Genomic DNA, 70,995 nt, shown 5'->3' with positions numbered 1-70,995 from the left:
ATATTTGAGGTGTTTCAAATATGGTAAACTGGCCCTCTGTTCCATCCGTACTCTGTCTATCTATTGACTAAAAGACTACATGTTAGTTAGCTTCAGAACAAAATATAATACTGACATAGTCTTTGTGTGAGGTGCACTTGATTATTCGCCAGATAGAGAACAGTTTAATGAATCAATCAATCCTCCATCCATCTATCCATTTTCTTAACCTTGTACCCATTTCAGGGATGCTGGGATTATCGTAGCTGCCCTATCAGGCAAAAGGCTAAAGGTGGGGTATTAACAGATAGAAACAAGGCAAGCTGGAATGCCTTGGAGTGAATCTGCACAGGCCTCAGGAGATCTTCCAAGTCCACACACCCACAACCTTCTTGCTGTGAGGCAACACATGCCATAGGATGACAAGACACATTTTTAAAAAAAATCTTTTATTTTTTAGTTGTATGTATTAAAACGGGTCAGTCAGAAGGAGTCCTGCAGATACCGTCCAGTTACAGATCAGCTTGGCATCCATGGCCTGGCTCTGCAGGACAGTCTTTACTCATAGTACTTTTAATACTACTACTTCTCTAGTTCTTACTCCATGCGCCTACTGCTAGTGTCATTTTTGTAATGGAAGATAATCTGGTCATTTCTTTAAGCTTGCCCAGGTTCGCAGTTTAGAGGTGGAATATGGTAGACTTGTTTTGTTTTGTCTTGTTTTTTTTGTTATCAGCTTTGCGAGGTCATGTGAAGTGGGCGGCTGTAGATATCGTGTCTGCGCAGACGCATCCTTGAACGGCAGACCGTGACCTTGGGTTTTGGCTGAGTATGGAGCATCTAAATGAATTACGGCGCGCCCCCGTCCGCCTGGCTGGGAAAAGGCGCATCCTCCTTCCTTTTTAGATTTCAGTCACGCACCTTTGCTCAGATTTGACAAGACGCACGAGGGATGTGTTTCGCTGTTATCCTCTCAGCTCCCCGATTTAAAGAAAAAGAGCGAGAATCGCGCTTATAAGAGTCGATGCCTTTGCTTTGTCTAACTTGAGATTTCTGGATTTATTCTGCACCCAGCGCGCATTTTACACAAATCTGCACCGCTTGCACACGACGGAGAGACTGCGCCTCCTCGAAGCGGGTATAGGGCGATAACCGATAGGCACCGAGAATATCCTCCGGGGCCGTTCGTGCTTTTCTACTCAGGCATTAAAAACAGAAACAAAATATAAGAATCGCGTATTTTAAAACAAGGTCACTAATGATTTGAGATCTCAAGCGCAGATCCCGATGCACATCACCTTCCTCCGGTGATGCTGTGGTCAGAGAGCAGTAAAACAGACTAAAAGGGAAAAAAATGTGATGGACAATGTCCACTCCAGCGGGTACGAGACACCTGCCATCCTGGTTCTGAATGCAGCGAAGAGAGACACCGAAGCGGGTGTCACCGTCAGCCCTGGATGCTGCGCCGAAAAATGGGATACTCCGACCCGTCGTCGGGTAAAGACTTGCTCGGCAGCAGATCTCTTTGTTTCATATTTATTTGCGCGTTTGGGCTCGTCACACTTTTGCAGCAGATTCTCTACGGGAAAAACTACATCAAGAGGTAAGTGCTGATATTTTTTTACCCCACTCCTTTCTTCTCTTCAGCCACGATTAGAAAGCAAATTAGAGCGCAGTCAGTTTCCAAGAGTGTAAGGATGACAGTGAGCGGTAAGAAGCATGCCTCTGTAGTCGTTGTTGATCATATCAGTGGCTTTTAATGGAAAAGGTAAAAATGTGAGTGATGAGGTAAGAACATGCTCAGTAGAAATGAGAGTAGTCTGGATGGTCTACATGTCGGGACAAGCTTTAGTGGCTGCAAAGAACAATAGCAATTAACCATCCATGTTTTTCTTTCTCCCCAGTGGCATAGAAACAGTTTCCATTGGATTTCTTTTCCTTTTTGTTCCTTTGATTTTTGTTTTTTGATATTTTCAGAAAACGAAGCATCACATTCATACCATACACAGTGCTTCAGCTGTGCATGGTAATGTTTTCCCTTTCTTTTTTGTTTTTTCTTCAAAGACCTTACTTTGATTTTCCGTTTCAGCCTTCTTGACTGGTCGTAGCCTACATCTGACAGAGGCATCAGATTTTCATAACACATATGAACGCTACTGGAGCTGATGATGGTGGTGATGATGATGATGGTGGTGATGATGATGACAGAAAGCAGCATGTTGAAGATGATGTGTATTTCCTTTTGGTTCCTGTTAAATAATTCATTTTACCAGACTGCACCCTAGTGCACATGCCGCCACTGCAGAGCCACGTTTCATGCCTCTGCATCAGTATTTAACCCCTTGACAGGGGTGTTCTTTAGTTGGACCCTGGTTTGTAGTCCACTGTAAACCCACTGTAAGATTTATTTCCCAACTTTCAGGTCACTTTTTTTAATGGTCTGTGCTTAAAATCTCCGTGAGACGAGCAGATGTTGAGAAGCTGGGATGTTTGAGCTTCAGGTGCTTCAAAAAGAAACATAAAACTTTATCCCCCCTCTCACCACCACCTCCAGATACTTTACCGACAGGACATATATGCTTACTTCAAAGCAAACATATATGTGCTGCAATCTGAAAGTCCCCTCCCACCCTCCCTCCCAGAAAACACACACACGCACACAATTAATCCCTCCCTTGCCACCCCGCCGGGCTGGTCTGATAATACTCGGCATGGATTCATGGCATCCTGACCTCTTCAGTGAGATGCATGAATTCAGACGCGAAGCACACACACACTTTGTTTCGCCCCTGCGCCTTTTTTGCTTTCCTCCTAGAGCTCGGCCTAGGAGAGAAGGGGAACAAGCCACACAACAGAAACCAGTTGGCTCAGCGGCAGCCATTTTGCTACAGTCTGTCTGCACACACCTCAGTGGGAGCGAGGGAAAGAGGAAGGAGACTGTGAGAGACCCAAGGAGTGTGATAAAATGAATGTGTTTTCATACATGCGTGTGTGTGTGTGTGTGTGAAACAGAGAGAGAGAGAAGGCGTCATCTTATGATATCTACCCATGCATAAACAATCAAAAGTCATCCACATGGATTCGGCCACACCCAGCCTCTTCCCTCCTCCAAACCTTGGCCGGAGAACACATTGGCAGGATGCTTGCTGTGCACTTCTTTGCTTCTGTGCTTCACAGAAAAAAACAAAACATAAAAACAGATCGGTAATTACGTGAGGCATGTAGGCTGGCTAGGATGGTTGCAGAGGAGACATTTGGGTGCTGGCAAACTGAATGATGGCTTATGGAGTAACAGTTTAGATGTATCATCACTCTTACATTAACTCGCTCTGTGTATACGTCAGCGTTATGGCTGAAGGGGCTCTCGGTTCAATGCATGAGGATGCCCATTAAAGTCAAACAGTACGACGTGCGCATTGATGTACTTGATAAATCTGTCTGTGAATCTGACCATTCAGTTTGAAAGGAGCCACCTTAGAGAGACGCATAAGTCCGCTCCCTGTCTGCCATCCTGGTGACAAAGGGGTGAAGTGGAGAGTGTAGGATTATAAAGTGGGAGCGCGAGATCGTGGAGGGACACCGCTGACACACTTCTGAGAATGAAGACATTAACTTTCAACTCCGCTTGACTTCAGGAGGGCGATCTAAAAATACTCTTGGATAGAGAGAATAGCACCCCGGGCTGCAGGGAGGAAGGGATTAAGAAAGCCACAGATGATGAGTGGCGGTGTAAATGCAACTAATTATGATATTCATTATCAGTGAGTCTATTACTGCTTCAATTAATCATTTCACAAAATTACTGGCTGCCCTGTGGAGTCATGCACACACGGCTGTTTATTAAATCTTCTGGTTGCATTATGTAAGTGAGCTTTATCTCCCTGATTCTGAGGCTTTTCTCTTTGTGCGTGTGGTTTTTTTGTTGGGGGGGGGGGTTTGTGCTGTTGACACAGCTGTAACTGAGCATTGACGTTAGCACATGGTATCGAGTCACAGCACTTTGAACATGTGGGGATATGAAGAGGAAAAACTAAGAGCACAAGCAGAGGAGAGGCTCAGCTACAGCCCAGTTTTCAGTTTTGGTCTGAACAACAGACGAGGTAGTCTTAGAGAAACATACAGCAGTGAAAAAGCATCTGGATCGATGTGCTGATGGAGTCAGAGCACATTAGTGCTACAGGGCAACTTTGTGATTGTTGCTTGTCTACAAATGCTTGCGTTAGCGTCTCATGTGGACTTATAGATGGGCTCCTAAGGGCTGATCCTGATCCTAAGCTGATCTGTGAGTCAGAAGTAATCTAATGTAGCTACATTTGTATGGAGCTTTTCTAGTCTTACCAGCCTGTCAAAGCACTCAAGTAATCACTTTTGGAGTTTGAATTTTTGCTACAACACTAAAGTATGTGAGATTAAACTCAAGCCTGCAGTAGGCTTGTTGTTTTGGTGATGACTAATTCAATTCTATTTATATAGCGCCAAATTACAAAAGCAGTAGCCCCATGGCGCTTTATACTGTAAGATAGAGACCCTACAACAATACAGAGAAAACCTCAACAATCAAACAGACCCCTTTGAGCAAGCCCTTGGTGACAGTGGGATGAAAAAACTCCCTCTTAACAGGAAGAAACCTCAGGCAGAACCTGGTTTAGGGAGGATTGGTGGTGATGGGAGGAAGACAGGGGAAAAAACACACTGTGGAAGACAGGTTTATGTGTTTAAGGTGTATGTTAGATAACCTGATGAACCAAACTGTGCTGCTTTGAATAGTGTTGATTAGCTTTTGTCCTGTCTGAGGCACAAGAAGAGGGACAGAAGCCTCTCGAATTTTAGCGTTCGGTTCTGCAGCCGCTTGTGGAGTGCCGTGGAGATGTTGAAGTGCCACTCAGAGCAGCTAAGCGCGCCTGCGGATTGGTATTGATGCGACCCCCTGATGATAAATGCTCCATCACATAATGCATCCAGAAATGCTCTTTGGGTTCAATCTCCTCCTGCTGAAATTAGCACGACACCCACAAAGCACTCAGAAATGAGTCACGCATGAGTACTTGCATAATAGTCAGCATAACAGGAGAAGTTGTACTCCCCCAGATGTTTGGATGTATGGAATGTGATTAGCGTCGTCACAAGTGGAGATATATTAATATGTTGAGAAAATCTCAAAGATCAAATTTTAAGTAAAAAAACAACATGTGAAAAGCACAAAAGTTTTCAAGTCACTGGACATTTTGCCCCACAAAACTAAGGAATATACTTTAACGTGCTGACATTTACCGTTAAATCCTGGTGCCAGAAACCCTTTTAATGCACAAACACTGAGATGAAAAATAGCTTTCAACACATTTTCCTCCTGTCTAAGTAACATCTGCTGTTCCACAGCATGTGCAGCAAAGGAGGAGGATAGATTTATTGAGAACAACAAAACAATACTGCCATTTTCAGATTTGATTGACAGCTAAAAATAGCTGCCTTCCTCCATGTTCTCCCTCAAAGAAATCCTGGCTCTCGCTCCTGTAGAATGAGCTTTTTTATTCCGGGCACAGTTATAACATCCTATAAAGCACATGCACCAAATGACCTCCTCTGATAAATGTACTGTGATGGCGTCCAGCTGAAGTTAACATAGCGAGACCAAAGGTCAGGTTAAGCTTCTGCAAGCCATTGCATCTTTTCGTTAAATACAGTATTGATGTGTTACTAAATTGAGATACCTCAATTTAGTAATACAATTTAGGTTCTTCTCACTCACTGAATACTATTAGATCCGGTAGCTTAAACTGATCGTCCCTTTGTTTCTCAGTAATATCTGGATGAAAAGATGGTCTAGATTGGCAGCTTAATACTATATTGGCAAATGTGCTGGCCATTTGGCACTGATTATCGCTCGTCTCTTAAATCACTCACTTCAATATATTGATTTACAAGTCTAAAGCTCGTGCAAGCAAATATTGCAGAGTGTGAATGTTTGAATCACACTCAGATTAGTGGCATCAGCCCAGTATAAAATGTATCAGTATGTATTCAGATCACGGTGTCACTGTAACCCTGCTTGGTGTCATATACTGTCTTTCTTTAGCCAAAAAGCTGGTCCCCTCTTCCTCTGTATGTGCATGTGTGAGTGTGTAAAGGTACAACTTTTTCTGGGTTTTGTGACTGAACATATGCGCTTGGCAGTATGTGTTTGACATTTGCACGATGGGGAAAATAAATCCCAAATAAACTGACTCATTTTCTTACTAGTGCGCAACAGTTTAGCCGACTCAAAGGGGACGAGACAGGAAATTGGACCGGTCCCGTTAATTTCTCCGATGACGGATCTCTGAAGCCTGCCAGAAATGGAAGGAAAAGGTACCTTTCCAGCGCCACTGACTGCACAACACCTCTGACAAAAGAGTGTGCGTGAGAGAGAGAGCGAGAGAGACTGAAAGGCAGAGTGAACGAGAGATCACAAGTTTCAAATCCACCCTCTCTAGTGACGACCCAGCCCTGCATGCGTGGACTGGGCCGCTGATACCCCATGACTCCCCTCAGATGCTGTAGAAAGGGCTCAAGCCGAGGCACATTTGCACTTTTCTTCTCTACTTGTTTTTGACATCTGCAGGTTTAGGAAGCTAGCAGGGGGTTGCTGATGTCACAGGGCTACATCACACGTTTAACTCTAACTTAACCTGTCTGCATGTTGACAGATGTTTCCGTCAGAATTTTCAGCCAGATTCACAGATCTCCGTAATAGTCACACCCTGCCTAGCTGATATTAAGAAGAAAAAAAAACGCCCTCAAAGGTAGGCCAGTTTGAAGGCATTTTTAGCATTTTCACAGAAACCCAAGAATATCTCTCTCTCTTTTTTTTTCATTAGTTTAAAAGGGATAAACTCTCATATTTTTTTCAGTGGTGGTTGCACTTCAGATTTGCTCTTGCATGTTGTCTGATCCCGTCCACCTCGACCCCCCCTCCCCCAAATCCCTAAATCCCACCCCCTTTCAGAAGCTGGTTGAACCACGGTCTCCTGTTGATGTACTGGCTTCTCCTTGTACCTCTGTGTCGCATCCAGCACCCATTTCAAAATGCCTTGTCAACCTGTGTCTCATACTGTTCTGCACAGCTCTGTGTGTATACCATATGCATAGTGTGGACACTCTTCTCCGCTCCTCCTATCTCCCCTTCTCACATCTGCATTGTCTCTCTCTGCGACCTGAATTTAACCCCTTTTCCCCACTGTACTCTCTTTGTTACAAGAAGACAGGAACGTGCCCGATTTTTTTTTCTCCCCGCCTCCCATACCCCACGAAATTGTGCTAAAATGCTCATCTTGGATTGGTTTTTTCAACTAGCAATTGCGCAGTCAATCTAAGAAGCCATAAGCGACGAAATTCACCTCATGGAGTAAATTATTGTCTTGATTTCAGACCTGAACAGAGAACACTTGCAAAGGTTTTATCATCTTAGCTAAAACAAGAACGAACAGCCTCTATTCAGCGTGTCAGATATATTCTATGAGACCAACGCTCCTCTCTGTATAACCTCAGAAATACACTGCATCATCAGGTGGATGTAGACAACCAGTTTCATCGTTCCTTATTTGTACAATCTCATCCCAGCATCTTGTTCCTTTAATGCATCTCTCCATTGTATTGCTTGTTGCATCCTTTTATAATCTTTTTTTTTCTTACTTTGTTAACTCACATCATTTACTTCACAGCCACAAGTAATATGCAGCAGTTTTATTCATCTTTCAAAACAGAATGCTCCATTTAATGTGCGACAGATACCAACATTCATTCTAACAAAGACACATTGCAGGTTCCCCCAATTCACATCATGTCCCTAACCAAGCATTATCAAAAACACTGTTGGCATTGCAAGAGCCCTCTAAAATTCTGATGTAATTCTTGAGTATATGTATTCTTTCAGTTTAACAATAAGGTGTAAAGAAAAGTAAAATCCCTAGAGGGGCATCTCTACCACAAGATATACAGCGGATCAATATGTCCTTTGGATTAAACAAGCCAACAAAAAACGTTTAGTTGAATGAAGCCAGAAAGAGATGGATCAGTTCTGTGGCTCACTGCCGAACCTTAACAGGAAGATTATGGATCAGGATAAAGATAGCAATCTCATGAGGGTAAGACAGTTTATAAAATGCATCATATTGATGGTGTAAAAACATGTCAGTTTAGAGAAAAAAAAAAGCAAATGTGAAAAAACCCATCTAAATAATCACTAAAGCAAGACTGTGGCTAACAGTGCTAATGACAGAATAACTTTATATAGTGCTGAATTTTTATTGAGTCCATGCATGTTACATGTACTGTCAAAAAAGCGCACGTAGAAAACCCATGACAGACTTCAGTCGCACATGTATTTACAGTTAGCTAGGGTCAATGTTAGCAGGCATCTATAGGAATTGAAGGCATCGCAGCAGAAATATAGCAAATGGTGCTGTGGTAATAGGATAAGCATGAGGGAAAATATACGTGTTTCCTTAATTTTTTTCCCTCAGAACTTAAATCATGTAACATGTTCAGTTCAATTTACATCCCTGGCTTCTAAACATATGCAGTTTGAAAGACGGATGTAGCTTCTGGGTCTGAAAGTGAAGCCACCATGGCTTGCATTCTTTTGAATGGTCAGCAGGGGGTGAAGTCCCTTACTTTTTGAACAGTCAGAACCTGCTCGCCACATCTGGTTTTTAAAGCACCAGGATGACTACATGAAAACGCTCAATTTAATAACTCCTGTGATGGTGGCTACGTGCATCTTTGATACTGCCTGTGCTTCTAACCCTAGGATGAAACCAAACATCTCCATAAGGGAGTCTCTTTACTTCACAGATGTACATCCAAGCTATTACATTTAAAGTAATTAGTGATATTTAAAAATCCCTTTCGACTACCCAACAAAACATAACATTAGCAGGCTCCTATTCCTCCATACTAACCACGCCCCCTGCCACACACACATTTTATCCAGACCGCTTTCTGATCACGTTTAAACAAAAGGCTGTGCTGGAAGAAATGTGGCATCAGTACACAGAAATACGACAGCCGACTTTAAATTTCTAAGCCAGCATGGCTCTTTTTCCAGCGTTCTCTGCACGACCATTTTGTGAAATCAACCAAAAGCACACCACACATTAAAGACATTATTTTTGTGTACTTTTTGGTTAATGTTGCCATTCCAGTGTAACGATTGTTTCACGTGTCTAAAAGAAGCTCTTCCAATTCTTTAGTCCTTATTAAAAAAGATAAAATTCCTCCCAAACTCTTTGTTTGTTATTACCTCTTTGTTATGGTTACTTGTTTGCATGACTATTGTTGTATGTGTTCATGTTTACAGTGTGACAAAATTGTAATAAATCAGTCAAACTGTCACGTTACTCCTGCCAGCACAGCTGACATACTTACTCACTCCTCACACAAAAGCACAGACACAGCCATGCTCATAACCACCAGATGCTACACCGCTAAACCGTCTAATCCACCATTTTAGCAAGCCAAGCACTGGAATCAGCTCTATTTCCCTTTCTGTTTCTCTCCTAATTCAACATGTGAACATACAGTGTATGCACACATTTTAGCCCCAGAGTACCAATGTTACACCATGCAAGTTCTCATCATAGCCAGTGAACTATATAAAAATATGAGAGGTGCTACGTTTCTTCACTTAGTGTATGACATTGGTTTAGACTAAGATGTAACAGAATCTGGTGCAAGTGTCCAGTAGACATGTTACTATCTTGTTTGTGACGCCTAAAATCAGTGACATCATTTCTGTCATTTGTCATTCCACAATGCTCTACTGATATTCTAGTATTTCATAAAGTCAAACCATAGACATTTTACATTAAAAATTAAATATTTTTTCTTATTGTGACCTTTAAACACACTGTTTTACATATATATATATTATTTAAGCATAGTGTATTTTATCTCCTCTGTTTATTGTTAAATTCTTTTATGTTGAATAGATGTAAGCAGAGGATGACTCTGTTTATCCCTCCAGGTATCTGGAAAACTATGATGGCTCCTTTGACTACAACTCTACTGCATGCAGGGAGCTCAGACAGGAGATTATAGACGTCAAAGTGCTGACAATGTGAGTGTCCGATTATGTTACGTCTAACAAAGTAAAAAAATCTCCAAGGTAATCCTGCGTGTTTATCATGTATGAAAGTATTCATGTGTGATCACAGCCTTTACAGTCAGGAGTAGGGTTTACTGGTACAGTGTCAATGAAGATAAATTGAGTAGCAGAAGAAAAAAACGCATGAAGAAGTTAAAAATTAAGCATCACCACCAGCATAAGAATAACTAGCATTTTCAAAACAATGTGTCTCTGCTTCTGGATGACAACAAGTATTGGTCAGGTTTTAGTGAAGTAGTCCTCCTTGACATCTCAGCAGATTTTAATTCTCATTAGTTTACAGTCATTACAGCCAACTAATGACTGCAGAACTTTTCATCTGTATGTCACACGTTACAATATCATGTGACAAGTGATGAATGCAAGCTAAATGTGTCAATGACATTCTGATTATTTCTTTGTAAGGCGAGGCTTTGTTAGCAAAAATGGGCTAAATCTATTCTAGCATGCTAACATTCTAAATGCTACAACTTAATACTGCACAAGGCACAAAATAAATCTGAAAAGGATAGTATTTGAAGATACTTGAACATGATAACCCATATTCCATTAAAGATGGATGAGAGCTCTGTTACATTAACTAGCTGTCTTTGAAGCTCTGGTTTGGAAGCCCCTGTGTTAGCATTTTGACTTCTGACATGTTGGGTTTTTAACGCTAGAAGTGGCTATTTTAAGATGAAAAGGTGGTGTGTTATCAGCTAACATTAGCAGGCTTAATTTGCAAAGTCTTCCTATATACAGGGTGTTTTAGTGCGTAGTGTAGAAAGACATACTTGCTAATTTTGGCTAAACTAGCACTAGCACCATGAAACACCAATAGAAGACCAATATTATTTGTTTTCTTGCTGTTCGGCAGCAGTTTTTGACACTGTGCCAAAATTTTTGGCATGATGAAAGATTTCAAGGCAACCCAATGAATTTTGTCAACCGTCCAGTGGTGCGAAATGAAACAGGATCATAAAAGTTCACAGTAATAGTTATTGAGTTATTAAAAGTCAACCAGCTAAGTAAACAACACTTTCAGGTCTGGAGTCATGCCATAGTGTGACCAAAAAAGACACAAAAATAAGTACATGTGTAGGGTCAATACATGATTGCTAGCACAGATTATTTTATGTTGTTACTTCAGGCAATTCTTGACCATTTGAGCAGTTTCATTACTCAATAACATCCATTTTGTTGCCAACACTATTGAGCCAAGTTGTTGGTCTCCTTCTTTTCTTATCACTACGGGACACTATAAATAACATGCTTACAACATACAGTAGATTACTGGCCAGATTCATTACACTGCTCAATGAGCCCCTTGTTCCAAAGGCAATCTGAGCAGCATCTTTCCTCTTGTGTGAATATGAGCACTGTCCAGTGACCTTTTGCATGTGGCCCTCAGGCTGGCAGCTTAATTATCAAAATCATACTGAGTGCTCAATGAAAGGCCTTGAGCGACTCTGGCTGCGGCAGGGAACAGCTGTTGTCACTCTGGCAGACAGCAAAATGAACGCACAAGCTTGACTCCCAGAGCAAATCACGCCACCCCAATCATCTCCAAGGAAATGTCAGTTCAAGGACATCTATTTACAGATGTGCTTTCTGTTAATGAGTCAAGATCCAGCGTGATCAGTAAAGTTGTAGCAATGTTTTTTGGCCTCTGGTTTATCTTTTTGAAACGTTTAAGGTGTTTCTTCAATTTGTTGCCTCTGCAGAAATAATGGTTAATTGGAAAAACCATGTCAGTTGGAATAAAGTCATCTTTCCTCATCCCACAAGTCTCTCAATCCTGTCCGTCTCTCTTCCAGGGTGAAAACGTCAGATCTCTTTGAAAGATGGCGAAACCTGCAGGTGTGTAGGTGGGAGCAGAACAAGGAGGAGGCCAGCAACTTTAAGTAAGTGTTACTCATTCTGAGCAGAAGAATTATGTATGTAAATGTCTGCATTTATCAAAAAAGGTCTTTTTTCTAAAGACTGTACATATTTGTTTTTTCCGTGTTTTTTGTGAAGTGCACTGGTTACCTTTTGAATTGTTTAAAAAAACATACTTAACATTATTATCTCTTATCACCTTGACTTTTATTGGTTTGGAAGTCCTCTGCAGAAAATTAGCGATTACTTCTTTTGATAAAATGTCATTAAAATAGAGTAAACTTTACACGCCAAATGTGTACAAATAGTATAGAATGTGGAGAATACCAACCCCAAATTTTATAGAGTAATATTTAGAAGAACTGACTGTTGGGGAATTATAACTAGCCGAGTAGAATAAGATGAAGGATTAGTATATTGGATAAAATACTGTATATTCTTAAATGTAAAAGAAAAAAGCAAACATGTTCAGGATCTTACCATATACACTCACTGGGAACGTTTTTGATTACACCTTGCTAATACTGGGCTGGTTGCTATAGATTTTTTAGCTGCACATCCATGATCTCAATCTCCATCACATCCTTGGAGAGCCCATGTGAACTGTAGTATCAGTTTCTGTAGCCCATCTGCTTCAAGCTTTGATATGTTGTGCATTCAGTATACTATTTCTGTATACTTTGTATGTAATGAATGGTTATTTGGGTTTCTGCTGTCTTCCTGTCACCTCAAAACAGCTTAGTCATTTTTCTTTGACCTCTGGCAACAACAAGACATTTTTGCCCAGAGAACTGCCACTCACTAGATATTTTATCCTTTTTTTTAGATTATTCTCTGTAGACCCTTGAGATAGTTGTGTGGGAAATCATTAGCTCCTGAAATACTCAAAAATACCAGCCTGTATGGCAACAATCATACCATGTTCAAAGTAATTCACCACCTAGTAGGTTGTCTTGACCAGCTCTACATGCCAAAAGGCATTGAATTGCTGGATGACAAGCAAGTGTATTTAACAATGTGACCAGTGATCTATTAAAGTATCCTCATTAATCAAAGGTGTGTTTTAAGAAGATATCAAGAGCTGAAATAACATTTTATTTAAAAAGACATTGTTCATTTGTAAGTACCACCTTTCGATAAACATCCCAAAGCAATTAGGATGTAAAGGTTGAAATAATTTTGGTTTTGAGCTTACCGTGCATCTTCTAAAGCTAAGTTTTACTTTTCTTTGGTGTCTTCCTGAAGGATGTCTCTGTCTCGCTGCTGTAATGCTCCCAACTTTCTGTTCACGACCAAGAGGAACACTCCTGCAGGGACCAAGCTGAGGTACGAGGTGGACACCAGTGGTATCCTTCCCATTACTACTGAGATCTTCAAGATGTTACCAGATGTGAGTTCACCACCTCTTTATGAGCGTTTGTTATTTTCTACTGTATCTGGGGGCATTTTCAAACCTGCTGATCTGATGTGTTTGATTTCAAAATTCCTTGTGTTGTGTTCATTTGAAATTATCACCTCATGTCTTTCAGGATATGCCGTATTCCAAGTCGCAGTTCAAGAAATGTGCTGTCATTGGAAATGGTGGTATCATCAAGAACAGCAAATGTGGAAAGGAAATTGACTCAGCAGATTTTGTTTTTAGGTATTCACAATGCAGTCTTTTAGTATTTGATATGCGAGAGTTGTACAGTGTTACCTGGAATTCTGTTCTGATTTAATATTTTTGATCTTTATATTACTTTTGAAGAATACATACAAATCGATAACAATTAATTGTTAATAGATATTGAATAATAAAACTTGAACTTTTTGAGGAAAAATAACATGACAAGAAGTCAAAAAAGTACTTCATCTTTCATGCAAAATTCTTTGAAATTTTACCTCAACCTTTAAACTCAAAGCATCAAATAATAAACTAGCACTAAATTCTGAAATCTATACACTGAATGGCCACAACATCAAAACCGCTAAAGTGTATAACTTGGATGGTCTCAGTAGAATCCAATTTTCTGCTAGTAAATCCTTGGTCCTATCATTCACAAAGATGGAACTTTGTAACTTTGACATTTAACTTCCAAAGTGTTGTTAAAGACCAGCTTCCCGAAAGCCCAAGGCATTGACTGAGCCTTCAAACACCCTAAATCCCAATTTGATTGAGTGTCTGGGGATTCATCATGACAAGCTGCCAATGTTGCAGATCCAGATACCAAAGGACATCCCCGGAGGTACTGTTGATGTCCTGAAGGATCAGAGTTGTTTTAGCAAAATGAATATGAAGTAGTTTAATGTTGCTGCTGATCAGTGTAGTTCCATGGACCTCGCTTCACCAAGAGAAATTCAAATGTTAAAATTCCCGTTTATTCCAGTTACAGTGGTGGAAATAATTATTGATCCCCTGCTGAATATGTGAGTTTGCTCACTTACAAACAAATGAACTCTTTCTAATTTTTATGGTAGTTTCATTTTGATACAGATAAAGAAAAAACGCATTAATAAAAGTTATAAATTGAGTTTCATGTCATTGAGTGAGATAAATATCTCGATACGTTTCTTGTAGTTGGTCAGTTTTCACACATCTCAAGAGGGATTTTAGTCCACTCGTCTTTATAGAAACTCTCTAAATCCTTTAGATTTCTTGACTGCTGTTTGGCAACTCGCAGCTTCAGCTCCCTCCACATATTTTCTAGGACTAAGTTCTGGAGACTGGCCAGGCCACCCCATGGCCTTCTTCTTTAGCCGCTCCTTTGTTTCCTTAGTGGTTTGTTTTGGGTCATTGTCATGCGGAAAGACCCATGACCCATTTTCAGTCTTCTGACTGAGGGAAGTAGCTTCTCATCACTTTATGATTTTATATTTTTTTCTTTTCTTAATAATTGCACCAGCAGTAGTCACCTTCTCACTAAGCTTCTTGCTGATGGTCTTGTAGCCCATTCCCGACTTGTTCATGTCTACAATCTTGTCTCTGACGTCCTCTGACGAGTTGTTGTTCTTGCCCATTGTGGCAGACAGGTTTGAATAATAGAAACTGATTGTGTGGACAGGTGTGCTTTATGCACATAACAAACTGAAATCAGGAGGATCTCTAATAGTGGGAGTCAGAATTCTGGCAGGGTGGTAGGGGATCAATACCGATTTCACTTAATGACCTGCAAATCAGTTTATGCCTTTTGTGTAATGTGTTTTCTTCTGGATTTTTGGTTGGTTAGCCAATTTATGTAATTTATTGTAAAAAAAAAAATACCCCAACAGCTTCTTATTAAAACTATTATATGATTACTTGTGCAACTCTTCAGGTTGTCTCCTCAGCATGCCTGTTTTTAAACATATCAAGTCAAATCTAAATGATTATTAAACTCTAGTGAAATGTTATTTTCCTTTTTTTGCAGATGCAACATACCGCCCATTAATGACAAATATTCAGCAGATGTTGGGACTAAAACAGATCTGGTGACAATAAACCCGAGCATTATAACTGAGAGGTACTGTAAATATGGGTCTGAGCAAGAAGTCCGCTAACCCCTCTTTAGCTCAGCTTCTGCCATTGATCTTTTCCTGTTATCACATGAATCACTTTCTCTGCAGATTTCAGAAGCTGGAGAAATGGCGGAGGCCGTTTTATGACGTCCTTCAGAATTACGAAAACTCCTCAGTGGTGCTACCTGCGTTCTACAACACCCGCAACACCGACGTGTCATTCAGAGTTAAGTATATGCTGGATGATTTTGACTCCCAGAGAGGTGTGTTCTTCTTCCACCCGCAGTATCTGCTTAACGTGCAGCGCTTCTGGGCCGTGCAGGGCGTCCGCGCCAAACGGCTCAGCAGCGGCCTGATGCTAGTCACCGCCGCATTAGAGATGTGCGAGGAGGTCCACCTCTACGGTTTCTGGGCGTTTCCTATGAACCCCTCTGGCATCTTCATCACACACCACTACTACGACAACGTCAAACCACGGCCGGGCTTTCACGCAATGCCTCATGAAATTTTCAACTTCATTCACATGCATACACGTGGGATCATCAACGTACACACAGGGCCATGCGCATGATCCCTCACTCTAACTAGTAATTTGCTTTAATGCAACAGCTCAAGATTTTACCTTTTAATTTGTCTTTAGGCCAGTTTTCATCACGGCAATCTCAGTTTAGGCAACTATTTTGACCCCAGTTCAAACAGAGTTGGCCTTGGGACACTCTCAACTACATGTTGAAGATTTCTCGCTTTAACTGCCAGCATCTTTCAAGTTTTTCACTTCAGTAAAATCACCATGGTTATCTCCGACTGTCAGACCATTGGATGCTTGTTTTTAATGTGAACAAAGTGGTCTTCATAGTGATGTTGTTTCTGTGGAGTTTTCTAGTGGCTCGGCTGTACAGAGGTGTTGTTTTTCTACTTGGTCACACAGATATTTAAGCCTATCTTCTTCTCTCTTTTTCTCAGACACTCTGTGGGTGTGGCAGCTTTTAATGTTTGTGTAAAAAAACAAAAAAAAATAAAGTCTGAACCTTAATATTCAGCTAATATTTAAAAAAATATGAAAAAAATCAAACTGTAATATTCAGTTGTCTACTTTTGTAATCTATTTCCTATTCACCATATTCCCTCGGTGAATATTTTAAAAAACACTCTCGAAACGGCCTGTTTTCCACGGCCTTCTTTCTCCCATTTCCAAATACTTCTCATCATTTCTGGTGGAAAAGAGGCAAGATTTTCTTTTCCTTTTTTTTGGGAGGAGTTGGGTGTCGTAGATTAGGGTGAAAGCTAGAAAAATATTTTGCAATACACCAACTCCACAGAACTTTTGGCTTTCCAGTTTTTAAAGCAACCCAGCCTATCGCTGTCTTTCATGTCTTAAGCCTTATTGCCTTATGAGGTATGGAATCCCTCTGTATGATGTGCAGTGCACTTGGTGTTTCCTTTGTCTACGAATTCAAATCAGACAAAGTTTTTAGTTTGCCTCTTTTCATCCAAGCACAACCCTAACACGCTAAGGTAAAGCGATTCATGTGCAGTTCATGGCTTGTATTCTACTGGAATCCCTCCCTGTAAACTCCACTCATAACCACGTAGTGCTCTGCATGACTTTACTCTATACTTGGCTTTGTGTGTGCCTGCTTCAGCGATCACTGATATAGCCTATGTTTACACTTAAGCCTCAACTGAAGCTCACAGTGCTTTTGGAGATGTACACGAGACTCTTGCTTGGAGAAAGATTGATGGATATGTTAAAGTGGCTGAGATGATGTGGTATCATTTTCACTTATGACCCCCCAAAATGTATTATGCTACTGTGGTACACTGGAAAGTCATAAAAGGTTTTGCTATTTGTTTTGTTGTATGCAACACTTGTGAGACTGTAACTTTACTTTTCAGTCACTCCTCTGTTCATGCTCAGCTGTGCACTTGTCCATTATTTCTTTGAATGCATTACAAATAAGATAAAAAAAAAAAATGCTGTTTCCCTCATCTCTTTATACAGACTCTTTGTGTGTTTATGCAGCAGCAAAAAGTTTCGAGCTAAATTGCTCTACAGTCACAGTTAATAAGCAAGAGTGGAAATAGAGGGGAACTGGTCTGTGTAAAGAATGGAGGTAATATATAACACAGTGCTTCTTAAATGACTCTGGATCATTCTTTATACTGCTACTGTGTTTGTAAATAAACTTGTCTGAATTTTCACTTGTATGTTCATTATTTTGTGTTGGGATGAGAGTGTGAAGGAATGCACTGCTGTGTGAAGTGAAACCAAAATGTGACCACACATGAATAAAAACATGTCTACTCTGCATTAAAAAAAAGTGTAGAACAATAAACTAGTAAAACCACAGCCTCAAAGTACACTTCACGGCTATCCCAAAAAGTTGATTCTGTTCAAGAACAGGCAAAAAAGCCTAGCTAAAACAAATAAATGTCCTCAACTCACAGTTAAAAGTAGCTGAGTGGTGCATTTTTCAAAAAAATTATTACGCACCTGTAAAACTGAAATAGTAGGGCAGCTAAGCTAAATGTGAATTAGACAAAAGTTTGAAATTTTGGCAGGTGAGAGAAAAATGATAACTCCTGAGGAGGAAAAGTGCGCTGAAGCAATCCAATGAGGTTTGACTCTTTGCTGTCAGCCAATCTTTGGGTAATCTGATGTTGAAAGACCAATATGACCAAACTCTGCCCTTCTCCTTGATGCCTGCATCATCAGGTGTCAGATGGCAGCAATAAGGCTAATGGGATGATTTGGCACATTGTCAAATGCAGATGTGTATGTCAGTGAGGAAGAGATACAACAGCAATGCAAAGGAACTTATTCATGAAACAGGGCGTCATTATTATTTATTTCTTAAGTTTATTTCTCTTATTTCTATTTATAATTTATTGTATAAGTCCCTGATATATGGAAAACGATGCTAACATGTTGCAGATGATTTAACTTTTAATTTAGATTCAATAGTTTCTCCCGTTCTCCATCATTAAAGCACCACAGTAATCGTTTTTTTCTGGGCAAATGATGTGAGGAAATTTCTTATTAAATATGTATACATTTATTTGGTTATGACCTGCATCATGAATAATGTTCAAAAACTAGAAAAGTTCTCATTTACTTCATTCATTTGTAAATTACACCAGAGTGATTTTAATTTTTTAACTGATTTTATTATTTTTAAATAACTATATATGCTGTTTTTGGTGTTTGTTTGGTCTGTAAAGAAAAAAGAAACTGTAAAAATATTTTTTTTTCTAGACACCAGCCAGACCAGTACTTTTTTTTCTTGACTGAGACAGGCTAGCCATCCCTAGCCTGTTCATAATCAGCATGTTTCCTAAAACGTGCTGCTCTTACCTTTGTTAGAGTTCATTATAAGTAGCGCTAAATAAAATAAATCAATGCTGTCTGAGTATTACATAGAGTTATAAGTTGCTTTTACCCTGTGAATGTGAATTAGACACACTCGATGCAACAATAAACAAAGAGTAGTTGTAAAGTTGTGTGCGTGCGTGTGTGTCTGTGTGTAGGGGTGTGTGTGTGTGTACATGCATGTCTGTGGTCCTGTCTGTATGAGTGTGACTGCAGGTAAAAGCGAGACACCCCCGGCCCGTAAAGCGATCCTGACACCATGAATAATACAGGGTGCCGTGGCAGAGAGGATAAGTTGTCTGTGCAAGGCTCCTTTTTCACAGGGCTTTCTCCTGTGGGTCATGTGAGTGCTGAAGTGACACTAATTTTTCATGAGTGATGTGTGTGTATGCGTGGTGTGTTTGTGTGTGTCTGCAGGCTGTGTGGCCAGGTAGGAGACGTCCAGGCAGACATCCCTCCGTCTGTGTGTCCTCAGTGGCTGCTCCGACCCCACGATCCCAGAACATCTCTGCAGCCAAGGGTCAAATGAATTGTCTTACACCATTAGAAACTCAAGGCAGCTCTTACGAAACTAAGGGCCAGGGAAGTGAATGAATAAAAGATGCCATTGAAACAGAAAAAATCCACAGCTTCAGGAGAAACTGAAGAGGTTGATGACGAAGTGGAGGAAACTGAGCCAAAGTTAAAGGAGAGGAGCAACGGTTTGACCCGAGGGGACACCACTAAAAGGGGGAAGAGTCAGAAGAAACACAAGTGCTTAGAGAGCTCTGAGAATCAGGAGCTTTCAGAGAACGTGAAAGCTAAAAAAGAGGGAGAAAAAGGACAAGAGAAAAAGAAGAAAAAGAAAGCAGATGAAGACGAGGATGCTCAGGCTGTGATTGAAGGCAAAGGTGATGAGGGTGAGCAGAACAACAATGACCCCTCAACCAATACCAAAAAGAAGAAATCACAGAAGCTCAAAGAAGAAGTGACCGAGGGAGTGAAGGAGGAAAAGAAGAAAAAGCACAAGAAATCCTCTGCAGAGAACCCGGAGGGGGACGGGGAGATGGGCTCCAAAGATAAAAAGTCCAAAGATGGCAAGAAAAAGAAAAAGTCTCACAATGACGATGATGAGGAGCCTTTAATTGAGGAGCAGGAAGAGGAGGAGGAAACAAAGAAAAAGAAGAAAAAGAAGGCAAAAAAGGGATCAGCAGACAGCGATGAAGATAAAAAGAAGAAGGGGAAAAAGTCCAAAACCAAACAGGTGGACTATGCTGAAATCTACCAGAATGAACTGCTGAACTACCACACAGACTCATCTGATGGGTATGAAGATGAATACTTCAAAAAGAAAGGTAAGAGCATGTGATTGCAGAGCAGATGGAGAAGCCTCACATGTTGCTTTTAAAATAAAAAATCAGAGTCAATATGTTGGAGTGTATCAGCTGCTCAAACCAGTTCTATCGGCACTGAGCAGGAGCGCTCCGGGGAATCCCTCTGTTATTGTTCTGGGTGAAAGCTCAGTTATGTTCTACATGAATGACGCCAAACAGTGGCTCGGGGGCAGACAGGTGCTGGGTGCCATCCCAGTCCCAGGGGCTGGGAGCACAGTCGGGGCCAGAATCAGGCCTGCGAGTCAAAGGAGCTTTCTTAAAGCAGATCAGAGGCCCTCAGAGAGATGTTAGTAAACTCTACAGGACTATTTTGTGTGTTTTTTTGTTAATAATGTTAATAGTATAAGATTTTCTTGTCATGTAACCTATTTTAAACATCCTCTGATTAGACTAGTCTACAAAAAATATATTTTTTTGGTACTCGGAACTTCAGACCATTTTATTTATTTATTTTTTCTTACACTGATTTCAGATATGGAATTCAATCTAAGCTTGCAAGTCAGGTTTTTGACACAATTGTTTTCATTGTTTATTCTGAAAACAAACCAATTCAGTTCATAATATCATAGCAACAGTCGCCTCAAGCTGATTGATATTGTAAGGTAGAAACGCTACAATAATACAGAGAAAACCCCAATAATCAGATCACCGCCTATGAGCAAGTGTTTGGTGACAGTGGGAAGGAAAAACTCCCTTTTAACAGGAAGAAACCTCCAGGAGAACCAGGCTCAGGGAGGGGCGGCCATCTGCTGTTACCAGTTGGGGACAAGATGATGATAAAGAAATTTCTGTCAGTTTAGCTAAAAACAAAAACCAGGCGGGTAGCGTGCCTCAGGGTAAAGTCATCATGGGTTCAAATCCATAATCTGGCTGGAGCTTTTCTGTGTAAAGTTTGCATGTTCTTCCAATGTTTGCATGGGTGCTCCAGCTTCCTTCTGCAGTCCAAAGACATGCAGTTAGTAGGATTAGGTTAAAAATGCCTTTTCACAAGTACTGCTGATGAAACAACCCAATACAAAGCATGCTTACTGGAATGTTTATTGCAGTTTATCAGTCATCATGAATATCCAAACACAATGTTCTTGGTGTGCATCCAGTAAGAGTAATCAATTAGACGGCATCATAGTTCAAAAGGTCAAACTCAAAAGCCCCTTTATTCCTTCTTGTCCTTCTTGTGAGCTTTTTGCAGTAGAAGCTATTTGCAGAATGAAGAATTGAGCAGACTCTTAATTGGTAAATGGACTGGCTCTTATATAATGCTTTTTTACTGTGCTTCAGTGCTCAAGACACGCACATGCACTCACAAGCCCTTTTTTCTATATATATATATTGCTGGATATATATTCAAACTACCTTGGGAAAGGCACAGATTTAGTACTTTTGCCCCAAAAGATGTTTTGTTTTGTTTCTGTTTTTTTGTTGTTGTTTTTTTGCATTTCTGAACGTGTTTGCAAGAGCTTACAAGACATGCAACACTGCAACATCATAATTTGTCTATTACATTCAGTTACATTATTTATGTGTTTCCATAAACACCTCCATAAAACTGACTTTATATAGTTACTGATTTACTTGATTTACTTGAAGCTCTTGCAGATTATAAAAGGAACATTAAGTATTTGTAGCAGTGATACACCTCTACAGTGAGAACATCTTTGTTACCTAACTGACCCACTCAGGTTTCTGACACTCCAAGGAGATTATCATGGTTGAGTTTTACCAGGCCACTGTCTATCTGATTTTATCAGGTGTCTCTCTTTCTCCTTAAGCTGGTTTTAATAGCTCGCCTCACTGTTAATTAGGTATCAGATTGACTTTGATCAAATTGCTCCTTTATCAGATCCGTACATTTCCTCTCTCCATCTTCTAGAAGGTTTAAGCTATTCTCTTGCTGTCTAGCCTTCTTATGCATTTATCATTATTATTTAGTTTTATTTAATATGACACCTCAAACTGGCTTTTTTAACATTTACCTAGAACAGTGGACACCCTGCAGCATACATGTCAGATTCACTTTAGTCTAGTTTGTAGTCCTATATACTAAAAAAACGAAAAATTAAGGGAAAGCTCGATAACACAAAGCCACTTAATTTCAGGGATATCAATCCAACCAGTTAGAAAGCACTAACCATTATGAATTTGTTTTATCTGCTTTGGTGCAAAGGAAAGGGACAGTAGGTGCCCCGCAGGGGCAGCAGGACAATCTCGAAACAGCTCCTTATCCACCAACTCCAGCTGTAGCTCAGGAGATAGGACAGGTCATCTCATTTTATCCCTGGATGCTTCAGTAAGGGCAACATAATAATCATCCATAAGAGTGTGAATGTTAGATACAAAGCATAAAAAAGCACTTGGGTGAATTAGGAATGTCATATATTCAGAAAAGAGTTACGAACCAGTCCATTTACTGTCTCATATATGTAGTCTGAGTACCTCTATAAAAGCAGATGTTTTTGCATTTTGCTGGTCTGGAGCATGTAGGTGTGTGCTAACATAATGCTGTCATTCCAGACTCTGCAGGCCACAGTTTAAATGTAAATGTTAAATTTCATGACAGCTCAAGTACAAAAAGACTGAACATGTATGTGGCTTGTTTGCCAAGAGAAAGATTCTTCTGTCTAACCAACATGGCAGCACAGCTTAGGTTTGCAACGTTGCATCTGAACGAACCAAAAAACTTCTGTAACAATGTCCTTTGGAGACCAAAGTGGTCAAAATTAATCGCACCATTTATGGCAAAAACCAAACACAGCATATGAGCACAAACACCTCAAACCAACTGTGAAGCATGGTGGTGGAGGGGTGATCATTTGGGCTCGTTCTGCAGCTGTAGGACCTGGGCACCGTGCAGTCTTTGAGTCAACCATGAACCCCTCTGTATATCAAAGTATTGTAGAGTCAAATATTAGGCCATCTATTGGACAGCTAAAGCTTTGCCCAACAGAACGACTGAAAAAGAAACGAATTAAGGTGTTACAATGGCTCAGTTAAAGTCCAGACCTTAACCTGATTGAGGCGCTGGACCACAAGAAAGCTGAGCATGAACAAATATCCACAAACATCAATGAACTGAAGCAACTGTGTGAAGAACAGTGGGACAAAATTCCTCCACAGTGATGAGGGAGATGGATAAAGCCAAATAGAAAATGAAGACTTCACCTGCTAAAGGTGGTTTTATGAGGTATTAAATCACGGGGGATATACTTCCACAGGACTCTTTTATATATAAACTTCTCCAAATCTATCACATTTAATGAGCCACTCATTTACAAAATAGATGTTAAGGCTAGGAACTTTTTCAGAATGTTACCCACATATTAGAAAGGGTTAGTGGTGCTTCTCATTGCTACAGTATGTATGGCATGCTTTATACTGGTTGTTTCATCCCCGCGTCAGTAAACTTTCATCTCAAATCCCAATACTTTCAAATGAAATCAAAACAGAAGAAATGCATTTGATACATTAAAGTTGCTGGACCAAAGTGTTACCATTTTATAGTCTATAACAGAATAAACTATCAGAAACATCCTTTTGAAAGCTTATCTAAAAGTGCAGATTTTTGTTTAGATTGTTACTCTAAAGCTCCAAAACACTAAAACTTTTTTCATGCATTAACCAAAGTATTATTTTTTAGGAAAATGGTTATTTTGATCTGCTAATGAATATGAATGTAAAACAGAGGGAACTTAAATGCTGCCACCACTTATCCCGTGTCGTACTTCATAATAATCCACAAATTCAAAGGGTGTTTCTTGAGTAGAAGTCAAGCCATCAGAAGTCATTAGGATTTATTTTCTGCACGCCTTGATTTTTCTCTTAGTTTGATTCCGCCTCTCTTCTCCTCCAAGCAAACGCTGTGAACGTCACCACCTCAGGTAGATTTTACAGACGGCTGAAATGTGAGAGAGGATTGGCTGGTGTATAATGCCAGACATGGATTCGTTGCAGTTTCGCCGCATTGAATTCCCTGGCAACTGTGCATGGAAGGAAACATAATGCTCCATAATGTTTATAGATTATTGGACACTGAGGATGTGACTTTGTGTTCGTCCTTTGGTTCAAGTGATTATTCATTAAATTTTTGAATTAGATATAATGTAATTTGTGACTGTATTTCAGATTGCATTTTCCCTTTTATTCTAACCTTCCTTCTCTTCTCTCTTCCAGTGTATGAGGTAGTTGCTGTCACTGGTGATGTAAAAGGAGCTGGGACAGATGCTAATGTATTTGTTACCCTTTTTGGAGACTTTGGAGTCACGCCCAAGGTCCACCTGGCAAGCAAGTGAGTTTAAAAGGGGTTTTGGTGGTGTTATTGAATTCGTTTGATGAATATGCTTTTTTTGGTTTGTTTAAATCAGATCTCAGTGACTTACTGTGTATTGTTTCACCATCATATCATGTTTAATATGTCCTTTTTCAGTTTAAGCTATGCCAGTTTAGCACCTTTTTAGTGTCAGTTGTTGACTTTTTAATCTTTTCTATTCTTCTCCATTCCTTCAGCACAGAAAAGAGGTATTTTTTATTTAATCAAACTGTAAAATGATGCTTATGATCCTGTCCTTGTGTTGGCTTGTATTGTCAATATAACACTGTATGTGAGAGAATTCCTGTTTAACAACAAAAACCTGATGCCCAAAGAACCAGCAAGATAAAATGAGTTTGCACACCAGCCATTATAAAAAGATATTAACCCGTAAATTCTTTGACGTCAGACAACAGAGCAGAGGTTTGTTTGTAAATGGGAATGTCTCTTATATACAGTGCATTAAATGTTGGACACAGGATATCTGGAGTAAGGAGGAACTATGTGACATGGCTGGTCTTCATTTCCATTTAGAGATAAATGAAAGAAGACCACGATGTCATTTCTGGGGACGATCAAATGACTCTCAGGGGATCTTAGCAGCAGGCTTCCTTTATCTCTGCACACATTGATTGACAGATAGGATTACCTGTGAAGCGTAACGGATATACCATCTTATTGTCAGCCACTCTGGACCATGTTACCCACACCTTGTGGTGGTCTCACTCATCCACTTCAGACAGCGTCCACATCCTTTGCATTTACTGTCTATCTGCTGTGTGACTGTAGTGTCGCTCAGCTGGTGAGCCACACACACACACAGATGTTCAGGAGCCCCTTTTGGTGAAATATTAAACAAACTGCATTGTAAGGAGTTTCACCTTACTCCAATATAAGTTAGGTCCTGCCTGTATTGTGTTATCGTCACTGGAAACTTTAACAGCATGATACAGGTAAGGGAGGGTTGCTATGTCTCAGAGAATATTTGCCCTACTGATCAGTGAGGCAGATTAAAAATGCAACTCTTTGGAAATTCAGTGTAATTATAAAACACATTCAAATTGCATGAATTCCAAAGTTTGCTGTGAGTTTTCTCCACTCTCCACCCGATAATCAGTTTCCCCCCGTCATTCTCTTGCAGGTGATTTGACATTGAGAATGAGGGCATGTATTCATGTGTGTTGTACAGTATTTCAGTCTTGGCAGTTTGTTGCAGTATGATGACACTGTGGACCTTATTTTGTGAGCCTTGGCATTGTCTGTCCGCTCAATGTTGCAGGAAGATGAGAACAGATGGAGATATGGGTCAGACACAAAGGCAGGTATTCTCTGTTAATGGAAAAGAGGGTGTCTGATTCACGGTGTTGGGCAGAGGGGGATCTGGTGTGCTCATGGGCCTGGCTCGACTCTGCGAGGGGGTAAATGTACTTGAGGAGGAAGCAGGAGAGGTGAAGTAGCCGAACCTCAGGAAGGTTTCAGATGATACCACTGCCACGAGACCACCAGGGTATCCTAAATCTGGGTCATTAAGGGGATACGATTTACTGTTCCAGAGTTCAGTTCACGTGTCTCTGGGCCTCTAGACTGGGACATTAAGAGCATTGTACTGATGTTATTCACATTTTGACATTTTCCAGAAGCCGGACTGCATTTGAGAAGAATAAGACGGATGTTTTCCGTATCAAAACACACAACGTGGGGCCTCTAAAGAAACTGAGGTAGTGTATTGCTAATAATTGACTGTGATAACTAGTATATAAACTCACATATATGCATTGTGCTTTAAATACCCCATTACTGTGTCTGGATTAAATACCCAGAATGCACAGCTACAGGTCACTGACAACATCACAATTTCTGCTTCATAGTTAAGCATTCCTCACACAGCATAACAGCAGCTTACTAAGAGGATCCCACAGGAACATTTCTCGCTGTGCGGCAGGCCATCAAAGGATTTCATCCAGTGACAGAAGGTTAAGCCCCATCTGCTGTTTGAAGTTTGTCTCCTCTGACACAGAGTTACATCACAGCCACAAGACATGACCTCTGAAAACACGCCCCAAGATTTAAACATGCTGAACTGTCAGGAATTGCTAAAAAAGTAGATGCTGCATTTTGATTTAAAACTTTGTAAGAGTTTCTGTTTCTTTTTCTAGCATGCCAGACACAGTTTTCTTACCTGTTATGGAGACGATCCTCAGTTAAGGTCCACCTATTTGCTTTTTCTGTCAAGGTCAAGGTAAATCAGCTTAAGACATTTTAAGGAGAACTTAAAATTCTAAGGGCTACTCGAATTGCATGTGAATAATTCAACATTTGCTGTAGAAAAAAGCAATACAATTGAAAACTCTGGAAAAAGCTAAAATGGTAAGGAGATTATGAGCGGGGATTATTTGGCCAAACTAGAACTTAATAAAGCTTCTGCTGTTGTAGACATTGCCAGGGCAGTGTGAATCCTTACTGTAATGAAAGTGCTGTCATATATATTGAAGTGTGCTGAGGTGGGGACCCAAATGCAAATACACAGGGAGGCAAAGATCAACACACAAGTAAGCTGTTTATTTGGCCAATAAAGATCTACAGATAAAAAAACAAACACAAACAAAAACAAAAAAACAAATACTAGCCCAAATTACAAAGATATTAAATCCAGGAAACATGCTGGATGTAGACCAGCAGGCGATAGGACAACACAACAAGGAACACAAGCAAACTGAGGCTTTAAATACACACAAGAGATAATCGGGGAGATGGGAACCATAAGGGTAATAAGACACAGCTGAAACTAATCAAGGATCCCGAGACAAAGGAAGTCACTAACTAATGCCGCATTCCAGGTTAAGTCAGACGTCGACATTTCCAAGTTCCCGGTTATAATTTCAATTTGAGACAGCCCTTCAGCTCCACCAATCTTGAGTTAACAAACCAAACATAAACAGCAGTAAAAGTGTAAAACTTTTAACCTGTTCTTAAGCTAAGTTCTTAAAAGTTACCAATGTTCTGCTGGTTCAATAACTGCAGAGCTCTAAACCTCCTGTGACAATAACATCAGCACAAAAATTGTGCACCAGGAGCTTCACACCATGTGTTTCTATGGATAAGCAGCTCGCGTTGTTGTAATGTGTAGGTGGCTTGGTATTTTTATCTACATAGTGTAGATTTCTAGATTTGACATGGGAGTGCATTATTCATTTTGTTATTCTACCCCATCGTATTCATTTTCAGTGTCTGATAGTGTGAGCTGCAATGCTTAAAGACAACAACCATAGTTGTATAGTATTAAACACTAAAGACATTCAAACAGACATTTAAACTTAAAAACAAATGAGATGTGAGGGTCTCATCTGATATTACCTCCAGGTTGCATTCGTGTCTCTCTCTGAATCTGCTGATTTCCTCAGGATCGAGCACGACAACACAGGGATGAGCGCCAGCTGGTTCTTGGACAGAGTGGTGGTGACTGACATGAACCGACCCCATCTGCGCTTTTATTTTGCCTGCAACAACTGGCTGAGTCGGGAGGAGGGCGACAACCTGTTTGTCAGGGACCTGCTGGGCAGCATGAACCCCATGGATGTCCCGAAATGTAGGTCAATCCAGGACAAACCCGTAATAATAAGCAGACCAAAATGATCACAGAGGTTAAAACAAAATAACAGTCCTAAATACCTTCTCCACATGTCAGAGAAACCCCGGGGATTAGAAACGGTTGACTCTTGTAATAAGATGTTCAAAAGCCAAATATCATGTGATGCCTCTAGAAAGCACTCTGGTCTCTACCTATCAAAGTGGACAATCATTTAAAATATTTATTTTTCTAAATGAGAACTACGTCTGATGTTCAGGCATTTCTCAAGATCTTTTTTTTAAGTGTTAGAGCCATGTGTCTGGCCAGTTGCACACAACCAGTGCTCGATAGCTTAGAGTTTTAGATAGAGTTTCAGGCTGTCATCGAATTCCACTAGAGCGTAATCCTCAGGTACAGCCCATGTGTCCTCTGTGGCAATGTGATCTATCATCTAAGCGCCTGTAGCCAATCAAGCAAAGCACTGTGAACCTGAGGCACACGCAAAGACACAAGGGCGCTGTGCGGTGAGGGAGTGGTCACAGCAATATAACTGTAATGAACAGACACGCACTGTTATGAATATTTAAAATGGAAGCCATCTGAGTGTCGACGAACAAGGAACCTTTTATTATGAGAATCTGAATATGACTGCACAGTAGAACTATTATTAACTAATTAGTTCCTATAATGTGGTACTTAAATACCCTCCAGATTGCCTGACTTTTATGTTTTATGTCCCATGTTCTGCAGTGAATAAATATATAGTGAGCGTGTTTACTGCTGATATGAAGGGAAGTGGAACCGATGCTGATGTCTTCCTGAATATTTTTGGAGAGAATGGTGACACAGGTAGGGTGGGAACAAAGGTGTTTTTTTAATGTGGTTGACAAAAAAATGTAAAGCTCTACAGGGTAATAAAATTCAAAAGATAATACTGTAAATTTACAGTTACACAAAAAGAAGTAACAGTGTGAAATCTTCATAGTTATTGAGCTAAAGCCAGAAAGTGTTCAACATTTGGTACATTAAACCATAATCACTGGTAAGATTTGCAAAGACATACGTGATTATTGTGTGTGTGTGTTTGTATTTGCTATAAACTGTGTGTTTATTATTAAAGGGGAGAGAAGACTGGACAGTGACAAAGACAACTTTGAACGTGGATCAGAGGACAAGTTTACAATAGAGGCCCCAAACCTCGGGAGGCTGAAGAAAATCACTATAGGTCACAACAACAGAGGCTCTTCAGCTGGATGGTTTCTGGATAAGGCATGTAAACCAGCACACGCAATCTGCTCAGATGTGTACAGATATATATATTAAACACTGATGATAGTGTGTAATGTTCCTGTGTAGGTGGTAATAGATGACATGGGTAACAAAGAATTGTACGAATTCCCGGTGTATAACTGGTTTGCCTTGGATGAAGGTGATGGCAAAATACAGAGAGATGTGTTGGTTGGATCCACGCAGCCAATGGGTGAGAAAAAAAACTGTTGGAACCAATTTTTCGAGGGTAACTGAAATGGCAAATAGTTCAAATTGATGCAAAATTACTGTGCATAATTTTAAAATATAAATAGACTTTTTGGACCAACGTATAAAGCTCAAAGTCTGTGGAGACAGTTGGCTAAAAGGACAGTTTTTCAAATTTCTCAACATCTTTAAAATTGAAGAATTTTTAATAGCCCTGTTAAAACTGCAAATGCTGACAATGTTGTGTCAATTATTTCTATTCAGATTATTTAGGTCAAATACTGAAATTCTACGAAAATTAATTCACATTGGAGAGCATGTATACAGTCATGGCAAAAATTCAATTCAATTCAATTTTATTTACACAGCGCCACATCACAAGGACAGTCGCCTCAAGGCGCTTTATATTGTAAGGTAGACCCTACATTAATACATACAGAGAAAAACCCCACAGTCACATGACCCCTATGAGCAAGCACTTTGGCGACAGTGGGAAGGAAAAACTCCCTTTTAACAGGAAGAAACCTCCGGCAGAACCAGGCTCAGGGAGGGGCGGGGCCATCTGCTGTGACTAGCTGGGCTCAGAGAAGGAAGACAGGAAGACATGCTGTGGAAAAGAGTAGAAAAAGACAGTAGACATTGTGTCCATTTTCAGATTTTACACATCAGGACATAATAAAAAGTGATCTCGTCCTTACCAGGTCTTACAATTTGGAAAACCAACCTGAGAGAGCAACAAGTGATATACTGCCCCATGTCATTTTTTTGTTTACTTTGGCTGTGCCATTGTGCTATAGCGCCTTAGTTTTTTTTTTTCTTTTCAGCTATTCTGTTTTACATTTGCTGTTCTGCTTGGAATCATTCCCTTATTGCATGACACATTTCAGCCAGGCTTCAGCTCTTAGACAGATGGCTTCACATGAGACTATAGGATTCTTTGGTGTATAGATGAGTTTACAATCAACTCCATGAGTAAAAAGTGTTCAGGTTCTGTAGCTGCAAAAACAAACCCAAATCATGAACCCTCCACCACCGTGTTTGGGAGTTGGTAGGAGGCATTTGCGCTGATCTGCTGTGTTTGGTTTTTGCCAAACATGCCTCTGTGCATTAAGGCCAAACAGCTTCACTTTGGTCTTGAGAGAACATTGTACCACAGGTTTTGTGGTTTGTTCAGATGCTACTTTGTAAACCTAAGCTATGCTGCCATGTTCTTTTTAGAGACAAAATGCTTTCTCCTGACAGCCTCTTCAAACAAACGATACTTGTTTAGTCTTAAATATTTAACATGCTAACTGAGGTCTGCAGAGTCTGTGATGTAGCTCTTGGGCTTCTGCCGTTTCTCTGAGCACAGCAGTCTAACTAAGAGGGGATTTTTGCTGTAATGTCCACCTGGCAACTGTCTTTCTATTTGTGAATAATCTTTCCCACTCTCGAATGAAGGACTTTAAATTATTTATAAATGCCCACACTGATGGGCAGCAACAATTGATTTTTTAAGATCGTTGCTAATGCCTTTCCTCCTTGGCTTTATGTTAACACACCCCTGACTGCTCCAGGCCAGCACACTGCCTAAACCTCTGCTTTTATAGATGTGATCACAATAACTAATGATCAATAAATCAAGTGCATTTCATCACCCTCCTAATCCCAATGGAAGCAGTAAGGGTGGACTGCATTTTGGCTTTTTTTCCCCTTAAAAAATAAGTAATGACACTGTGTAATATGCAATGTTTGGTTGAACATTTGATTGTGTTGAGCTAATTTTAAGACTTGCTAAAGACCAGGTTGTTTTCATTATGTCCTGAACCCTCAAAAAAAAAAAAGCAAACTCCTGAGAAACTTTTAAAGGGAACACTATTAGTGGTGGACCTATATGAACAGTAAATTATACCAGCTTCACCTGCCTTTTTCAATAGAGTTTATAGCTCTAAAAAAAACCTACTGCACATTATTTTCTCAGGTGGGACACTGGGTGCTTAGTCAATGTAGTGGAGCATTTAGCTACTAAAGAGCCATTATGAGATCGGGAGCTAGAAGAGACTACTGGTGTGGATGATGACGATGCCAACGTTGATTTCAGTGTTAACACTTTGGACCAAAAATGTGTTTTGCATTTTCCTGTTGCTACTTAGGAATTGTGTACAATGTCCAAGTGATGACTGGAAACGTGAGGGGTGCGGGGACCAACTCTAAGATCCACATGGTGATGCATGGAGCTAAGGGCATAAAAAACAGCGGCAAAGTGTTCCTTGAAGGTGGGGCTTTTGAGCGCGGTCTCATCGACATCTTCAACGTAGAGATCTGTGAACTGATGAGCCCACTCAGCAGGGTCACCATCGGGCACGACAATGGTGCAGTTGGTGCTGGATGGTACTGTGAAAAGGTATTTTTTTTTTCTTTTTCTTAAGTATGAACAGATTAATTCTCAAAGTGTCATACATCCATCAACCATTTCTCATCTAGGTGGTTATATACTGTCCGTTCACGGGGATAGAGCAGACATTTCCGTGTGGGATGTGGCTGGATGAGGATGAGGGAGATGGGCTGATTGAGAGGGAGCTGTATGAGATGGTCTCTCTCAGGCAGAAAAAACAGAAAAGTGGGCGTCTTCATTCTTCCTTTACTCAGTGAATAAAGCATCAAGACATAAATATTTTATATGTACTTTAGTGTCACACTGACTCCATTTAGAGTGTCCATTGTTTCCATTTAGAGTACCCATGGTCGCTGTGGATTTGGACCTCAGATGTAAAAGGGGCAGGGACAGATGCCCAGGTATTTCTGCAGATCTATGGAGAGAAGGGCAAGTCTGATGAAATGAAACTAGAGAACAACTCGGACAGTTTTGAACAAGGCCAGGTTGATAAATTCATGGTAAGTCTTGAGTTCACCTGATAAGGTGAATAAAACAGCTTCGTCTATTGTTCATTTATCACAATAATCATAAAGTTAGTCAAAGAAACTTTTTTTCTAAACTATCCATTCTTATTTTATACTGGGGATCATTGTAGATTGAAATGCCAGACATTGGGAGACTGCTGAAACTGCGGATCTGGCACGAGAAGAGACATCCATTCGCTGGCTGGCATTTAGGAAAGGTGAAACTCATCGCTCTGTCTGTCTGAATTGTCAGTATAAGCGGTTAAGTCTGTTGTACAGGGTCACCTTTGAGCAATGGATCTGGTACTGAGCAAGTGTTACTTTTACTGTGGATGTTGAAATCTTTGGATCAGTCCAACACTTCACTCCAGAGTGAACTATCTCAGCATTTTTTTTTTTCGAATGTTTGCCTTTGGACTTTGTTGATTCCCGTCCTTTAACACTATTAAAGTTTGTCTTTTTAAGTGAAATCTTAAAGATGAATTGCTTTAACTTTTTATGCTCCAGTTTATCTAACAAATGCTAGCATGCTATGATGTGTTGAAATGGTAAAAAATGTACCTTGCTGATGAAATCAGCTTCAGCTGCTTTGGTGTTAATGAAATTAACAGGTGGAGATGTTGACATTTTCCCCTCCTCTTCTTTTCTGGCTGTTTTTTCCACTAATTTAGCATTGGCTAGGTTCAGTGTCACTGCTGTTAGCATGAGGTCATACCTGGATCCCACAGAGGTTGCACAAGGTGTTCATCTAATCCAGGATGGCACATCAATGCATGCCATTGGGAGAAGGTTTGCTGTGTCTCCCAGCACAGTCTCAAGAGCATGGAAGAGACAGGGACTCTAGGAGCGCTGGACAGGGCCGCATCAGTATAGATATCTAGCAAGACTTTTTTTCACTTTGAGATCTGATGTGTTTTCAAAGCATTCCTTTATTTATTTCTTTTTTTGAGCAGTGTAGATGCTGTCATTGCTGCAGTCCTGTTTGAATATTATGAACCAAATTATGATTTTCTGCAGGTAACCTTGCTCAAGACGCTAACCATGGAGAAATATTCTTTTGAATGCGGCCGTTGGCTGGACATCAACGAGGATGACAATGAGATTGTCAGAGAGCTTCCAGCGACAGGAGTACTTATCGATGAGCCGCTGCCCTGTAAGAGGGCTCTGCAGAACACTCTGCAGATGTTCAGACTTCATGTTCACAGTCAATTCCAAACAGTATGTCTTGAGTGAATGCAGCTCCTTTACTCTCTCTTTGCTTCTTCAGTGATTAAGTACAGAGTCACCATCTGCACAGGAAATGTCAGTGGCAGTGGCACCGATGCCACTGTCTTCCTCAATGTTCTTGGTGACCTGGGTGACACGGGGGATCGACTCATGATTATGAGCAAAAACAACGTTAACAAATTTGAAAAGGGAAACGTGAGTGTATTAACAAACAAGAATGAACACAATACTTAAGTAAATATGTGTGAAATGCACAGCAAGCATCTTTACATGGCTGTCTCTTTGTCTTCCCTCAGCATGATGAGTTTCTCATTGAGTCCGTATCCTTGGGCCAGGTGCGCAGGGTCCGTGTGGGTCATGACGGCCGTGGTGGAGGCTGTGGTTGGTACCTCGATAAGGTGATGGTCAGGGAGGAAGGCCAGCCAGAGAGTATGGCCACTGAGTTTCCTTGTTACAGGCAAGACAATAGTTTCCATATAACTCAGATGCTCTCACAGACATGCTTTCTTTGCAGGAGGTAGATTATTAATTTAATTGCCACTATATGCTAAATCTTAAACTAAAACCACTAGAAGCAGCAGGATGCTTGACTCTATTAAAAATCCCCCAGCGACATTGAATTGAATAAGAGGATGGATGGATGTCATTCTTTTCACAAGCAGCTTAAATTTTTTTATTTTGTATATTACATACATATTTATATATGTTTTATATACAGAAATTGCATACATTTTGTAGTGTCCACTTTCTTCTGAAACCAACACAGACAAAACCAGTCAGACAAAATCCTCCCAACAGCTCGAAATCTCTCTTAAGTGTTGTAAATTGACCGCTCTTACCATCACTAGTTCTCCAGTGGCTTGTGTGTAAATAGTTAGGCACCTGATGGACGAGTGTGCCATTACAAATGGAGACTAAATGAATGTGGCCAGCTCTGTGCTTCTAATAGTGGTGCCAAAACCACAAGGCTGAGGTGCAGTGTTACCTCCTCCTGTCTGTCTGATTTGCCAGTCAGGGAAAATTGATTCCCACTTTCAGTGTGGAAATGGTTACATGAATGATGTTAGGCCACTTAAATGTTTTGTGATTATTAAGTTAATGATTGGGCTTTTAATCTGGAAAATGTAACCGCTAAAATGTAAGTCAGTTAATATCATATTCCTTCTGTTTCCTCTTCTTCCCTCCTCTTATTGTTCAGTGGCTTCAGAGGTTCTGTCAGTCCTATAGCATCATTCTTCCAGTGAAGTTATGAATACATAAATATTATGTCATCTTTTTAATATTTCAATTTCCAGGGATTTTCTAAGTGTGTAGGAAGGCTCCTCTCACTCTGTTTTCATGCTGTTGAGGTACATTTACATGTGTGTTTTTCTTCAGGTGGTTGGACCGTAATGAGGATGATGGACAGATTGTCCGCGAGTTAGTTCCAGCGGGAGACGGCCTGCGTCTCTTCAGTGAGTACATAAGAACATTTTAAAAAGTCTAGTTTCTAGTTTACATCAGTTTTTTAAACCAATATTTTTCACTCCTCAGATGTCGGCTACCAGATAGCAATCAAGACAGGCAGTGTGAATGGGGCCAGCTCAGACTCCAAGGTGTTCGTCAAGCTGTATGGGGAGAAGGGTGATACTAGCAAGGTGATATTAGCAGTCTCCGACAATGACCTCAGGAACTACTTTGAGACAGGTCGCACGGATATCTTTACCCTCGAAACCTCTGACATCGGGAAGGCAAGTTTGCAAGACTTGTACTGTATGTAGTTAAAGACAGACTTTAAGACATTAATGTTTCTTGACTGGGTTTTTGCCTGTGTGTTTTCTGATGCTCGCAGATTAACCGACTTCTGATAGGTCACACCAACGAGGGACTGCGGGCCGGGTGGTTTCTGGACAGCGTGCAGATCTCTGTGCCGGTTCACGGAAAGCAGTACATGTTCCCAAGTCACAGGTGGCTCTGTAAAGATGAAGCTGATGGAAAGGTGGAGGTGGAGCTCTATCCCAGCGAGACGCTGGACATTGAACAATGTATATGGCACAAAAGCAAAAAACAGTTTGCACAGCCAGAATTAATCATTTTTAAAGTGATAAGTTGAGATACACTGCTTCTCATAATGCTTAATCCTTTTGCCTATAACAGTGATCAACTATGAAGTGACAGTAGTCACAGGTGACGTGCGTGCAGGTGGAACTAACGCCAAAGTCTTCTGTCAGATCTATGGATATGAAGGAAAAACTGAAGTTCTGCCTCTAAAAAGCCGCTCCAACAGTTTTGAACGTGGCACCACTGACATCTTCAAGGTCTGTATTAATACTGCTTAGGTTATTTCAACGTCTGTCAGAGATTTGAGTTGCTGGTTTAACTCTTGTTTCATGCCTGCAACCCAGATTGAGGCTCAGGATGTTGGTAAGATCTATAAGATACGTATCTACCACGACGGGAAGGGTATTGGAGACGGATGGTTTCTGGAGACTGTGGACATCAAGCGCCTGACAACGGCTATTGTGCAGGTTGAGGTGAAGAAAGAAGAGACAAGCAAAAAGGACAAGAAGAAAGATAAGAAAAAGAAGAAGAAGGAAGAGGAGGAGGAGGTGGAGATAATTGAGGAGCTGCAGGAAGTGGTGGAGACATTTACTTTCCCTTGTAACCGCTGGCTGGCCAGGGATGAGGAGGACAGGGAGATTGTGGTTGAGCTGCTGGCTGAGGACAATGAAGACTTGGAGAGTAAGTAGAGCATGAACGTGGTCATGTTGACTCACTGATATCTGCTGCTGAAGCCCGTGAGGCTGAAAATCAAGCAAATGCCCTCATGTGCATTTTCATAATGTCACTGATGATTTACCGTGTTTCTCCGACAGTGAACTCATATGAGATACATGTGTTCACTGGGACGATGTGGGGGGCAGGGACAGATGCCAATGTGTACGTCAACATCTACGGAGAGACAGGCGACACGGGAGAGCGACACCTGAAGAAATCCAACAACCTAAACAAATTTGAGAAAGGCCAGGTAAACCTGATTTGGTGAAATCTGAAGAAAATCAATTTGTTAACTCTTGATTTGTCCTGTCTTCCTCCCCTCACCCCCAACCAGTCGTGGCATTGGCTCCCCCTCACTGAGCCTGGTTCAGCTGGAGGTTTTCTCCTGTTAAAAGGGAGTTTTTCGTTCCCACTGTTGCCAAGTGCTTACTCATAGAGGATCATCTGTTTGTTTGGGTTTTCTTTGTATTATTATAGGATCTCTACCTTACCTTAAGGGCCTTGAGGTGACTGTTATTGTGACTTAGTTTTATATAAATAAAACTGAATGGCACTGACTCATGTATTGACATGTTTGCAAAGAGTTTAAGGAGAATATGGATATCACTACCATGTCTGTCCATGAAGGATATTGCATTGGCTTTGCAGAGACTTTGTATATGGGGGAAACAGGCAGCCCGACCTGACCAAGGCCTAAAAATCAGCCTTATTATAATGCGAAATCTCATGTTGATGCTTTTATAATGCTGTCATGGATGTGTTTAATCCACTGGCATTGTCAAGATTGCTGTAATTGATACTGTTTTCCTGGCAAAGTCTCTCATCAAACAAATGTTTGGCCTCGGTAGCCTTGTGGGTTAAACAAAGATCAGATGAATAAGTGATGAGGTTCTCATGGTCCGCTAACCTGTGACATTTCTTGACCCTTTGTCACCGGGCTTGTTGGCGGGCGACGTAGGAGGACGTTTTCGACATCTCTGCAGTCGACCTGGGGACCCTGAAGAAGCTGAGGATCCGCCATGACAACAGCCAGGCCAGCGCCGGCTGGTTTTTGGACAGAGTGGAGATTGTGGACAACAAAGATGACACCACGTATGTCACCACCACATTGATTTTATGTGTTTAACGGCTTCTTCACAAGACCCCTTAATGGAGAAAACAAATTTGCACTTTGCTGAGTCATCTTAGACACAAATTCAGAAACACAAAGGGTTCACAAAAAATCCCCATCCTACATAGCAGACAGAGCCTCTGCATGTGTGGTAGAGCACCACTGTGTGGTGTGAAGTGGGAGTTGAAAATATTTTAAACGATTTCTTTGACATGGAAAAATAAATGTATCCTGGCATATATATTTTAGGTACTTTTTTCCTTGCAATCGGTGGCTGGCTGTCGATGAGGATGACGGACAGCTTGCCAGAGAGCTTGTTCCTGTGGATGAGGCTTTCATGAAGAAGGGAGATGATGATGACGAAGATGACTCTGAAGCTACTCTTGGTTTGGAACAGAAAGGTGAGAGCAACGTTGGGCGACCGTGGTTCAGGGGGTTGGGAAGCTCATCTTGTAACTTGCCGGTTCGATCCCCAGCTCTGTGTGTTTTGGTCATTGTGTCCTTGAGCAAGACACTTCACCTACCACCTACTGGTGTTGGCCAGAGGGGCCGATGGCGCGATATGGCAGCCTCGCTTCTGTCAGTCTGCCCCAGGGCAGCTGTGGCTACAACTCTAGCTTGCCTCCACCAGTGTGTGAATGTGAGAGTCAATGAATAGTGGAATTGTAAAGCGCTTTGAGGGTCTCGAAAAGCGCTATATAAATGCAATCCATTATTATTATTACTGCGTACGAAGAAAGAAATGTCCGACTGATGTCAGAGTTTGAGCTTTGTCTGAGTTTTTCTGATAAATATAACACAGAGATTATTAAATCTGGTTACTTCTTCCTGCAGCCATGTCAACAACATATACAGTGAGGATAAAAACTGGTGACAAGAAGTACGGAGGAACAGACGCTAATGTCTTCATGATCCTATATGGCACCAAGGATGACACAGGTAGCTTTGGAAGCGACTACGCTGAGCTTTTTGCCAGCTTTCTGTCTTTAAAATGATAATTAGTCTGTGTTCTGTATCCACAGGAATTATTAACCTGAAGGCTTCAAAGACCCATAAGAACAAGTTTGAGCGGGGTATGATTGATGTGTTTACTGTGGAGGCTGTTGACCTTGGACCCCTGAAAAAGCTGCGTATTGGACATGACAACAATGGTACATGAGGACCGACTGGCTGCCTGTGCCGAGAATCATGCAGAATTACTCAGAATACATCTACATAAGTGATCACAGTCTTTTCTGTTAATGTTTAAGGGGGAGGGTCAGCAGGCTGGTTTCTTGACTGGGTGGAGATTGATGCTCCATCTCTGGGACAGAAACTACACTTCCCCTGCGGCCGCTGGCTGGACAGAGGAGAGGATGATGGAGCCATCGTCAGGGAGCTGTTCCCTAATCCTCTTCAATCAGAGTTTTCCACACCATGTAAATCAACAGTAAATTGCAGAAAAGTGCACCATATTCTAACTGTATTAAAAGTGTAATTTAATTGGTTATTATTCCATTTTATAGTCGTTCCTTATGAGATCAAAATCTTCACAAGTGACGTGTTTGGAGCCGGCACAGATGCAGACGTCTTCATTGTCCTATACGGCCGAGATGCAGTGTGCACCCAGCAGAAGTCTCTGTGTGTCAACAAGAGGGAGAGGAGAATGTACTTTGAGAGAGGAGCTGAGGACATGTTTATTGTTGAGGTAAGTTAAATAAGGGACGCAATAAATACATTCATCCTGCTTTGGGGACTAGAACAGCAAAGTCATGAGCGTGTTTGTGCATTTACAGCAATGAACTGCAGTTCTGAAAGTGGTGTCTATGTAGCCAAGTGTTCTGTTTTCTGTGCAGCTAGAAGATGTTGGGGATGTAATTGAGAAGATTCGTATCGGCCATGACAACCGTGGGGTGAACCCAGGCTGGCATCTGGACAGAGTGGAAATCAGACGCCTCCTCAGGAAAGGAAAGGTACTGTCTGTGGAAGATGCATCAACAGAGGGAAAGTGTTTTACTGGCTTAAGTAAAAGAAATATAATAGTAGCTGATAATAGCAATTTAGAAAACTTTGGTGAATATTGTGGTAATATATTGGTGAATTAATACTACTGATGGCTGGCAGCACAGAAAGTGTGCAAGTAGCATTGTACTGTAGAAAGAGGTGAAGGTAATTTGAACTACTTGATATACTCAGGGCCACTTTGTCGGGTTTGTCTATTTGACTGGTTTGCTAAAGAAAATATCTAATCAGCCAATCATATGGCAACAAACCATCTGATGTTTTTAGTGATGCAGACATGAATGTAAACTGCTGAAATTCAAACTGAGCATCAAAATAGGAAAGAAAGGTGATTAAAGTTACTCTGAAGGTGCCATGGTTGTTGTGCAAGATGGTGTGAATATTTCAGAAACTGCTGATCTACTGCGGCTTTCCTGCACTAACCTTTCTGGTGTTTACAGAGGACGGCCTGGACAAGAGATAACATGCAGTGAATTCACTACGCAAAAATGTCTTGTTGATGCTGGGAGTCAGTAGAGAATTGCCAGACTGTTTCCAGCTGTTAGGAAGGCAACAGTAACACAAAAAACCACTTGTTGCAACCAAGATATGCAGAAGGCATACCTTAAAGGCACAATTGGGCGCCACTGCTGTCAGCTAAGAGCAGGAAACTGAGGTTACAATTCACACAGGCTCACCATTATTGGACAATAGATCATTTGAAAAATGTTGCCTTGTCTGACTCTCAATTTCTCCCACAACATTCAGATGATAAGGTCAAAATTTGGGTAAACAAATATGAAAGCATGGGTCCATCATACCTTGTGCCAACAGTTCAGACTAGTGGTGGTATATAGGTGTTGGAGATATTTTATGTGGGCTCCTTAGTATCAACTGAACATCAGAGAGTAACACGAAAGACTGCCTGAATATTGTTGCTAACCATGTCCATGCGTTTATGACCACAGTTTACCCATCTTCTGATGGTTGGTTCCAGAAGGATAACACATCATATCACAAAGCTCAAATCACCTAAAGCTGTTTTTTTTTTTTTATCATTACAATGAGTCCAATGTCCTCAAATGACCTTTGGGATGTGGTGGAATTTGGGGTTCGGCATCATGGATATGCAGCCGACAAATCTGCAGCAACTGTGTCATTTTATTATGTCTATTGACCAAAATCTCGGAGGAACATTTCCAGCACCGTGCTGAATCTATGCCATGAAAAATTCAGGGAGTTCTGAAGGCAAAAGGGGGTCCAATAAGGTGTAGCTAATAAAGTAGCCAATGAGTGTATATTATGGGTACTTCAGTGTAGTACAGGTGATCATATCTTATGAAATTGTTGCATTTTTATGTGTAAATTGTGAATCTAAAACAGTTAAATACATGAAAAGAACCATATTTGCTTTTTGAGTGCAAATATAAAAATAAATTAAATGTCAGCGCTCAAGTTTTTAAAACTGTGCAGCCGTATATCAAATGCTCAGAGTTATATTTCACCCCGCAGAGGACTGACACTATATTAGGGCTGTATTTGGGCTGCCACACCCAAAAGCCTCAGGAGAGGTGGAGGAAGATCTCAGCCTGGGCGTCTGTTGTCTTGTGTAGTCTGGAAGATGAGTGGATGATGGGGTGGGTGTAGTTTTCTCTGTGGTGGGGTCGGGTGGACTGTCCCGGGCTCTGTGGGGCCGGGCGGCGCTGCTGCACTGGGCCCCGGTCCGGATGGGCCTGGGCCCCCCTTTCCCTGGCGGGTTGCAGAGTATAGGGGTGCCTACTGGGGTCAGCGGGGAGCTGGCCCCAGGAGGGGTCACTGCCCCTCCTTCCTTCCCTCCCCATCTCCAGCTGCCTCCCTCTTCTCGCTCCACCACAGTCACCCACACATGCAGGGCCTTGGGGTAGGGGTGTGTCACCAGGGTGCAGGGAGGCATCCCCCTCTGTCCCCTTCTGGCTGCCTCTGCCTCAATTTTATCCCACAACTTAGACATTCACATTACTCACACTCTCATTACACATACATATAGGATCTTGGGGGTGGGCACGCCACACAGAATCCAAATTACCATCAGGGTGTACACCTCACCCCTGGCGTCGTTGCCCACCTCTCAATTTTAAATACACGTAGACATTGAGGGCTAGCAGGAGGGGCTATGCGCTTACCTGCTGCTCTGGCAGGTAGCTCCATGCCCTCCTGGGTTTTAAACGCACCTTAGAACACACATACATCAACACTACATATGAGCGGGTGGAGGGAGGTTTGGAGTCTTCACACACCCCCGTTCTCTGCGGCCTGCTGGAGCGGGGGGGCTAGGAGGAGGAGTCGGCCGTCCGACTGGGGTCTGGATTGTTGGGCCTCTCTGCTGCTGTGGAGTCGGGGCGGTCTGCTTCTCCCCACCGCAGGGAAAAGGGTAACACCACCTGGGTCTGGGTGCAGTTTCCCCCTCCAGGGGCAAGGGTACCCAGACCCGGTTCTTAGAGTACGCTTGGGGAGAGTGATTGTGTGTACAGCGTCTCTTTATGTCTGTCTCCGCGTTGATTGAGTGTGGAATAATTGCATATGAGAGCATGAGGGTGGGAATGGATGTTTGTATCTGTGTGTGCCTGTATGTCTGTGTCTATATGTCAGGTTGGGTATCAGACGCCACCTCTCTGGGGACATCTCAGGCCCTCCAAAGTTTGGAGGCCTATCTCCCCACCACTTCCCCTGCCGGTGGTGGGCGCCCTCAGACATCGTGCGTTGGTGGTTCTCTGTGTCCGGGGTGGGCGCCCAGGTACACACCGGCTCACTCCTTGGCGGCTGCTTATCGGGGCCTGGAGCCTGGGGCTCGCTCGGGCCACTTCGGAGGCGGGGTGCCCTCGGCCTCTCGGTCACTCAGGCACAGCTGGCTGCCGGCGGAGCTCACGGGCACGTCACTGCAACCCCCCCTGGCTTCTGCTCCGCGGCTGCTGAGTGACCCCTCATCTGGGACTCTCCTCAGCTCTTTCTGGGATAGTGACGCAGCTGCCCCTCTGTTGGTCTTCCTTGGTCTCTTGTGTTCTGGGGGCCTCTGGATGTCTAGAGTTTTGATCTCCTCCATACCTGCGTCATGCCCTGGAGGACGGGGCAGTGGCCCCCCACACCCTCTAGCAGATCATTACATGAAGGAACCTTTAAAAAAAACAAACAAACAAACAAACAAACAAAAAAACAAGCGCGTCCATGCTCACAGGTGTACACACAGGTGATCACACACAAACTACACCCTTTTTGGCTCTTACCTCAAAGCACACTGTGCGCTGTCGATCTTACGTGCTGCACAATAATGTCTAACATTTAGTATTTACTGTCATATTCCCATAGATCATTGTGATGTTGTTTATTACTCTCGTTTTCCTCTGCTTGCTTTCTCTTTCTTTCTCAACAGGTGATCCAGATGATCGATATATGTATTTTTTTGTCTGCTTATTCTGTTGGTTTTTGGTTTTTTGCCCTTTTTCCCCGTCCCTCTTCCCCGCTGTTTTTCTTTCCCTCTTTCTTTCTCCCCTTTCTTTCCCCCAGTAAAGTCTGTCCCGTATTCAGCAAGTGAAAATAAAATAAACAATAAAAGGTGAATCAAATGGACCATTACGGCAAGGCTGGGATGGTCAATTTGATAAAGTAAATCCGTTGGGCATCTTTCTTCGCCTTTAGACAATAATTCTGATGGCAAAAGAGCCAAACGGGACAGGTTAAAAAAAAAAAAAAAAAAAAAAAAGCCTCATTCATGAGATTGATTTCAGCACTCAGGAGCACATCCTCTGATTCCCTTCTTCTAATAATAGAACAGTTCTGTTTTTAGTCGGCAGGTGGCGATGTTGTCTTCTTAGCTGGTCAAGCAGCGCTGTGATTTCATTTGTGATTCAACATATTGGGTTGCTGCTCAGCCAGTCTAAATATTCTGTTTGCTGATCCTCCTCCGAGATACAAACACACTGATTAAACCGCAGAATTTAATCGTCTCTTTGTAGGGTTCAGAGACCGTGATCTTCCCCTGTGAGCGGTGGCTCGCCAAGTCAGAGGACGATGGAGAAACAGTGAGAGAGCTGGTGCCCTCTGACATCATCACAGAGAAACTTTCAAGAGATGGAAGCCTGAAAGTGACTGAAGTCGAGGTGGAAGACGCTCTGGAGAGTATGTTACCTGCTGGCTGCATTATTAGAAACACAAAAACGATTTGTCATCCTGTCTTTTTATCTGCCCTTCTGAGCATTAGTTTGGAGACAATTTTCCCTTCTGGTCCTTTATACCCCCGAATAAGTCTCTGTTATGACAGCAGCATCAAACTACGATGGAAAATTGCTTTATTTTCAATCTATTTCCTGGCAGCTGCCTCACACAAAATCCCCTGCCTGTCTGTCTGTGATCACTGTCTCCCACTACAGCCCACACATACAAAGTTTCCGTGATGACAGGTGACTTGTATGGAGCCGGTACTGATGCCAACGTCTTCCTCACCGTTTACGGGGACCTGGGAGACACCGGGGAGAGAAAACTGAGCAAGTCGGAGACAAACAGCAACAAGTTTGAAAGAGGATCTGTAAGAAAGCGTGAACTTTGTGACCTTTTTAATTCTTGTCTCCTACATTCTACACTGTACATATATATATTCCAGATTACAGAGCAAAAAAGAAGTACATAACACTGATGTTATTTCCTAAATGTTTCTCTTCTCCCAGGTGGATAAGTTCACTATAGAGGCAGTCGACCTCGGTCAGATTTTCAAAATAAAAATTCGCCATGATAACAGTATGGTGAGTCCTGACTGGTACTTGGACCAGGTGGAGGTGCTGGACATTGATACAGAAGAGGTGTTCCTCTTCTTATGTGAACGCTGGCTCTCCAGGAAGAGAGAGGATAGACGCATCGAAAGATACTTTTATGTCAAGGTAACATGAACAATCTAAAGTGCTACTTCTTACATGAAAGAGGTTTTGATATACTGATTTCTTCTATTTCTTACACCAGTCTAGCACAATTAACCTATTGTCCTCACTTCTAGCTCCATATTTTTATTCTTAGATGTTTTTATAATAGCTTTGCATGAGTCAGAACTCAAAAAAGTAATAACTGCCCTTCAGTTCATTTACAGACCAAATAAAAGCCATTTTAGCTCCCTTTTATTCTCATTGGCAGCCCCTCAATTACAGAGAACAGCAAGTGGGTGGGGTTTCTGTGCTCACAGCCAGACCTGTGTGCCTGAGAAGACCATATTAGGGAGATCGTCTCCCAACAACAGAGCCAAGAGTAAAAAATGAATGAATTTAAAAAGTTGGAAGTTCACATGAGCGTTTGGCTCATATAAATTACTTGCACATATGCTGACCTCATTCTTTGAAACTTTGGCCATATAAGCGCATTTACCACTGTAACACAGAGTCCTGCTGTATATGTTACATAACATGAGGAAAAGTGTGACAGGTCCACTTTAAAGTGAATGGCGGTTGATCACCAAAGTGACTAGGATTCATTTTCTGCTCTTTCGTGGTACACCACCTGAAATAATTTCAGCACCTTTTTGAAGTCTTTATAAAAAATTAAATGGCTTAGCATCGACTTGGGTCTATATCTCTGCAGATATGGCTGCTGCATCACTAAGTGTCCGTTCTGTTTTCTCAGGGTTATGAAGGAGTTCGAGAGAGCTCAGCCAGTGAAAAGAAGAACTTGGCCCTAATGCAGAAAAGCGTCGACAGTAACATGAACAAGAAGAACAAGAAGAAGAAAGAAGAAGAAATTGATCTCCCAAGTAAGAAAATTCAAGTATCTTCTGCACTGCTAGTTCACCTAATGCCCTCTCATGTGTTTGTTGTTAATCCCTTGAACGCATCAAATGAACAAATAGTTGCTCGGCCCTTTCTATGCAGTCATACCTTATCACATCACCATCTACACTGGACTGGAGAGGGATGCGAGCACCACCAGCAGGGCTTATGTCATAATTATCGGGGCTAATCACACCCAGACAGACAGGTTGTGGTTGGACCTGCAAGACGGGAGGAAGGGCTTTGAGGCCGGCACTCTGGAGAGCTTCGAGTCCCACGGTTCAGATGTGGGGGAGATCAAAAAGGTTGAGGTGAGTGACAGGTGATTTTGTTTCACTGAAGATTGTGCACTGACATAGCTTCACACACACACACACACTGAAACACACAGAAAAAAATACACCCACGTTCCTGGCACTGATTGTTTCTCTCCTTCCTGCAGCTCGGCCATGATGGGGCCACTCCAGAGAGCTGCTGGCTGGTTGATGAACTATCTGTTGCTGTGCCAACCAAAGGGGTCAAATATATATTTGCTTGCAAGTGCTGGCTGGCCAAAGATCGAGGAGATGGGTTGACTGCTAGAGTATTCAATGTGCTGGACGCAGAAGCCATTTCTATCTCCCATAAGGTCTGTAAATGTAGACGTGTTATTGAAAGCAACGCCATGTTACAGGCAACATACATACATCATGGTGTTACTGAGTTAAATTAAGACAAGAGAATAATTTACATCAAGAAAGTACAAAGTAGTGAACTTACCACAGTACATGTATAATAATATATAATAAGCTGTCCACAAGAGGACATAATTTCCACTGATTTCAAGACATGAAAACTCCTCACAGTGCACAGAGGTTTTTGCAAGCTGAGGCTCTACGAAGCAGGAGGGTTATCATTAGTGACTGTCAGAGCCGTGATTCGGGATAAAACGAGGAGCAACAGCATGACGACAGTGTCTCAGGCAGCTGAAGGGAGACTGTGATAAAGAACAGGAGGAGGAAGATCAAGGCTCTCCATGGGGTCTACCATCAACAGACTGAAGAAGTGGAAATTAAGAAATCCTTTCAGTGTCTAGAAAAAGCTGGCCTAAAGGACAGCACAGATGGTGATCATGGCAGCATAGGAGCAGGACCTAAGCATTAGCTCCATAGAGACAAAACCTAGTGGCTAGAATAGTGTAGATGAACATCTGTGCTGCATATAGAGAAGTCCACAAGTCCTGGTGGGAGACACCTCCGGAGGTAGTTGGGAACAACATGGCGAAGGTCCTGTGGGACTTTGACTTTCACACAGATGCAGCTTCTGGCCAACCAGCCAGACATCATGGTGGTTGACACGCACAAAAGACAGCAGTTGTGATAGATGTGGAAATCCCAGCAACATCAGTATTTGTGTTTGCCAAACTGGACTCTCTAAACCAGGGCTAGGCAACTCCAGGCCTCGAGTGCCGGTGTCCTGCAGGTTTTGGATCTCACCCTGGGTCAACACACCTGAATTAAATGATTAGTTCATTACCAGGCCTCTGGAGAACTTCAAGATATGTTGAGCAGGTCATTTAGCCATTTAAATCAGCTGTGTTGGATCAAGAACACATGTAAAACCTGCAGGGACACCGGCACTCGAGGCCTGGAGTTGCCTACCCCTGCTCTAAACCATCAGCATCCATCTACACCAGGGGTCCCCAATCCCAGTCCGCGAGGGCCGGTGTCCCTGCAGGTTTTAGATCTCACTCTGGGTCAACACACCTGAATCACATGATTAGTTCATTACCAGGCCTCTGGAGAACTTCAAGACATGTTGAGGAGGTCATTTATCCATTTAAATCAGCTGTGATGGATCAAGGACACATCTAAAACCTGCAGGGACACCGGCCCTTGTGGACTGGGATTGGGGACCCCTGATCTACACGATGGTTTAGCTCATTTATATTTCACTGGTGCACAGAACAGGAAGTCTTAGCCCAGATATTCACAACATTTGCTACACTGGAAGCCCCCAAATATTGGCTGTCGCCTCCCTTTTCATGGCATAGCTATTAAATAACCAATGTCTGTATTTGTGTTTATTTTATCGCTGTTTACAACCTTAAAATGACTGAATTCATTCGTATGTGCTCGTCCAGTGAAGCTTTAGATGTACTTGTGGGAGGATAGTGTTGTTTGATGCCTGATAATCTTTCCATGTTAGATTATCTATGAGGTGACGGTGGTAACCGGAGATGTGCAGAATGCGGGAACAGACACCCAGATCTTCATGACTGTTTTTGGGGCCAACGGCAGCACAGAGGAGATGCTGCTGCAGAAGAATGAGGACAGGTAGCATCAATGTTTACTACTTTCATTCATGTATCTAACTGTAAAATAAAGAGAAGACCAATTCATACCCAAAATTCTAAACTTTATGCTTTTATGTGGTGGTAAACAAAAGGTTCGAGCGAGGTCAAGAGGACACTTTTAACATGGAGATCGATGACGTTGCCCCACTGAGAAAAATGCGACTTCGGATAGATGGATCAGGCAGTCGGCCCGACTGGTTTCTTGACAAGGTCGGCTCACCAGGCACACAGATACAATGCAATCATTTAGAAGATGTTTATATGGTAAAAAGGGTTTAGAAAAAAACCCCAGCAACAGCTAGAGCAAAGGGAACGTGTACAGATTGAGCTCTTTAGTATCATCATGCATAGAATTTTTTGTTCTTGTCGAGGCCTAATTTGTTATAAAGAAGAAACTGCAGCTCTCATCCATAAAACATAAAACCAGCAACATAAAAAGCAGAAGAGTAATCGCTATCTCATTCCAAGATCAATAGTACAAAGCACTCACAGGCTTGTGTTTTTTATCCTGGCACCGCATGCTGTAGGTCACAGGATCATTCAATCTATTATATGGCACAGACAAATACACACACACATCTATTCCTGCCTGCAGGAGAACGGTCAATGATTCAACCACACACAAAGACACAGGCAACAACACACACAAACACACACACAGAGCAGGGCCCAGAACTCCTGGAGTGAGCATATTGACCCATTTTATTCTCCATGCCGCTGTTGCTTGAATCATGGACACGCTTTCTCTTACAGTACGCACACGCTCCCTAAGTACAAATGAGCACCGTGTTTGGCCTCGAGAGAGAAAGCATTTTATTTATATATAAATTAATTTACAGTAAACTAGTGCAACGTATTGGAATTGACTGTCTCAGTACTGAAAGATTTTTTTTTCAATGATTCTGTGAGGATAATATCACTTCCCACCACCAAATTTAGTGTGAAGTCTCAGGCTAAAGGCTTTGATGAAGTAGAACACATTTCCTATGCAAATGTCTTCTCTACTAAATGCACCATGCCTGTAGGGCGGCAGAGCAGTCAGAAACAATACAAAGCCCTGTCCATCCGTGCCCGAGTCTCAGCCGCTGTGAACATCTCCTTGACTTGACCCTGAACAGAGCCTTGTGTGTTCAGCATCACAAGCAGACATGCTGCCTTTATGGATTGCCAGGTCGTCGCCTTGCAACTGACACAATGGTGCACCAGGTGGACTGCCAGCATAGTAATCTGTCCAGATAAATACGCAGAAGGGAGAGCTAATAGATGTCTGGCTGATTCTTGGCCTAACGGAGAAATTTTCTCCTGTTATTAGAAACTAGAAACCTTCAGAGAGGCAGGATTAGTGTACCTGCTGGTAACACAGTAGTCATCCAGCCATAATATGACACAGCATTCAATACACTAGTACTGTGGTTCAAGTAATGGCAACATCAATCATAAGAGAATGCATTACTACTGATGATCCCCTGAACTTTCATCTGCAGGTTGATATTTATACTCCTGTTACATTACATCATACTACAGCAGCATTTATTACTGTTAAATCTTACCTTTAATAATTATAATGCAATCTTCCAAATGCTTTGCTAATTTATAAGCTAATTCTGTGCATTCAGGTGATCATGCGTAACCTGACCACGGAGGAGGTGTCTGTGTTTACCTATGAAGGGTGGCTGTCCAGGACACATGGACCCAAGAGGGCGCTGATCTGTGAGATGGCAGCTGTGGTGGACGAGGAGGTGATGGTGGAGGTCACTACCTACATTGTCCAGGTCAAGACAAGTGACGTCGCAGGTAGGTTCTCAACCCAGCTCTGTGGTCCCATTTGAACTATACAGTACTTGTCCAAACATACATGGAAATACAGTATGAAAGTCAATATTTGGCTACCTTTCTTCTTCAAGGTGTCCTTTTATGTTTGAATGATTCATAGATCAATGTGAAATGATTCAAATAAACAAACAAACAAAAAATTACTCTGAAATTTCAAGTATAATCAGGTCAAGTATAATGACTGGACTGCCCAGTGTCCAAAGAAAAACTTTGAAAGCTCTTCATAAATTCAGGAAAAGTATTTTTCAAAAGGACTTTGAAAAATACAGGAAAATCTTTGGAAGCAAAATATAAAGATATGAGGGACAACTTTGTGCAACACTGTATTCCAGTGCAGAGAACTAACAAACATAACATTGCTCAGTGCAGTTCTTATACTGGGTCTCGGAGCCACCTTTCAGCTCATCCTCCAGTTTTAGTTCTCTCTCTTTAAGGATACCCTGACCTTTTAGTCAGCTTGCTCTGATTGGTTATCTATCCCAAACAGAAGACGGTGATGAGGGAATGAAAGGGATTTTGCACATATGCTGGATAATGATTTGAAAATTTGTTGGGTTTGATATTGTAACAGGATAAATGTGACAGAAGAAATAAAAAGCATAAAAGCTTCTTTCAGACAGTTTTCTAAACTAGTTACAGGTTGCCCATATTTGTCGTGGCCATTTTAAGATTCAAATTGTTTGGTCTGAACATGTTTAGGGGCTTGACGATATCAAATTATTACTTTATTCACAAGCAAATAGGTAAGATTAGAAACATGAAGCACATTTTTTATGTAAGAGTCCCAATACCCAGTTTTGAATGCACATATCTTAATGTGTCAACATAAAACCAAAGAATAACTGAAATGTTGAGGTCTGAGCTGTGAGGTCAGTGAGGGCACTCTAAATATACTTAACAGGCCTATGAGCATTCCCTGTCCATTCAGCCTTTATTCTCTGGGTTCAGGGGTGCTGAGACTGAGCAGAGTAGACATCCTCTTTCATCAGGAACATCCTCCAGCTCTTCCCGGGGGATCCTGAAGGACTCTGTGGTCAGCGGACACATTTAATTTGTCAAGCGTTTCCTGGATCACATCCTCATCATCTGTTTTTCGGACCACTTTCAAAGGATACACCAGAGAGTATTCTGCATTTGAGCACCTGTGTGTGGCTCTATACTGTGAACATCCTGTGAAACCCTCCCCATCAAAGCCAAACGAGCTGCTGCCTGGAAGAGACTAATTACTGTATGACTGCCATCCCGTGTTTTCAGTCACTACCCAAAGATCAATGCAGAGTTAGAGCCTCATTTTGCCTGCCCTTGTGCAGGGGGTTTGTGTTTTCCTAGGCAAAGGCAAAGGTGGAATAATTCATGGCTGAATCCCTCGTGGCAATTAAAGAGATCCTCTTCAGAAGCCCTCCACACCGCTGCTCCATCTTTTCTTCATCCTTTATTTTCATCTAGCTCAGTTGCTCTGCTGATCAATACGATCAGAATGGCAAGAAGTCTGAGCCGACTTCAAAGGGCTGCTCTCTGCCACTGTCAGTTACTGGAAGCTGAGATGTAGCCTTGCACCGCCACTAAGGCTCTGGGAGGAAAAAATGAGCAAGGCTGATAGATGCAAACACACCCACAAACAACATCACATAGGCAGAGCTGGGCCTATGCACGTATACTAAAAAAGAGGTACTGAAGATCAAGTGTGTGCATTAGCATATATGTCACATAAGTTACATATGTAACTTTAAAAATATCCAGATCTCAAATATTGCCAGCGTGATCATTTCTTATTACAACTGCAGCATTGTTAAATGATCAACATTCTTGCCTACTCTACAGAAGCGAGTTTAAGCAAGGACACTGAAAACATGCTGCAGGCTGAGTGAGGTTTCACTCAGGATCTAACCGACTGTGATAAAATAATAAAGCACAGGGGGATTATAGATGTGCTGTATGAGTCAGAGAACCCAGCTCTCACTGCTCCCCAGTTTACTTTTCAGGTGGTGATTTGCTATTGCTGTACAGCCTTTTTACTGCCATACAACTCTTTGATATAGCTTAATTGCTTTGCATGTACATAATTAGAGCTAGCTCGAGTGACAGTAAATGACTTTTATTATAGTTAATTGCATTCAGTGACCATGTAGACTGGGAAGCTGTGACTTTATAGACTAAAATCCAAGCAAAGTTCTGTCCATGGTTCCACCCATGTTTATTTAAAAGTGTAACCTAACCAAGAAAAATCCCTTAATATTGTCGAGGATTTTTATTTTCTAAATAGTGAACTGCTGCATCTCCTCAGGGGCAGGCACTGATGCCAACGTGTGGATCATTATTTTTGGAGAGAACGGGGACACGGGGACACTGGCGCTGAAAGAGTGCAACAAGTCCAACAAGTTTGAGCGCAAGCAGGTGGACACGTTTCGCTTCCCAGAAATCCTCAGCATGGGAGACCTCTCCAAAGTACGAGTCTGGCACGATAACACAGGTCAGCTGCTCTAACTGGTGCGGTGAACAGCTTAGAGTGAGCTCAACTGTTCTTAGAATGAAAAAAGTGAAAGCACTGCACACTGGTATCTTTTTGCATCTCGTTACACGCAGGTATTGCTCCAGGCTGGCACTTGGAGTATATTGACGTGAAGGACGAGATCATGGACAAAACATTTCGTTTCCCCTGTGACCGCTGGCTTGCCAAGAACGATGATGATGGACAGATAATGAGAGAGCTGGCCTGTGCTAACAATGACTACTTGGACCTCAATGAAAAGACCAGTAAGGCTAGCACCTCACAGCATTAAATTATCTCCCCGTGTAGTTTAGCGCAACAACATTTTACTGTAACTGAGTCTCCTTTTCTCTATGACAGAGTATGAAATTTGTATCACAACTGGAGACACAGCTGAAACCAAGGAAAATGCCTGGATTGTACTTGAAGGGAGAAAGGGTCGATCAAAAGAATTTGTAATGGAGAACTCCTCAAAGAAGAAGAGGTTCTTACGGTAGGTACTTGCTGCAAGATTAACTCAGTCACCGGCAGCTTGTTTGCATGAAAAAGCTTTCAGAAATGTGCTTTCTCTCCCTCTGGATCTCTCTCTGCCCTCATTATGATAATCCAAAATACTTAAGACCAGACCAGCACTGCACTCTGATGTCATGACTTTACACCGTCCTGTTAACGATTCATTCTGACACAGAACAAACTGGCAGTGATGTGAATTTCAATTAACGCAAAGCGATTTAAGGGAATAGCTACTTTCACCAACGAATCCATGTTCCTCTCTCTTTTTAGGGGAAATGTTGACAGGTTTGAATTTTCATCCAAGAACTTGGGTGATATTGCTGGCATCTGTTTGGGCCATACACCCAAGGATGGAAAGAAAGTAAAGGGGGAGGTTTACTGGCACGTAGTGGAGGTTGTTGTGACCGAAAGAGAACTGGGAAACAAGTAAGGCAGCTGCTTCCCCACTGTAGCAATTCATTTATTTTCCACCATCAAACCATTTCTTGATATTCCCAAATGATCAGACTATATTCCTTCTGCTCTGCTCCATTATCTCCAGGTACATTTTCAAATGCAATTCCCTCATTCCTCTTTCTCCTAAGAGGGACGATTTCATCACCGTTGAGTGCACAAAGACCATCGAGAGCTTTGCAAGCAAAGCTCGAAGCCTGGTACCTGTCAAATATGAGATCATCGTCATCACAGGTGATGAAAAGGGTGCAGGAACAGATGCCAATGTTTTCATTACTCTCTACGGCTCCAATGGAGATTCGGGCTGCAGGCAACTGCGTCAGAAGTTTCGTAACCTTTTTGAACGTGGGCAAACAGACCGTTTCTCGGTGGAAATGCTGGACATGGGGGAGCTGCAGAAAGTCCGGGTAGAACACGACAACTCCGGTCTCAGCCCTGGCTGGCTGCTCGATCGTGTGGAAGTCACCAACACAGCCAATGGTGTTACCACTATCTTTCTCTGCGGGAAGTGGCTGGACTCTAAGAAGGCAGATGGAAAGATCTCCAGAGCCCTCTACCCAAAATACTAAAAAACCCTACAGCACAAGCATGTCCTCTTATGTTTAAAAGTAATGACCAAAGAGATTCTGCTTCTAGCAAGTTTTATATCTCAGGAACTGAGACATTAAAAAAAAAATGTCATGATGATGTCTAATGTGGTCAGGAAAAAGGAAAGTGCCATTCTTTTTAAATATCAGGGATTCTTTGCATTGTTTTGTTGTAATACAGATTTTATAAAATGAACAAATGAATAAATAAATCCAATTTGTTTATAACACCCAGTTTTCAGCTTCACTTCTGACTTGCTGGCAGGTCTAAACCTTACATTCAAGTCTGGTTAAGCAGAAATATACACTCATTGGGCACTTCATTAGTTATACTTTGCTATTACAGTCGTCCTTTTGCCTTCAGAGCTGCCTTAAACACAGCAAACAAAATGCTGGAAATATTCCTCAGAGATTTTGATCCATATTGACCTGATTGCATTACACAGTTGCTGCAAATTTGTCCATGATGCAAATATTCTGTTCCACAAACTCCCAAAGATGCTCTATTGGACTGAGATCCGGTGACTGTGGAGACAATTTAAGTGCAGTGAATTCATTCAATGAATCAAGAAACCAGTTTGAGTTGATTTGAGCTTTGTGACCTGTTGCACTGTTATGCTGGAAGGAGACTGGTACACTGTGGTCATAAAGGGATGGACACGGTCAGCATCAGTACTCGGTAGGCTGTGGTGTTAAAATGATGCTCAGTTGATACTGAGGGTCTCAACATGTGCCAACAAAATCTCCTCCACACTATTACACCATCACCAGTATCAGCCTGAATCACTGATACAACGCAGGATAGATCCATGCTTTCATGTTGTTTACACCAAATTCTGACCCTACCATCTGAATTTCTGCAGCAAAAACTGAGTCTCAACAGACCACGCAATGATTTTCCAATCTTCTGTTGTTCAGTTTTGATGATCCTATGCAAATTGTGGAGAGTGATATTTGGACTTCAGTCAACAGGTGAATAAATTATTCAAATGGGACATTCAAATATGTCAAAGTGATCGTTAAGAAGTAATTGTGTATGAATTTTACATTTATAGCTTTTTCCTTGGCCCAAAACAATTGTTTTAATGTCTAGTCAACAATATAGGGACACACAGAGATTCCATGATTTCTTTCATCCTTTAAATTACAATCTAACCACTACATGTCAGTAGATTGCAGAAATCAGTCAACTGAGTTCTTTCTTCCCTAATACAAGTGTATAATCCTACATACGGTAGCCAAAGGACAAACATGTTGTAGTCAGCCAAGAGAGACCATAAACGTTAAATTTAGACTGTACCCCATGGTGACATGGTTCGTCGGCATGTTTCTATTAATGTTTGAGCCAGATCTGCAAAGAGTTTTTCCCTATTTGTGGAAGGCTGTCAGTCTTCTGTTTGCCTTAGCTGTCAATGCCCAGTGAGAAGCACCTATCTCTATTTTCTCTGGAAGAGGAGTCCAATATGTGTCACTGAGTCAGAGAAGCTCATGTCTGAGCAATGACAGCCATACTAAGGTGAGTTATTGAGGATATGCAGAACACTTGGTGGCGCTACAGTTTTTGCTGCTGGTAGCCTCTCTTAGTTTCTGTGAAACAGTCTTTGAAGTGGATGTAACTTTTCTGAACTCTGATGCTCTGAGTGAATAACCTCTTATAAAGTGTGAGAAATTAATCAAGTGTGAATTCTTAGGATTTTTAGGAATTTTAGGATACTTTAGCCTAGCATTAGCTTAAAACCCGCTGCTGTTGTTGTTAGCTTTTGTCAGCTAGCTGGAGATAGAAGGATAACAGTGTAATCTTCTGACAATAAGTAATTAGAATAATATTAGGAATAAATGAGGATGTTTATGCACATGTTTGTGTTTTAGAGTCCTGACTTCAGTTCAGCAGATAAGACTTGAGGTGAGGAGGAAGAGGATGACTTTATATCCAGATGCTGGTGCTGTTGCCTCTTTCCTTTGTGTTTTCACTTCTTTGGTAAAGGAGATCCCATCAAAGCTGATAAAATATATATTTACAGTACACCCACAGTTCTCTTTTTCTCTGCTTTGGCATGTGGCTGATCTCTAGCCACTTACGTAAATCGCTATAAATTTATGAGTACAATATCTTTTTTTTTTCTCTATTCAACAACCTCAAAACATGACTGACTTCACCTTTAACTAAGGATGAAGTATAAAACTGCTGCATTTTGAGGGGTTAAAAAAAGACACCCAAAAAATAGGTTCACTTCCATTTTATCAAGTTTATTACAAAAAGAGCACATATAAAAGGATAATATACAAGCCATGAAATAAAATAAAAATTAAAAACAGAAAAGTTTGGATTTAGCAATGCAACCTTTGAGATCATTATCATCATTATTAGTAGTAGTAATAATAAATAAAGTACAAAATTCCACCAAATGTAAATCTAACATTTACCCATAACAGGCTCATCCACTTCATCATCAACACGCTCAAAACCATTTTAATGCGCTATTGCTTTAATATTAATGATAAATAGTTCTATTTTCAGATAAAATATCCTATTTTGAAAAACATTGCGCAGTCACAGCTAAACAGCAGGTTTTCATACAAGGATGGCGGCAGCCCTTTCACTGGCACTTTTTGGGATAGTTTCTCTTCACTTGTTGGTTTTTGTCAGATTCAAGCAGCAACAAAATTTATAATTTTTTTTCTGTTATATTCTTTGTATATATTTTCACCATATACTATGAAACCATTGCGACTACACTGAAACCTGAGAAAACATGCATTTGTTTTTTTGTTCTTTAGAAAAGGTTGTGCTTTAAATCCTTGCCTTCCTTTTTTAGACTGTGAAAGCAAACAGAGGAGAGAGTCGGAGAGGAGGGACGGACGGTAAAATCAAACGGAGATGGAAAGAAGAGGAGAAAACAGAATGGAGAAAGGACCGCTGTAAAGCCCACGGTGAAACATGCCTCTTTATAGTCAGAGCTATTTCCACAGCAATGCAGTGCTTCGGTACTACAAACCAGCAGCTAGTTTTTGGACAGCTTGACTTGGATTGATTGATTATAATGGCTTTAGTCAAATGTTGTCTCAGCTCCTTCGTTTTCCATTCACTTAATTAACTAAGCAACCAGTAAGGCATGGTGGATGGACTGATTGTTGTTCATGGTTTCCGTTATATGGAAATATCCCCTAACACTTAAAGCGAGGCACTTGTTATGCTTAAGTCTACAAAGCATTTTGGAAAAAACAACAACATAAAAAACCAACGAACAGAGAAACACTAGAGAGATGACAACTGAAGAGATAACACAAAGAGTTAAAGCAAAGGAACATGTTTCATTAAGACCCTTAGTGCATTGTGTGAGAAGCAGAGCATAAAAAAATAAAAGCCAGTTCATTTAAATAATCTAAAATATTTTTTTTTTTTTTTTGCCAGTGAGAGGGTTCCCATTTTAAACAAGTTAGTGCAAAAGAAAAAAAAAGAAAAAAATTGTCACAAACCAAAACCAATTCACTTGCAGTTTGTTCACTACATCACAGCATGGGGGATTGGAGAGATTGCATTGAATGGAATGTAACCAAGATCCACAGCACCACATGAAAGAGAAAAAGAGACATAGAGAGAGACAGGGAGAGAGAGAGAGAAAGAGAGAGAACGGGCTCAGTAGCTCAGCCTTGGTCAGTAAACATCGCACAGCCAGCTTGTGGAGATCAAACAGCAGAACTTTTTTTTTCCTTTTTTTTTTTTTTTAACTTTTAGTGTTCCGAAAAAGTACAACTGCATGCAAAGCATTCCCATTTAAAACAATGCAACCAAAAAAAAACATGAGGTATCCATTTTTTTAATAGCCTTTTCGTGTTATATTTGTAAATAAATAAATTATGATTCAGTCAACCCAACTCCAGAAAAAGAAAAGAAACTATATAAAATTAAATACATACCCACAGTATCTACAGTTAGTAATAAATTATGATTGTTAAATACTTAAGGCATCTCAACTGACAACACCCTGTGTAAACTATGACAACTTTCATCACGGATGACTCCACTACAGGAGGAGGCAGTGTCAACACTGGCAGTGCACAAGACAGGAAGAAGTAAGCCTTGTTAATTGAGTCTCTGGGCCAAGTGTTACCCTTGTTATATGCTATCACAGTGCAGAGAGGACAGTGAGGGTCCTAAAGGCGTCCTGTAACACACGCGCGCGCGCGCGCACACACACACACACACACACACACACACACACACACACACACACACGCGCAGCTCTGTGGAACTGAAGTGACAAGCTGACACAAAGGGTAAAAAAAAAAGAGAGAAGAAGTGGTGATAGAGAGAGAGAGTGTGTGTTTTAACAGCCTGAATGCTTTCCTGCTGTCCTGTCGTCTCGTGTCTGTGTGCACTGTGAGAGGGAGGCTGCCTCCGTCGCACCACGTTCTACATGTTCTAGCAAATACAGCATAGCAACCAGCATAGCAACCACGAGGGGAGGTCTGTCACACAAATATAACACAAGATCAATACGCAAGCTCCTCTCCCAGCTCAAAACACTGCATGAATCCGTACCTATATATAAACCAAACGCGATGCCGAGGAGAAACTTTTGTTGCTATAACTATCGTCACATGTGCTTGTTCTTTAGGCAATAAGGTAAACATCAAAAAACAGGATCCCAAGGTCGCCACCAAAGGGAACCGGATGACACGCGCTACAAGTCAGGGGAGCAAACCACTGACTTTTTAAAAATTATTATTATTATTATTATTATAATTATTATTAATATTTGTTAGTGTTCAGAAGATAGTCACAGCTCAGATTAACTAAGTCATGCACAGGCGTCTCTGAACCTTTTAAAAGTGAAGAAACGCTACCACAGCCAACAGCCCCAAACCCAAAAAATGAAACATGCAATCTTTTTTTTGTTGTTTTTTAGTGTGCACTGTTCTGCCACTGGCCCAGTGCCAGATGGAAATGCAGGTACAAGGGCAGCTAAATCCTCCCACCTCGCTCTGCAGTGCATGATAGCCTCTGTTGTTCATCCCTTTTCGATTTTTTTTGTGTGTTTTCTTTTTGTTTCTTTTGGCTTTGTGTTGTATAAGCACTCCAGCGGCCGTGCTCTTCACCTAACAGGTTTGTGTGAGACGCAGTCTCTTGAAGTGACACACGGCATGGGCAGAGGACATAAAACCTGTGCGGAGATTCAAGCTACACTGTGACATAATGCATTTTGGTGAAAACACTATTATTTTTCTGCTTTTTTTTCAATTTCAAACACAAAAACATCTCGGTCACTGGGTTTTCCCTGACAGTGAACGAGACCTAATCACATGACACCATCTGCACATGACACCAACCCAAGGTAAACGCACAACTGTACTGCGAAATGTCAAAAGCTGCATGAGAGAATTAAAACACCCAGCTAGCTGGTGCTTGGCCTCAAGAAGGTCACACCAGATCTCACTAATTGGTTACTGCTACTCTACTACGACCACAAATGATCTTTAGGTAAACATGGCATCAGAGCATTTAGATTCTGTTAAGCTTTCTTGCGTGGCAGAATAATCATTTTGATTGTGTTTAAAAGAGAAAATATATCTATCTATCTATATATATATATATATATATATATATATATATCTATATATATATATATATATATATATATATATATATATATATATATATATATATATATATATATATATATAAGAGAGCAGCAGAGAGAGAGATTGAAGAGAAGAGAGAAAAGTAGCCAGCTAAGTGTGGGGTTATGTGTTTTCTAGTCTGAGGACATTAAGTCATGGCTTTGAGGACATGCTACACAGCCCCAGGCTACCTACAGTACAACACCACAACAGCAACAACAACCCCACGTAAGACCAGCAAGCTACAAGTAAACCCTGTGTACATGAGTATGTGTTTGTTAGTGTGTCTTTTGCTTCCAGAGGGATGTGCTTCTATATAAAGAGAGTCCTTTGCGGCCTCTCCGTGCAGTTAGTTTTCCTGGCTTGGCTCAGTAAAGCGTGACTCAGAAGGGTGGTGATGTCACATGAAGTCTGGAGACATTTGGCAAAGCACCCGACAGGAAGGAGGAGGTGGAGGGAGGTGGGGTGGGGTAAGGTGGGGGAGGCTGGCGAGCCGGGGGTGGAAGAAAGCAGGAATCGCACCACGAGGGCGACTGAATCACGAGAGTGTCGAATCTCATCAGCTGTCGGGGTTCAGCTGTGTTTCGATGTCAACTCGACAGATTGGACACTTTCTGCTGGTGGCCAGCCATTGGTCCACGCAGCCCTGGTGGAAGAGGTGCATGCAGGGCAGCCTCCTGCAGGATAGGAAGAGAGACAAACTTTAGGGTCAGTGTGGATTCACATGACTGTGTGTTACTTTTCCAATGCATACAGTTGTGAGCTTAAAAAGACCCTCGGGGAGTTAATTCTGTTCATTCAGGCATGTAGAGACAACTTTTGTTGTTGAGTAGTCAGTCCCAAATGCCTCTCAGACAGCTGAGACTCTTATGCTGCAAACCGATCCTCTCGCCTCACCCAGGGGGACAGTTCTTGTTACCTAAAAATTCACTCCCAACCACTGTTTGAAATGCATGCGCGTAATGGAACAGAACATTTTAGGGATTATAATTCCAGCATTTGAAAAGCAGGTTGTTGCCATGCTTCTGCCTCTGCATAGAGGCTACTTTCGGCAGCTCCCTTTTCACAGGGGGTCACTGCAGCAGATAGCTCTGCATGTTTGATCAGATTTATGGCGGATGCCTTTCCTGATGCAACACTAAAGGGGATTTTTGTCTCCATGTGAAAATACAACTATCAACCAAAAAAAAAAAAAAAAAAATAGTAACCAAATTTTGGTATGTGGGTAGCTTGAGATTGGACTATTTCTTAGCCATGATCAGCAGCTTCCTGGAGTCTCAGCTATTTGTCTGGCAACAGCTCAAAGGCTCATTTATGCACACATGTGGTACAGGACTGGAAAGATTCTCATAAATGATTTGCTCAGAAGGTCGGCAGAAACACAATGGGAAGAAGTAAATACTTGGTATTTGTCAGAAACTCTTACATTATATTACATATACAGTGGATGAAATGATGATTTGATCCCCCACTGAATTTGCAAGTTTGCTTACTTCCAAAGAAATGAACAGTTTCTAATATTTAAGGTAGTTTAGAGACAGAATATTTTTTTAAAAATACAATCTGATTGAGTAAAATTCGTATTTGATCCTCTACATCTCAGCCAGAATACTGGCTCCGACGGATTGGCTGTGTCACCAAGTCACCAAGAATACAGTTGATAACACACAGTTGATAAATCTTGCAGCACTCAGAAGGTCCCCATTCAAGAAGGCACATCTAAAGGCTCGTCCTAAGTTTGCCAGTAAACATCTAAATGATTCAGAGAAGAAAGCACTGTCAAATGAAACCAGAATCGAGCTCTTTGGCATCAACTCAACCCGCCGTGTTTAGAGGAAGAGAAATGCTGAGTATGACCCAACACAATCCCCAGAGTCAAGCATGGAGGTGGAAACATTATGATTTTGGTACTTAGGAGCACTATGTCATATTTTGCTGGGAGATCAGATACTTATTTCACCCAATGACAGATCAAATCAGTGTATAGCTTTTATGTAATGTTTCTTCTGGATTTTTTTTGTTGACATTCTCTCCATCACCATTACAATGAAACAACCATAAAAATGATGGCAAACTGTTTTGAGACTTAATTTCTTTGTGAGCAAACTTACAAACTTGCAAATTCTTTACAAGTTTTAAAAGATTTTATTACTCCCGATGTACAAATTTCAGCTAAAGTATATAAATTTATGATATTGTATTTATTATATTTACTTTTACAGGCCCATGCTCATGTTCTGACTATTAGTCCTTTATTGCCAGGAACCCTGATGACATTATATCATACATACCATAATTTTAAGTTGTCTGGATATCAATTAGATGTTGCTGTTCTTAAATCAAAATAATAGACATTTTTAAGGTGTTATAGCTCCATAAAAGATACAAACAGTCCACTTTAGCTTGTTGGTAGGTGGTTAAGAAGCTTCAGGGACCTAAGATATACCTGTGTGCAAAGTTTGGCTGCTGTTCTACAGACTGCACAGGAGAAGTTTGCAGACAATACACAGAGATGTGGTGTATTATATCAAGATTATCAGTAAATCTGACAATAAGTCAGGTAAAGTGATATTTATTATAAACTGGAAAACAGAAATCAGACAAAAATATTAGAAGGCAACACTGATAATGGGATTTGGAGTAATTCCTGTAGTCGTGCCTCTTTTATCTCTTGCAATGCTTGATGTCTCACTCAGGCAATTAGCTTGTCTATCTTCCAATGATGTCATATTGTCTACAGTAATAGAAAAGGAAGTCCGGCATCCATCTCGTCTTCCCCATCAGTCCCTGCTGTCTAGACCCATCCTGCAATGCATCTCTGAGCTAAGCTCATCATCTGCAGCCTGCAGCATCATGTTTCCCATCAAAACAATTTGGTATAGATTTTCTCATTTAACTCACTCAGAATAAGTGCACTTCCTTTTTTACGATTTCTGGGTCTACAAAGTATTTATTACCTGACATCTTCTCCGTCCTCCAGCATGGACAAACATATGGTACATTTTTCATCCACATCTGTTTCCTCCTCCTCCCCAATCTTCAACTGCAGGGGCTTTCTCTGTTCGTGGGTCACATTACAGAGACAAAAATGTAGGGTCAAAACAAAGGGGAAAAAAAGGCAAACGTTCAACAGATTTTTGTCTCATCTGCCATACCTTCTTGTATTTGTGTGGAAAAGTAAATCTCTCTATGGTTGTCTGAACAGCTCCTCTGCTAACGCTCCCCAGTCGATCCTCCAGCTGCAGCAGCTCCTGCAGGAACAGCCGAGTTTGAATAAAATGAACCAGAATGCTAAAAAGAGGAAAAGCTACTACATGGACAACAAATGGTTTGGTTCACTGCTGTTTTCATGGTCAGAAAAGAATAAAACAATCTGCTTATGAAGCTCATACTGATTAAAAGCTAGAGAACAGTTAGTACATATAACTTAAAGTGACACCGTGTGAAGGTGCAGAGTTTGATAGATGGACAGTCAGATTTACCTCATAGCTTTCTCGCACAGCAGTGGCGTGCCTCGAAGGATTTAAACTTTGCAGCGCCAACAGGTGAAGCTGAGGGTATGGGTAGTTTCTGATTTCATGCACAACCTACAACAAAATCCTTCATTATATTACAGCAGGAATATAGACTATCAAGCTATCCAAGGCAACCTGAGGAAGTGACAACATACCACTTGTGCAGAGGATGTGTTCCTGGGAAAGTGATGCATTCGAGGGGAGGCCAGGTAATGCTGATAGTGCTGCGGAAGCTGCTGGAGCTGGTACTGATGGTGAGGGAGGCCAGCATCTACGCTGAGATCCCTGCAGAAAGAGAGGAACGTGGCTAAATTAACATAGCCCATGCCAGGCAATGTGGCAGACAGACAGATGGGTGGAAAGATAAAAAAGACGGGATCATTTCTCAACTCTGCAGGATTCTCGTTAATCCCCAACGGTGACTCACCAGTCGGTGCCTTCGGCCAGGTACCGCGGTTGTTGTGTCATTGGCTGAGGAACATGGAGGGGCGGGGAGTACTCGTAGCCCGAACGCAGTCTGTGAGGGTTCAGGGGAATACGCTCCTGGGCTCTTCTGTAATCAGATAAAGATGTGATTAAAAAATATCTGGGTTTTTTGTTTTTGTTTTGGTTTGGTTTTTTTAGTGTACTTACACCTGTTGTGTTTGTATGGATGCAAGGGTGACTACCTGGAGTGTGGGAGGATCCTGCGATGCTGCGCTTCGAGGAGCTGCTGCTGGATGAGGTATTGCTGGTGTAAGGCCTGAGGTAGGAATGAAGGCCCCGGCACATCCTGAAACTGAGGGGGTCCGGGCAGGGCAGTGAGGGGTGGATGGTGCGTCTGGGGCAGGTGGGTGGCCAGGCCTGTCTGCGGGGGCTGGCTGGCATGTCCTAGAGGAAACTCAGCTGAGATGGGCGCCTGGGGAGCACCCAGGTGAAAGTGTCGGCAGGAGGTAGCATGGCTGTGTTGATGCCTGGTGAAGTGCGCTCCTATTGGGAATAAATGCGAGGGATCAAAACGGAGCAGGCGAAACCTGTGATCGCTTTCACTGAAACTTACACGACACGGAGACGAACCAACAGCAATTTCGCACACACTCGTAAAAAAGACACAAACAAATTAAAAAACCAACCACGCAGAGAGGAACGTGACACAGGAAGAGACAAGACAGACAAAACAGCAGATGGACGACGCAGACGTGGAGAACCCTGTGGAGCACCATCCAAACCCACAGACGGATTTCACTCAGTGGTCTGTGTCTCCACTTGCCATGTGCAGCCAACAGGAAAGATGCATCCTCACTAACTGGGGGTCTAGGGTATTTCCAAAATGAATCCCAGCAAAACCAATAGTTTCAAACTCTGTTATTATTATTGTGTTTGCTGTTTGAAGGAAAATATTAAACTGAGGCTTTCTCAACAAAAGAGTCAGACTTTCTTGATTCCATAGCCATCAAGAACGTCTGAAAGGTTTATGGGCTTTCATTTTTGTCTTCTCTCCACCCTTCCTATTAAGCAGAGAAGATGGGAGGTTGTGTGCTAGTCCCACTGAGTCACCTTGGTGTTGCACTTGCACAAAACAATCAATACAAATTACTCAGAGCTCACAGAAATGAATGCTGGAAGCAAGCTGAGGTGGAGGCAAAGTATTACTCCTTTAACTTCCAATTAAAGCTTCTCTAAATTTCCTCTAGAGAGGAAAGCAGACAGCGGGGTCTGGAGGATGGATAGCGCACAGTGTATACTGAAATACGTCAATATTGTGTCTTTGCATGTCCCGTGAATAAGAACTGCCCATTTAAACTGTTTACTCATAATCTTTCGAACAATAACATGAAGCAATATTGTGGATTTGGCTCTTTGTTAATGGTCTATGACATACTTAACATTTGCTGACAAGTTTAATTAACAGTAGCTGGTTCACTGAGTTGAGATCTAATTTAAAATTTAACAAGTGTGTGACATTTCTCAACGGCAGAAAATCAAATATTGCTTTTACTTCACTGTTTTTTAAGACATAGCAAATCAATTAAGGAGAGTTAGATGTGCAGGGAGGTGGTTATGATTTGATAAAGTCCTGTGCAGATGAAACAAGGGCATTTCCCAAAATGCTCTGTTTTTTGTTGCTGAAACGACATATTTGTCTGGCTTTGCTTTGTTGGATATAGCCTCGGGACATGGGAAGCCAGTGAACCCAGAGAGCCACGGGCAAAGTGAAAAACAGCATTTGGCTGAGGAAGTAGAGCAGAAATGGCAGACTGGTGGCTTGGATTGGTTAAAGGCTGTGCATCAGTTTTGCATGAAGCCTGTGACCCGGCAAAGCTGGACTGTTGTGTGTGAAGTTCAGGGTAAATATCAGATTATTTGTCTCTGGGAGCTTTTCACAGCATGAACTGCTGGCATTAATATTTGACGTACTGCAGAGCTGCCAGCAGCAGCAGCCCTGATGTTTCCACTGTTACATCTGAGGCTTTGTCTTTGACTCACAGACAGAAACACACACACACACACACACTTCCACCTATCCTCTCCCCTCAGCTGCTGCACAGGCGCCCCCTCCCCCACAGCATGGCTGCAGCATGGTGTCCCACAGTGAGTGACAGCCACTAAGCCCCACCCACCTGCGACTGCAGCAGTCTGACATGGAACCTCAACGCTTTCTTTCTCTCTCCCTCCACTCCTCCTGAAGTCACTGCAGCTTTACATCACACCTCCTCTCTAACACACCCCTGTCCTCTGCCTGTCCAGTGGTCTCCCATTAGGCAGAAACAGTCCCCACACCTGCTGAACTCACCGATTATAACACACTCACCATCAGAAGGTGAGGATTAATGAGGCAAAATCAGTGCATGTGTTGTACAGCTGCACTTGGTGAAGAAAAAAAAATCCAGCATAACACGCACATGCTTGGAAAACCTTTTTGCTGACCTTGCTTTTGCAATTTGTCATGTAAAAGATTAGGGGAGGGTTGTCGTGGTTTTGTATCAGTGCAGCCACGCATGCAGTGCAGCTGCTGGGATATTTAGAAGTCAGCTGCAGAGCACATATGGCTGTGCCTCGGACACACCTTTAGCCTTTTTCAGACACTGCACGCAGATGTAAGGTTCACGCAGCTGAGTCAAGTGTTAAAATGTAAGAAATGCGTCCCACTTGGAAACTTTTCAAAGAAGCATCTAATGCCACATTTAAAGAGAAACACAGCAATGTCTAAAAAACTGAAGATTTGATAAAAATGAAAAGTCATTACACAGTTGGCTGATGTGCACAGCCAGCATGTAAAGAGAAATGAGTTATTACTAACAAAAAATGTGACTTCTTTTGTTTCATTTGCGCTCATTACTCAGAGTTTAACACATTATCTGTGCTTGAGAAACAACGTTAGCCTAACTGGGTTTAGTTATGCTGCTGTCACCAGCTAGAAAGGCAACATGAATATAAATGTGTCATGGTCTGTTGTGCTAATAAAGAAAAACACCAGCTGAGGACCTGACAGCATAACACAGAGACACAAGTTTAGATGCACAGACTGAGCAGCCAACATTTAATTGTTGAACCTCTGTATTGTCTTTGTGCTGCCCATTTGGAGACTGCAAAAAAAAAAAGAATAGCTAGACATTTAGGAGTGTCTGCTTGTTCTCTTTGTGCTGGAGGTCAAGTCTATATCGCTCTTATAGCTGAGTATTGATGTTAATGGTTAGAACCAGGAGGCAGCAAGGCAAAACTCACCAATTAATAGGTTGGTGAGTTTTGCTATTAATAGGATAGTACTTTTACACTTTTCAGTTAAAACATATCAATGAATGACTGACAGATGTGCTGGAAGGTAGATTTTGTCGCTGCAAGGCAAAGCCACTTGGTTGCCTTGGTTCAAGGCATCTTGCTAAGGTACAAGGTAAGGTAGCAGTATTGATTTTGTCATCATGAAGAGAACAAATGGCTATCCTATTTGTCTTTCCTGTTTGTTTGTTTTTTTATTTTGTTTTGTTTTATATATACTCAGTTTGAATTGGAACCCAGCTATACTTTTTAGGACAGGGGCCAAAAAGATGGGAAAACCCAGCTAGTAAAATGCCTAAAACCTCTTCTAAAAACAGTCTTGATTCCAATTGGGTAAATGACAATAGATCAATGTTGTAATTGGGTTTAAAAAGAGAACAGTCTTTCAGATGCAACTATGTTGAGTGTTTCACCAGTGTTTTTTTCAAAGTAAAACACAGTCTCCATAATCGTCCACTATCACTGGGTTATATAATCTCCAGTTCAGTGTCGTTTAAAAGATTAAGGGAATTCTAAGAAATCTCTGTATTCAGGGGGAAAAGCTGAAAACCAACACTGAACGGCAGTGCTCTTCAGCGCCATTTCAGTTCTGTGGTGGAAATCTGTGAAGTGGACTAAACAACTTCTCAAAACCACTGTGAAAAACAAACAAATTATACATAAACATAATTCAGAAAAATGGCACCATTCCTGATGATATGCACATACATTAGTGAACAACGTTATGATTAACTTCACAAATCTTGATGCTGCTTTCACAAATCTGTGAAATCGCCATTAATGCTAAACAATTTGAGATGTACAGGTATCGGATCAGATGACTTCTTTTTTGGAAAGCCTTTGCTTTTTTTTCAGCAAGACCGTGCAGTGTCTTGAAGTGTTGAGCTGCTGATATCTTACATGAAAATATGTTTCTTTCAAATATACAGCAACCGGTCTGCCATAGTTTCCAAGCCCTTGAAGAGTGTTGTTAGAAGAAGAGCTGATGCAACTCTGTGGTAAACATGCTCCTGTCGCAACTTATTCGAAAGGTTTTGATGGCATCAAATTCAAAACAAGAACTTATTTATGTTTTCCATAAAGGAAAGGAAAAAGGCCTTAATAATCCTTAAATTCTATTTTGTGCTTCATTAATTCAATTTTTAAAACATTTGTTTTTTAAATATAGGGTTTAACTTGCTTGCAAATAGCTGTATTGTTTTATTTTCCTTTTATATAGCATGACAGCTTTTTTTTATTAAAAACTGTTGTATTTTTATTTTATACTTTACAATTTTTAACTCCTTTTGAGTGCTTTTTTAGCAATATACTTCTATTAACTATATTTAAAAATATATATATAATACACATACCATGATTTCACCCATATTGCTCACAATGTTAACACCAATGATTGGCTGTGAGGGAGGCTGTGTTTTGGTCTATAGATAGTGTATGGATTTGGACAGAATGACAGCCTGTAACAGGAAATGTCACTGTCGAGGTTTCAATATCAAACATGCCTTTGTATTTTAAAAATGGAAAGAAAATGTGCTTGTCCCTACTCCAAAGTAAGCAGTGTGGCAACCTGAAGAAACTCTGTCAAAGACAGCTGAGAAATGAGAGCACATATAGAGTGAGGGGACCGTCTCAGTGACAGCACAGTGTGGAGGGAGGAGGGGGAGGAACACATGGAAATCAGCAAAAAGCACACTGAAGGTTAGGAAGAAAACTACAGTCTTTATTGGAAAAATATTAGTATGTGCGCCACTGTGTGATAATAGTAATAATAAGAGTAAGAGACTCTACATAAGCATAATAATAATAATAATAATAATAATAATAATAATAATCATCCCATGCAAATAAAGACCAAAGGCAAGGCCTGACCATGCTCTCTGTAGGGTTAACAGAACAGAAGCAGCATCCAATGAGTAGATGTGTATGCTTACAGCACATTTCAGTACAGCAGGGACATCTCTACACAAAGATTACATTGGAATCTGCTGTTCAATGTGGAAAAACAAAAGTATAAAATGACCATGCATTAGGATCTAATACAAGAACATAAGGCAGAAAAACCACAACCAAAGAATAAAAAAGACATTTTGATTCTAAAAAAGGAGATCTACAGCAGTGCAGGATATACACATCCCTGTAAAATGGATAGCATTCTGGAGGTGCTGGAGGTAAGATTTGAGAGGGAGTGGTAGTGGTGGTGGTGGGGCGCTGCAAAAATGGCAAAATGGGTTTAGATTCACATCTCTCCAATTTATTGTGAAGTCCGCTCAGCTAGCAGGGACAAATGCTTTGACACATGGATAGGATTATGACCAGCAACCATTAACAGGTGCAGTGGACCTTCAAATGTGGAAAAAAACATAACGTCGCCAAAAACAAAATGACTTAAGCGCCGCATGCCAATTGGTGATTATCAGGATAACAAGATTATCAGTAATGGCAATTGTAAAGTGCTTCTTTGACAACAAAAAGACGGTACAATGCACCTTTGTGGGGCGAGTAATCAAAGAGTTCGATCAAGCCTGGCTGTAATCGAATCGGGGAGGGGAGGATCAAAATGTATCCACTTTACAGAAATTTACAGCAGAATGTAGTCTATCCACACTGAATGGGAGAATCACAATGACAGTCTGTAGTAAAGTCTAAAGCTACAATGGGTTATTCACTAAAGAGCAACATGACAGTTTAAATTAAGACAAACTGTTTTCTACAGAGAGTGTTATTCTTTAGTCTGTTACACAGAAGGATACGGTATGAGTGGGAACTCGGTTTTAATGCCAATGTCGTCTTCAGATGGAAAGAGGAAATGAGGAAGAAGGGGTTCACAATACAGCTAGATGCAGAGAACAGGCAGAGGCTACGGCAGACAGCAGCAGATGATCGTTAGCTACACAATGGAGGGGGACAAAGGTCTGAGAAATGCGGAATGTAGAGCCAGCCTCGATACTATGGAACAGGAAAAAAGAACACAAATAAAAGCACAATGAAATCATTGGGGCTACTGCATGTAGTTTTAACAATGCACGACAAATTACTATTATTATTACATAATCAACACAGATAGCCCTGCTGCAGTGGAGGATGATGTTATTGTTGTTATGCCCTATTAAACGCATTTTATGCTGTTTCACTACTGGAGCACCTGCAGCGAAATTTGCAGGGATTTTTTTTAAATTATTATTTTTATTAGAGGTTTAACGGGGACATGCTCCAAAAATGTTAAAGCCTATTCGCATTTAAAACCAGCCATATGCTTATACTGATTTACACTGATTATGCTAATGCTGTCTTTCAGTGGAAGAACCATCCAGTGAAAGTAACTCGCAGAAATGAGATTTTTTTAAAGGATGCACACAAAGGAGCAAAATGGAAGAAAATAGCATTACACACGGTCACTTTGGATTCAGATGTCTACCCTATCTTGGCTAAATTCATAATTTAAGAAAACCCTAATAAAAGCTGCGGAGGTTGTAAGCTAAATAAAGCTGGGCTAGTATTATCTGCCGTTGTTGTCCGGGCTGTAGTAGCTAGCGGCGACGGCACACACATAAACAAGGCGCAGGGATAAATAGATAAACCAGACAGAAGCGCGCTAGCCGCCGAGGGTAAAAAAGAAAAAGAAAAAGAAAAGAAAAAAGGAAAAGAAAAGCTGCCGCTTGACAGCTTAAGTCCTTTTAGTGCGGTTTACAGGCCCGAAACACAACGTCTTCGTCGGTATTTGAGGGCTCACGTCTTCGGTCGCTTCATTAGCGGTCTCGGTTCGGCTACAGCTAGCAAGAAGGCTAATATAATTTCGGTATCGCTCGCCGTTACGCTGGCTCGCTTTTTAGCTAGCAGGTGTCAGCTCTGTTTACATCATCTGTGGATTTTTAAGACAAGTAATGAAGAGGTATTATTTCGGGGTTAGCGTTAGAAAAAAAGAGAGAACATAAAGCTCCTCATACCTCTGTTTCTAACTGAGCCGAAGACGGGGAGAACCAGATATCCGACATGCACTAAAACCATCCTGGGTCCTTCTTTGTTTTGTGCGCAGCCAGTAAGACAGATGGTCCATGGAAATGATCCTCTTCAGTCACCAGCACATTCAAACAGACTGCGCTGCCTGCACACACACAGAGACCCCTGTAGCCAATCAGTGGAGCCTTCCGAGCAGGACCCTCCGGATTTGACAGCGGGATCCGCCAATGGGATCAGCGCCTGGGCGGAGATATCCTTCCCATCCGCATGTACAGTGCGGGGTACTTTTGTGATTGGAACATTTAGATCTGATAATACCTTATGGCTATGGTTTATCACTGAGCCTGAAATACACGGAACTTTACCTCACCAAACTTTACTCAAGTATTTTTTTAATGAAAGTTTTAACTTCTGCGTCACTGCATTTATTTGACAGCTTTGGTGACTAATTGCAAATATATTTCTGTTTTGGTCTTCCTTGCCCCCCCACTCCCCTTTTAAAAATAGGTTCAAGTTTTCATTACACTATGTTTTCGTTACACTTTTAAAATTGATGTGATACTACAGATAAATATCAGAAATACTATACTGGCACAGTTAACAACACCAGTATTACCCAATATATGTATAAATTACAAAAACAGCAGCTGTAGCCAC

The 70,995-nt window shown here is 41.5% G+C and overlaps 3 protein-coding genes and 1 long non-coding RNA gene across 6 annotated transcripts; 3 read left to right on the top strand and 1 right to left on the bottom strand.

The window, feature by feature from the left end:
• The first annotated feature begins 818 nt into the window (after positions 1-818).
• On the top strand, positions 819-17,656 carry st8sia5 (ST8 alpha-N-acetyl-neuraminide alpha-2,8-sialyltransferase 5). 2 transcript variants are annotated; one of them, XM_031754700.2, is made up of 9 exons: positions 819-1,582; positions 6,217-6,324; positions 6,663-6,758; positions 9,980-10,072; positions 11,917-12,003; positions 13,226-13,370; positions 13,510-13,622; positions 15,367-15,459; positions 15,563-17,656. In XM_031754700.2, exons 1-9 carry the CDS (start codon positions 1,437-1,439, stop codon positions 16,023-16,025), a joined length of 1,344 nt encoding a protein of 447 aa, XP_031610560.1. In that variant the 5' UTR covers positions 819-1,436; the 3' UTR covers positions 16,026-17,656. The 2 variants fall into 2 exon arrangements, with proteins under 2 accessions (XP_031610560.1, XP_031610561.1); XM_031754701.2 differs by lacking the exon at positions 6,663-6,758 and having other exon boundaries at positions 823-1,582.
• Positions 17,657-19,040: 1,384 nt separating this feature from the next.
• On the top strand, positions 19,041-53,687 carry loxhd1a (lipoxygenase homology domains 1a). Its single transcript, XM_039614435.1, has 41 exons — positions 19,041-20,158; positions 24,365-24,479; positions 26,138-26,218; positions 27,902-28,086; positions 28,819-28,917; positions 29,189-29,337; positions 29,425-29,548; positions 31,677-31,927; positions 32,008-32,143; positions 32,258-32,418; positions 32,556-32,642; positions 33,442-33,577; positions 33,692-33,846; positions 33,948-34,108; positions 35,029-35,105; positions 35,185-35,381; positions 35,483-35,675; positions 35,788-35,948; positions 36,036-36,372; positions 36,507-36,658; positions 37,367-37,500; positions 37,769-37,920; positions 38,354-38,458; positions 38,542-38,670; positions 38,770-38,937; positions 39,025-39,206; positions 39,355-39,471; positions 43,489-43,651; positions 43,903-44,057; positions 44,197-44,406; positions 45,137-45,263; positions 45,382-45,590; positions 45,722-45,907; positions 47,467-47,594; positions 47,707-47,824; positions 49,231-49,408; positions 51,732-51,917; positions 52,031-52,201; positions 52,296-52,428; positions 52,719-52,874; positions 52,990-53,687. The coding sequence occupies exons 1-41, from the start codon at positions 19,426-19,428 to the stop codon at positions 53,468-53,470; spliced, it is 7,278 nt and encodes a 2,425-aa protein (XP_039470369.1). The 5' UTR covers positions 19,041-19,425; the 3' UTR covers positions 53,471-53,687.
• A 1,161-nt stretch (positions 53,688-54,848) lies between these two features.
• LOC120440885 lies at positions 54,849-59,042 on the top strand. The gene is made up of 3 exons (XR_005613595.1): positions 54,849-55,004; positions 55,358-55,391; positions 56,305-59,042. It is a non-coding gene; the product is annotated as an uncharacterized LOC120440885 (long non-coding RNA).
• Positions 59,043-59,182: 140 nt separating this feature from the next.
• Positions 59,183-70,717, bottom strand: rnf165a (ring finger protein 165a). Of its 2 annotated transcripts, XM_031754601.2 has the most exons (8): positions 70,326-70,717; positions 63,294-63,594; positions 63,053-63,178; positions 62,781-62,910; positions 62,593-62,697; positions 62,266-62,361; positions 62,068-62,168; positions 59,183-59,787 (listed from the first exon to the last, which is right to left on the bottom strand). In XM_031754601.2, exons 1-8 carry the CDS (start codon positions 70,384-70,386, stop codon positions 59,670-59,672), a joined length of 1,038 nt encoding a protein of 345 aa, XP_031610461.1. In that variant the 5' UTR covers positions 70,387-70,717; the 3' UTR covers positions 59,183-59,669. The 2 variants fall into 2 exon arrangements, 1 of the variants encoding a protein (XP_031610461.1); XR_004200330.2 differs by lacking the exons at positions 59,183-59,787; positions 62,068-62,168; positions 62,266-62,361; ... (2 more) ...; positions 63,053-63,178; positions 63,294-63,594 and adding an exon at positions 69,009-69,327 and having other exon boundaries at positions 70,326-70,688.
• Positions 70,718-70,995: the final 278 nt, after the last annotated feature.

This window comes from Oreochromis aureus, linkage group 7 (assembly GCF_013358895.1).
Source record: "Oreochromis aureus strain Israel breed Guangdong linkage group 7, ZZ_aureus, whole genome shotgun sequence".
NCBI lineage: Eukaryota > Metazoa > Chordata > Actinopteri > Cichliformes > Cichlidae > Oreochromis > Oreochromis aureus.
This window is presented reverse-complemented; position numbering and strand designations above follow the sequence as displayed.

Coding starts and splice junctions, on each gene's coding strand:
- st8sia5 (XM_031754700.2), top strand. CDS start 1,437: ATGCTGCGCCGAAAAATGGGATACTCCGACCCGTCGTCGGGTAAAGAC. Junction 6,325..6,662: donor GCCAGAAATGGAAGGAAAAG/GTACCTTTCCAG, acceptor GCATGTTGACAG/ATGTTTCCGTCAGAATTTTC. Junction 12,004..13,225: donor GAGGAGGCCAGCAACTTTAA/GTAAGTGTTACT, acceptor GTCTTCCTGAAG/GATGTCTCTGTCTCGCTGCT.
- loxhd1a (XM_039614435.1), top strand. CDS start 19,426: ATGCCATTGAAACAGAAAAAATCCACAGCTTCAGGAGAAACTGAAGAG. Junction 28,087..28,818: donor CCCCATGGATGTCCCGAAAT/GTAGGTCAATCC, acceptor CATGTTCTGCAG/TGAATAAATATATAGTGAGC. Junction 38,938..39,024: donor ATCAGAGTTTTCCACACCAT/GTAAATCAACAG, acceptor TCCATTTTATAG/TCGTTCCTTATGAGATCAAA.
- rnf165a (XM_031754601.2), bottom strand. CDS start 70,386: ATGGTTTTAGTGCATGTCGGATATCTGGTTCTCCCCGTCTTCGGCTCA. Junction 63,595..70,325: donor CGGCTCAGTTAGAAACAGAG/GTATGAGGAGCT, acceptor TATTCCCAATAG/GAGCGCACTTCACCAGGCAT. Junction 59,788..62,067: donor GAGGACGGAGAAGATGTCAG/GTAATAAATACT, acceptor CCTATCCTGCAG/GAGGCTGCCCTGCATGCACC.